Source organism: Asparagus officinalis, chromosome 4, assembly GCF_001876935.1.
Source record: "Asparagus officinalis chromosome 4, Aspof.V1, whole genome shotgun sequence".
Classification (NCBI taxonomy): Eukaryota; Viridiplantae; Streptophyta; class Magnoliopsida; order Asparagales; family Asparagaceae; genus Asparagus; species Asparagus officinalis.
The window spans coordinates 29,506,430-29,578,518 of record NC_033797.1 but is presented as its reverse complement, the minus strand read 5'-3'; the positions used below and the strand labels follow the sequence as shown (position 1 = coordinate 29,578,518).

The 72,089-nt window shown below is 37.2% G+C and overlaps 3 protein-coding genes across 4 annotated transcripts; 2 read left to right on the top strand and 1 right to left on the bottom strand.

Moving 5' to 3' along the window:
• Window positions 16,730–26,513, top strand: LOC109837074 (polyadenylate-binding protein-interacting protein 11-like). Of its 2 annotated transcripts, none has more exons than XM_020405160.1 (10): window positions 16,730–17,213; window positions 17,318–17,428; window positions 22,039–22,083; window positions 22,174–22,246; window positions 22,348–22,460; window positions 22,605–22,664; window positions 22,751–22,798; window positions 22,905–22,973; window positions 25,975–26,036; window positions 26,154–26,513. In XM_020405160.1, the coding sequence occupies exons 1-10, from the start codon at window positions 16,905–16,907 to the stop codon at window positions 26,209–26,211; spliced, it is 948 nt and encodes a 315-aa protein (XP_020260749.1). In that variant the 5' UTR covers window positions 16,730–16,904; the 3' UTR covers window positions 26,212–26,513. The 2 variants fall into 2 exon arrangements, with proteins under 2 accessions (XP_020260749.1, XP_020260750.1); XM_020405161.1 differs by having other exon boundaries at window positions 17,094–17,205.
• On the top strand, window positions 41,974–50,366 carry LOC109838421 (alcohol dehydrogenase-like 4). Its single transcript, XM_020406870.1, has 10 exons — window positions 41,974–42,011; window positions 42,191–42,326; window positions 42,411–42,460; window positions 43,036–43,376; window positions 44,695–44,777; window positions 45,078–45,153; window positions 45,978–46,039; window positions 48,300–48,407; window positions 49,723–49,884; window positions 49,992–50,366. Exons 1-10 carry the CDS (start codon window positions 41,974–41,976, stop codon window positions 50,106–50,108), a joined length of 1,173 nt encoding a protein of 390 aa, XP_020262459.1. The 3' UTR covers window positions 50,109–50,366.
• LOC109837073 (small heat shock protein, chloroplastic) lies at window positions 64,864–66,214 on the bottom strand. Its single transcript, XM_020405159.1, has 2 exons — window positions 65,756–66,214; window positions 64,864–65,089 (listed from the first exon to the last, which is right to left on the bottom strand). Exons 1-2 carry the CDS (start codon window positions 66,009–66,011, stop codon window positions 64,875–64,877), a joined length of 471 nt encoding a protein of 156 aa, XP_020260748.1. The 5' UTR covers window positions 66,012–66,214; the 3' UTR covers window positions 64,864–64,874.

Sequence of the window (72,089 nt, the reverse complement as noted above, 5' to 3'; positions counted from 1 at the left end):
ACGGGTATGGAATGCCCGTTTTCTTCACTTCCTGAGCCGTCATCAGAGCGTTGACTTTGCTCTCGAGATCATGCATCTTCTTATCCTCTTCCTCACTTTTCTTCTGTGGAGGTTGAGTGGATGACTTGGTCGGACCGCTTCCGGAGTTGTCTTTATCTGGAGGAGGATCGTCAAAGATAGTCTCATCCTCTTCATTACGCCGGCTGGATTCCGCCTTCTGGCTCGACTCCGATTGGCGTTGCTGAACCTGCAAATCTCGCATCTGCTGCATAATCAATTCCATCTCGGTCTTAAATTCAGCTCTGATTTCTTCGCGTTGTTTAGCCAATGCTTCCTGGAGTATATGAGTCAGTTGATCCGGCGTGATTGCGAACGATTCTCTGACTCGTCCAACACTAGACGCGGTATCGTCCGACGCAATAGCGGAACAAGTGTCCGACAATTCTTCATCTGAAGATAAACCCTCGTGCATTCTCCTGTAATCTCGACGTAAGTTGGCACTTCTTTGTAGCCGTGCCATTCTTTGAGAAAGACCCCGCTCAACTCTCCCTTCCGGAGAGAAATCAGGGTCGTGGTTAACTGACTTTTGCTTTCCCTTGTTGGTCATGTTGATAGTGACTTCAGGGAACTCATCCTGTCGAATTACAGATTTCTTCTTGTTGAAACGTCTTGTTCTGGGTCTTGACGCTTCATTGGACAATCTTTGAAATACGGAGACTCTTGTTGAATTATTCTTAGAAAATCCGCATTCTGTCAAGACTGCTTTAATGAGTCTCTCGCAAGCGCAATGAGACTCGTTTTCTCTGACAACTCTCTTTCTTGAGTTATCTTTCTGATAGTACAGCTCATCATTATTGTGATTTGAGCAACCTATCTTTTGCCTTTGAACTTTGTTAGCATGCACAAGACGACTGGTCGTCGCCTCTGGGCGATCCAAAGTTAAATTTTTAAATCCACCCCCTTGCGGGTGTGGAGTTTTCAGAGGTCCTAAACGAGAGTGAACTGGTATTCTCTTGTTTTGGACTTGTGCAGTTCTGACAGGAGGGTGTTTACGACCCCCTGTATAGGAAACCACTAAGGGTTTGTTTGCTGGACTTGGATCTTCTTTAACTGGGGCTTTGCCTCGATCATTAGCCGAAGGACCGAGGCGATCCGCCATAGTGATCTTGAATTTTGACAAATCTGGGCTAACCCAGGGTTTCACCGGTTATGAAGTAGACGCTGTTGCAGTAGAAGGACCAGGATTGGGTGCCGATGGAACTGCAGATGTGGTTTTGCGACGCTGATGAACATCATGACCACATGAAGTGCCGCGGCAGTCTTCACTGTCGCGGTTGAACAAAGTGTCGCGGCAGCTCGGACTGCCGTGGTCGAATAGATTACCGCGGCAGTATGAGCTGTCGCGGTAAGTGTTTACATTCCTCTGTAATTTTTGGGTATTTTCATTTTTTGGAACCCAAGCTTTGCAGTTCTTCGATGGCTTTTCAGACACCACTTCCTTCTTGTTCCTCTGCGCTTGTTGACGAAGGGCACGAGCGCGAGCCGCCTTTGCTTGACGCCTTTGTATACGCTCTTTGAGAGTAGAACGGTCTCTTTTGATCAGAGTCCATTCCTCCGTCGTAAGCTGTACAGAGATATGATTGGTTTGCTGTTGAGGCAATTGGTTCACCTTTTCCTTTCTCGACTTTAAGTCCGTATAGTAATGGACTCCGTCGGTTTGTTGCATGGCCTTAGCCAATTGACGAGCGCGACGATGGCGTTGTCTTTGACGAGCCCTCTTTGTCATTATCGGCTGGCCATGATTTAATGACTCTTTAATTGGTGCAGAGTCCTTAGGAGCAGAGATGTTGCAGAGAGATTCCTTGGCGATGACTTGGCAAGAATCTTCATCTGCGGTCTTCATCTGAATTGGAGACTTGGAAACCTTCTTTGAAGAAGAAATCTTCCTGCACTTGCGGGACGAGGAAGATTTTGAGGATGAGGATGACAAGTACTCCTCGAATTTTGCTTGATCGAATTCGTATTCGATCTCTTCAGTGACGATGATTTTGATCGGCTGCGACACTGCGGCCTCGGCAGCGAGGCCGCTGGCTCCCACTGTGGTCGCCAGTTTGTTTTCAGCGAAAGTCGTTTCCATTGCAGATTCCATTAAACTTCGATTGCTTACAGAATATTACAATGAAAAATAAACAAAATTACAACTTTCGAGAAAATAACACAGAAGTCGTTTATCAACTACTGTTTTTGTGGGACTTTGCCTGTGCCGTAAGTGCTTTGGCTCGTTGACCACCGATTCAAAGATCGTGAAGGTGCTTAGGGATCTCTCCTTCGTTTATCGAAGTAAAGATTTGAAAACGAATATCTTATCGATGTAAGATGTCCGTTCTTCCAAAGATCAAGTCTGAGCTTAGATCTCTAGGAATCACCGAATGATGCTTGTCAAATGGTGAAAATTCTCTCTCTTCTTCAAAATCACTGAAAGCTCCAGCCCTCTGCTCCAAAATGCTCTCTCCCCTTTATTTCGTGCTATAGGAGGTATTTATAGGGTATCAGTGCACTACAGTTGAAACGGGGGCAAGATAACTGACTGAGTGTTTTTCTCTTTGGCCGCTGCAGTCTACACTGCCGCTCCTATTGGCGCGGCAGTATAGGCTGCCGCGGCCAAAGAGGCGGTTATCAGCACGTTCCATCGTGCTTAAAACCGTCCTCCACGACCTTTAACGCACTTTTTTTGTGGTTTAACTGGCTTGTCCACGTCAGCACACGTTCTATTTCTGATACGCCGTCACGTGGACTCAAAAAATCATCGAATAACTATCTTATAACTGCCATAGCATCCTTTCTTTAATTGCCGCGCACTGCAGGTTGCAGCGCCTAAGCGCGGCACCCTAGGCTGCGCGCCTTAGGCCGCGGCACATGGGCTGCCGCGCTGTAGCCGCGGCACCATGGGTTGCCGCGCCTTAGCCGCGGCACCATGTCCTGCCGCGCCACAGTGCTGCATGATGACGTGTATATTGTTCTTCTATTTTGTCTTGAGAGGTGTTTGGATGTCCGTAAACATTTTTTGACGCCTACAGTAACCTTAACAATTAAAACCGTAACCTTAATAATTGACCCGTAACCTTAACAATTAAACCTGTAACCTTAACAATTGACATGTAACCTTAACAATTAAACTCATAACCTTAACAATTAAACCCGTAACATTAACAATTGACCCGTAACCTTAACAATTAAACCTGTAACCTTAACAATTAAACCGTAACCTTAACAATTGACCCGTAACCTTAACAATTAAACCCGTAACCTTAACAATTAAACCTGTAACCTTAACAATTAACCCGTAACTTTAACAATTAAACCCGTAACCTTAACAATTAAACTCATAGCCTTAACAATTGACCCGTAATCTTAACAATTGACATGTAACCTTAATAATTAAACCCGTAACCTTAACAATTAAACTCATAACCTTAACAATTAAACCCATAACCTTAACAATTGACCCGTAACCTTAACAATTAAACCCGTAACCTTAACAATCTCCTAATACAAACAAAAGCAATTAATTTCCTCATCAACAAAGAAAATAATAAAAAACAAAAATAATAAAATAACAATCCCCTTCAATCATTTCAAGATCATCATAGTAACATCATGATAAAGAGAGAGAGAGAGGGGGGAGAGAGAGAGAGAGAGAGAAGGGATCCATAACCTTAACAATTGACCCGTAACCTTAACAATTAAATCGTAACCTTATCAATTAACCCCTAACTTTAACAATCTCCCAATATGAACAGTTAGTTCCCCCTCATCAACAACGAAAATAATAAAAAACGAAAATAATAAAATAATTTCCGTCAGTCATTTCAACTATCATCTCAGTACATTATGATAAAAAGAGAGAGAGAAGGGTATTATGGTCTTCACATATTTTAATCTCTTGAGTTTTGTGTTTTGGGGGCTCAGAGAACAAACTCTTTATTTTTGGGGGCAAAACACCCGTTGACAAAGTCTTGAGGGTGGGAAACACGTTTTTATTTTTTTTCTCTTTCTTTTTCGATTTGCTAGATATCATTCTGTCATCTCTCAATTTTAATTAATCTTAATAAAACATGAATTTTGTAAATTTGAAATTTAAAGTAATTATACAACTCTCATATTTAATAAAAATGGAAAATACCATTAAATATAAGGGTAAGAATAGATATGGTCTAATCTTATGATGTGGTTTGAAGATATGAAGAATGAAATATAAAAAATAAAAAGCAAATAAGAAAGTTCTAGTTTTTTTTTGTCTAGTTCTAGTTTAAAGCTTATGACACTCTAAGAGACTAGAACTCTCTCATTTCTATAAAAAACTGAAAAAAGGATAAATTTTTACCGCTATCCTAATTTTACTTTTTATCCAATTCTAATTTACTAACACTATATAATTTTATTATAGATTTTATTATAGTTCTAGTTTTAATTGACTAACACTATAAAAATTTCTTCAAATTATCTCAATTCTAATTTTGAGTTCTACATGACTAACCCTCTAAAACACCCGCCAATATCTACTAGAAAGCTAAAAGGGCCACAATAAATCCCCCTACCCCCAATCTAACATCTCACAATCTAGCTAATAACTCTACGGAAAACTCATTTGGACCTACACTCATACATCCACTTGTCCTCACCCGATCATTTGTGTAGTTCTTTTAATATATGAATTATTTAAAGACATTGACAATTAAGAATCAACTTGCCAATTACATTATTGATATCGTTATGGGGTACAACTATTTTCAAGTGTATGATCTGATGAGCCGACATCTTTACCCACTAGGCGGACCGGCTCGGAAGATATTGTTGGTCGACTCAAGGCATCTCGACCCCTCAGCCGAGCCGACGCGATCTGTCGACTTGGAAGATAGTGTTAGGCGGTACAAAAATCAGCATTCCATAGATTCAACACTCCTCAGAGTCGACCTGAAGGACAGTCGAGCCGTCACTCCCTCAGTCGAGTCAGCATCATTCCTCAAAAGATCCTCTTCATATCAAAAGATCGTTACTCAACGTTAGCTGGCACTCCTCCCGAGGATGACCCAGAATATTACTTCTCAATATTATTTAACCTTTGATGATCATTATTATGTCCCCATCCTCAGCCGTCTGAAGACTCGTTGGCTGCTGGCTCCCAATGTCGCTGAAGTGACCTCCCGTCACTCATAAACCGACATGACTCGTCGGTTGTTGGCTCCCAATGTCGCTGAAGTGACCTCCCGTCACTCATAAACCGACAAGACTCGTCGGTTGCTGGCTCCCAATATCATTGAAGTGACCTTCCGTCACTCATAAACCGCCACGTATAAAACAAAGGGTGACTCAACCTCCAGCTCACCCCTCACCATCGTCTTACAATACACTCATAAAGTGACCAATTTGCCATTGGCATCATCTATAAATACAGATGTTATTCGTCATAAATAGGGGGTTTGCAATCTAAACTTTCCTCCTGATCTAAATCTGAGAGATCATCGTCTCTAATGCGCATAGCATAAGAATACAATTCTATTACTCCGCTCAAGCTCAAGTTCACCAACTGACTTGACCATTAGAGGTACCACGGGGGAAAAGAGCCCTGTACTCTCACGATTCTTGCATGTGCAGGTGATCCGTTCGCCCCGAGCTCTAAGAACCAGATATAAAGTCGGGAAAGGAAGAGATCCTCTTCATCACCCTGCAAGCAACCTCTTCTTGATTAAAAGCACATATTGCATGAGGAAGAATACATCATTCTTCTTTCACCCCCACTCAAGTTCACTAGCTGACTTGACTGTCGGAGGTATCACGGGGGAAACGGTCCCGCCCTCTTACGAGTTTCTTCTTGTTTGTGCAGAAGGATCAGGAATTCCAGTCCAAGGATCAGGCATAAAGTCGGAGGAGGAGTCGACCCCACCTCTCATCCTCTCCCTCTTCGCCGTCAGCGCGAAGATCAGAATTGCATCCCTCGGCGGAAAGACCCCATCGACTGTGTGTTATCAGACATCAACATATATGAATAGAGATACAAGACTTAATAAATTGAAGGGGATAAATGATCTTTTAAAAAAGATCGTGGAGATAAAAATTAAGCAAGAGAACTATTATTTGGTGTGTTCATTTTTAAAGACAACAATGATCTTGCCCATGGCTGTGGCAACTTTGAAGAGAGGGTTATCTACAATGAAGCTGATAAAAAATAAGTTGCGGAGTAAAATAAGTAATAAATTGCTCAATGATTGGTTAGTGATTTATATTGAGAAAGATGTATTTTGTAGCATTTGGGTTTTTCTATAGAGTGCCCATGAGCACTCTATAAGAGAGGAGAGAAATAGAGAGAAGTGAATTGCCCATGGGCCCTCCTGATTTGCATTAAATTCTATGGGCAATTCACTTCACTCTATCTCTTTCCTCTCTTATAGAGTGCCTATGGACACTCTATACAAAAACGCTTACTAATTATATGATTATGTACTTTTCTTCTCAAAATATGAGAAGTAATCGGACAAATGCAAATTATTACTTATTAATTATATATTAACACCACTTCTCAAAAATCCCGAATCTGCAACTACCCCCAAATCTTTATTATCTTTAGATTGCACCCCAACACCCTCCACACACACACACACACACACACACCCCCACCCCCACACACACACACACAAAAAAGGGGGAAAAAAACTTTGCTGTGTTTCAAAATTAAACTCTTTGTTACATCGATCATCTAAACTATTAACCATGATCAGGTAGTAGTTACATGGGGCACGTAATTGCCAAGTTACCAAATAAACTAAATTTTACGTCAAAATCCATCAAATCAAGTTTTAAATCCACAGATTTAAGTAAAAAGTTACACAAATTTTCCTGGATTTGTGCTCCAGTGAAGTTTTTTTTGGGTTTGAATCCAAATGAGTGCAACTCACCCAAAGATGATAAAATATTATTTTCATTTCAAACCTCTAACCATGTTGACTAATTTCAAAATTATTTAAAAAATTTAAGGGACTAATAAGGGGGAATAACCATATATACATATCATATTTTCATGTAATCTTTTATATATTTCAAGTAAAATATGGAATAAGGTCGCAATTTCTATGTATTTTTCATGTCTTTAAAAAGATTATGATTTGTAAGTTGTGGTTATGGAATAACAAACTGCCGTTGTTATAACTGAAAGGAAACTTTAGAAAATTAAAGCATGTTAGATTCAACAATGAGTGTATATGTTGCAATGATTAAATACTCAGGAAAGATATTTTTTAAAACTTTTATTTTAGGTTCTTCTTCAACCTAAGTTCATATATAAAAGTTTACGACATTGTCATATTTGATCTTTTTTTGTTCAACATATACATAGAATGATGATGTATTTTGTCCCCCCTTAGAAAAATTATAAGCTCCGCCGCGGTATATGGATGCATATTTTAATAACTTTAGAGCATATATAAATGTTGTTAAAATAGGTAAAGATATATAAATGAAAGTTTAAAATTTTTTAAAATTTATAGGTGCTGTGACTGCTGTCACAAGCAAGTTAAGAGTATATAATAAGTACAAAATAGAGAAAACTACAGTACATTTGTAATTAAGCCAAAATTTTATTCTAGCTTCCATTCTATTTATATATTTATTTAATTCAAAGGCATAACAGCCCACGTGAGGGTCACCGGACGCTAGCAAAGAACGAGGCGCTAATAAAAGCCTATCTTTCGCTGTTTTACTCGCTGTTATTGTCCTCTTTTTATTTTTTGTCCTTTTTTTCTGCCACCTGTTCTCGTGTGAGAACGTTGCGAAATATGTCAATGTTCTTTTGATTGGCTCGTTGAGAGTATAACGATGTGGAGCCCACATACACGTGGATATGTGAGGTCAGATCGTAATAAATGTCTGCTTCAACCGGTCCCCCATGCTCGAAATGGGCGTGCGTGAGAGAGGGGTAGGAGGACCCAGAAAGATTCCATCCCCCCCTTTGTTGAGCTTGTGTGCCTTTCAAGAGAGGATGTCTATTAACCAGTTAAAATAGGTAAGGAGCTTTTTTATCGGTTGATAAAGCAAAAAAAATTGATACGGCAAGGTTTTATAGTGGTTTTATAGGATGCTAGTGTTAAGCAGCTGCGTTGCTGTAGATATTATTTACTAAGATATATCTATCGGTCGTTAGTCTAAAGTGTAGACTCAAAGTCGAAACCGAAGGTGGAATCAAGAAAACGAAGAAAAAATCGAGAAAACAGAAGGAGGCCTGCACGGTCGACCGCGAACGTGCACATAGCTGGTTAGAGCCTGGAGGTGAAGGCGGTTGACCGCGGCGGTCGACCGCACAAATCTCTGTAATGGATTTTGGTCTCGGGTTTTGGTTCGGTCGACCGTCACGGTCGACCGTGGATACCCTGTAGGATTTTTGGGCTCTGTCGTTTGATACGGTCGACCGTCGCGGTCGACCGCGACGTAGTCAGCTAGTTTCCTTATCTGTTTTGGATTCTGTTTCTTCCAAGACTCTATATATACCTAAACATTTTTAGGGCTTGATAGAACACAAAAAAAGAACTTTTGACTGTAGAAAAGAGAGAGAATACCACCCGCGGGTGGGACAACCGGTTAGCAGCTCCCCATGGAGGAAGAGATTTCCTCAGGCTTCGTGCCCGTTGCGACTGGGTTCGAATCCCCGCTACCGCATTCACCTGGCTCCTGTGGGTTTAAGGGCGGGGACATGATCCCGGGGTTTTACTGGTCACTCAGGCTCAGCCCGTTGTATGCTCACCTGGTCACGTCCTTGTGGTCCACTGCCTGTTCGCCCACACCGTGAGGATGAGCCCCTGGTAGCAAGGGGTATCTCCTTGCAGGAAATTAGGGACAACGGGGAATCGATCAAGGACCGCTGGCGGGACTCCCAAAGGGAGTAAAATTGAGCTGGGGTGACCAGGTTTCCCTTGCCAGCAAAAAAAGAGAGAGAGAGAGAGAGAGAGAATCTCAGAGAGATAAAATCCTAGTTTGAGAGCTTGTATTTCTTCTTCAATTAATAAGAGAATTGTGTGGTGTGGCTCCCGAGGACGTAGGCACGTTTGCCGAACCTCGTTAAATCTGGTGTGTTCATCTCCTTTACTCTTTTACAAGCTTTGATCTAATTTGTGGTGAATTTCCTACTTTCCTACTTTCAACACAAGGTCCGGAAGGACAATGGTTCAATTGATTGTTTCGAATCCCCAACACAAATTGATAATATAATTTATATATATAATTATTTATAAAAACTTCAGTGTTAATTTTATTACTATTATTTACAGAGTACATATTCGAGCTAGTTAACAAAATAATACACAAAAAACTAGAAAAGATTTCTACTTGTGGAATGTCTGGTAAATGTTAATTCATCAAAGGAAAAAAAATATAAACACTATTTTCAAGATTAAAAAATGTTACTTTAGCAATAAAAAAAAACTATGTACACTATAGCATATAGAGCAAGTATAAGATTCAAATATCAGATCGTACATGGACAATGCTGTTTATAAATCATACGGCACAAAGAATATTTATTTACTGTAGCATAAACAGTCATTTGAAGGTTTTGCTTGGAAGTTAGAAGTAGTAGATAAGATTGAATGCTTTTGTATCTTCTACCGATAGTATCTATTGCTCAAATCTCTTGCCATTTGTTGTACATGCTAACGAAATCCAAACGGAGTTGTACCTTAATTAGCCCCCACTCACAGCCACTGCAAACCTGTGGGCAGTCCATCTGCTGTATTAACAACTCATCCGTTGTCTGATTGCGTAGCAAAGAGATAATGATCGATGAATGAGCGGCCCATGAACATGCCATTAGAATTGAGAAGATGACGTTTCAAGTTTGAGGAGTCAGCATCGGAAGATGACGCTCCTCTCCCTTGCCATTTTTTATGGGACAAAAGAAAACGTTTTTGTTGTGGAAGTTCGAAGGAAGTTGACTGGGCCGTGTAGAGGGAACGAGATGTTTTTCGTGAATTTTTAAAGAACGGTCAAAGACAAATTAAATGCGGTTTTTATCCGCTATGGGATCTTCTGCATCCTAGACTGTATAGGGTGCAGGGGCGGAGTTACATTGAGTCCAATGGGTCCCAGGACCCCAGTAAAATCTAAATATGTACCAGATATTACATATAAAAAACATAAGTGCAGCAATGACCCAGTGGTTTAACACTCCAAGACCCTTGTAATCCACCAGAGTTCGAGTCTGCTGAGCTGCATATTTTCACGATTTTTTTTCCAATTTCTCTTATCACGTAGTACAGACTATACAGTAGTAAACAAACTAGAGAAAAATTTTAGGACCCTATATGTTAAAAATCCTGGCTCCGCCACTGATAGGGTGCCTACAAGTCTACAACTCATCAATAGTTTTCTCTTGCTACAATCTAACCGTGTAGAGGGTGTCTACAATTCATCAATAGCATTCTCTTACTCTATGGACCTCGTGTATTATATTAATTAATTAAATTATATAAAACCGTCCTAATTGTGGGGCTCATTGTATTGATCAATTTTTTTTTATCCACACGTACAATTATAGGCATTCTCTATAATTTAGTATGCAGAGGATCTCTTCTCTTTACCTCGTGATGAGTTACGAACAAACAACACTACAGATTATAAGCATGTGTTAGTTGTATAAGAAACTAATCAATTCACCAACATGATCATCTTTTGCGGTAATTTAGTGAAAACTTATTTCTCTTTTGAGCGCTTCTGAGTTCTGATGAGGGGATAGAGCACAGACGAGCTGGAAGGCACCCTGGGCCTATAAGACGTCCTCCAGGGTACCTACTTGGTTGAAAAGCCCACTTAATTGGAATCTCTACTGGGCCGTAAGCAAGCGAAAGAAATATTTTCCTACTTTCGCTTCGAGAACTTTGATGGTATCCATACGTTCAGAAGGACGGACTAAAAATAATAATAATAATAAATAATTAAAAAAATTATAATCTTGGTTATAAAAGTATGAGCTAATGTAACGGGCTACTGAATGCAAATGCACTCAAATAGGCTAGTAACTAGTAGTTATATAAACAAGTATTGGGGCATTGAGGTGCAATTTTTTCTACTATAGGGTAAATTGTAATTTTAGAAGACTTTAGAATGTAATTATGAAATTCTCTGGGTTGCAATTGCACCCTAAGCAAGAGCATAGATTGGCCTCCTAATCATATATTATGCAAAAACTTACTGCATATCACCCCCTCTCACAATACATTGTTTCATTGTTAGGGTGAAGAATGCTGAATTCAGTAGTTCATATCAACGAATACTCCAATCCTGAACTAGGTGAGGTGCAGGACCTTTTCATAGTAATTAGTAAGTTGTGCTTATACAAGTGCAGTAAGGTCAAAAGAGACCTTTTGTTTCTTAACTAGGGCCTTGGGGGCCAAATATTTGACAAAATTCAGAAGGCAGAAAGCTATTTTATCCAATATCCAAGTGATAACATATATAACTATAATCATATAGAATAGATAAAAGCAATTATTAATCCGAGTGGGTGGTTTGGTTGGTTGGCACCCTGAGTCATTAAGGGGGGACGATTCATAGCGGAAGTCATGTGCTTGTCGCCCAACGAGCATGGATTAGTCCCATTGAATTGGGTGGAGACACCTCAGTGGCTTAGACAAAAAAAGAAAAAAACAATTATTAATAAAGTTAAAAGATTAAAAAATCTAATAGAGTGGGTACACTTTTGTTGGGGAATTTCAGTCTCCCCGCCTACCACGATATGCGCAACTCGGAAGCCAACCCCAATCAATAAGATAGAACAACCACAATCAAGAAAAAGAACACTGAGATTTACGTGGTTCGGTCGACCAATTTCGACCTACGTCCACGAGGCAACAATACGAGAAATTCACTATGTATCAGGGAGAACTACAAGAGGAACCACTCAACTCTCGTCTCTCAATCTCTCAACCTCACATACATAATCAACTCTCATATTCTCTCTAAAATCCACTCGTTGTAATCTTTTGCATGGATAAAGACTACGAAACCCTCTCTCTCTCATCTACTACATCTCTACTTTTTCTTCATGGTTTTTCCTCCACCAATAGAAGAATATATATAGGGAAACCAAAAACCCTATCTCTAGTCTAACTTTCTAATTAGAATAAGATTCAAACTCCTAGTCATGATAGAACTCAAACTCCTAATCATGATAGAACCAAACTCCTAATCATGATAGAACTCTAACCCTATCTAATTCTCATGAAGTTACACAAAGAATCAAAGATAAAATCTCAACAATCTCCACCTTGGATTTGATTCCCAAACTCCCTTAAAGATATATCATCGTCGTCTTGAAACTTTGTCTCTCTCGCTAGAGTCTTCTATTTCTTTCGCACTTCAAATCAGAACCCCTGCACTCCCAATTGGATGCCTTCATGATCCTCACTATCTTCTGCTTCGCCGTGACGCCTCCACCTCTCTTGTTGTCCTTGTGCTCCACCTGCATCCCTCGTCTCGAATCATATCGGTGCACCTCTTCTACTCCACACTACGAACCAGATGCCTTTATCTCCTCCATCACTTGGCTTGGACTGAATATGAGCGCTCACCATCTTTAAGTCCAACGCCACCATCTTTATCTCCATGTGTGTCACTCGGTCGTGCCCGCTTGCAAGCTCCACCTAATCTGGCACTTCCCTCCTCAAGTATACACACCAACCAACTCCTGCTCCTTATCTACCATCAGATTTGTCTTACCATTAAATAGCGAAATATCAAACTTCGGACCCCGAAGAAGTCATCATTCTCTAATCAAAATTCAAATCAGTCACTGTAGAGTTTGAATTTGATGAAACCGATGCCAAAAACGAACTCAGCACGTCGAAATACCTAGGAACGACTCCTGGATCACCAAAATCCGCCTCCAAATCCTCAATCGGCTAACAAATCAATCAGGACCGTCGGATCGCCATGTGAACAGTGCCCGCCGCGCTACAGTGTTCTGCTACAGTAACCTTTCCCTTTTTTTCATCTTGATTCTTGTAACAGCGATTTTCAATCTTGCACGACATCGTCTTCTATCTTGTGAACTCGCTCCCGAATCCATCATCATCGCTCTGATACCACTTGTTGGGGAATTTCAGTCTCCCCACCTACCACGATATACGCAACTCGGAAGCCAACACTAATCAATAAGATAGAACAACTGCAATCAAGAAAAAGAACACCGAGATTTACGTGGTTCGGTCGACCAACTTCGACCTACGTCCACGGGGCAATAATACGAGAAATGCACTATGTATCAGGGAGAACTACAAGAGGAACCACTCAACTCTCGTCTTTTAATCTCTCAACCTCACATATATAATCAACTCTCATATTCTTTCTAAAGCCCACTCCTTGTAATCTTTTGCACGGATAAAGACTACGAAACTCTCTCTCTCTCTCATCTATTACATCTCTATTTTTTCTTTATGGTTTTTCCTCTACCAATAGAAGAATATATAGGGAAACCAAAACCCTATCTCTAGCCTAACTTCCTAATTAGAATAGGATTCAAACTCCTAATCATGATAAAACCCAAACTCCTAATCATGATAGAACTCAAACTCCTAATCATGATAGAACTCAAACTCCTAATCATGATAGAACCCAAACTCCTAATCATGATAGAACTCTAACCCTATCTAATTCCCATGAAGTTACACAAAGAATCAAAGACAAAATCCCAACAACTTTGTGGTTCAGACCCTAAAAAAATAATTGCTAATAAAGTCAAAAGATTAACCAAAAAAAAGTACCAGTAAAGTGCCGTTTTCAGCGTGGATATGATTGAAGATTCTGCGTAAGTGATTACCGCTACACTTCAAGATTTTAATTATCTACCACCATGCGACTTATTGGATTATAATTATTAATTGCCCCAATGATATTTAATTATATTTTTTGCTTCTTGCTATCACCGCTTGTGAATTGAGATATTAGGTTTCCTTTTCTTTTTCTTCTTTTTGTTTGAGGGGTCAGGTTTGATGAGAGTTCTCATATTTATACTTGTCTCTCTCTATATTTGGAGTTGTTTCTTTAAGATTTCCTTTTTAATGAAACACTGGAGAGCTATATTTTAGAGTTTATCTTGAAAAAATATTTAATCACTTTTGATGTATTCTTACATGTCACTTATATTTTCATTATTTTTCATTCTATATAAATTATCGTCCGATTAAGATTTGGGTTTTCGGATATATATAGGTTCCTTAAATATTTAATGTTTGCGATCAGTCCCTCATATATTGAAATTGCTTTTAGATCCCACAATCCCTAAAATTGCCTCAAAATTAGTTGCCTAAATCATTGAATATTGTTACTAGGTTCCCCAATTCATATTTCTTCTTTCACATTAGTGTCTACAATCAAGAGCAAGTCATAATAATAATATAATATGATAAGAATTGAAGACTCCAATAACAATTTTAGAGGTTTGAGGGACTAGTTTCATAATATCAAAGGTGTGTAAGGGACTAACATAGAAACACCTAAATATTATGATTTAACAACGTGGTTTTTAAATATTAGTCCTAAACCTTTATTAATTTGATCTTAGTCTCTCAAATCTTTATATTTTGATGGTAGTCCCTGAAATCATCATATTGCGTGGATAAGTCCAATGGTTAGTTAGGGAATAAATGAGGGAAATATTCCGTTATGTTTAATTTCCATCCATAAATTGACTTTTTTTAACCCTCGCTTAACAAACCGAAACCCATACATCTACCCCAAAAATTATACCAGTTTAGAACAACTAAGACCCGTTTTCCTTTCTTCTTCTCCCCTCAATTTGTTAATGAGTCAAAGATTTTGACGCCCCTTGAGGCTAATCATTTGATTGAAGCTCAACTCACTATGATTAGGGAGGGGAATGAGAAGGAACAGGAGCTAATGATAGGAGCTTTTGATGGGTTTGGACTGAATTATAATTTAGAGGAGAACATGAAGAGTTTGGAGAATAATGATAATAAGAGGAGGAAGAAAGGAGTCACACACTAACAAAAAGAGAGAGAGAGAGAGAGAGAGAGAGAGAGAGAGGAAGAAAGGGGTCACACAGAGAGAGAGAGGTTATTCTTGTAACTAGCTATCCATGGTTAGGGTTAACCCAACGATGGTGTTGATGTCCTGAGATCCAACAGTGAGATTAGCGGGTAATCTCGAGTTTTAGTAAGGGATCTTGTGACGTAGGTTTCCTCATTTCTCTTGAAGACCGGTCTCCTGTTTGCGTAAGAGAGATGCACAATAACACTCATTAGAGGACTGAAGTTGGGTTCTCAGGTGGTTCCTCTAACTGTCAAGTCAGTATTTGAGCTTGAGTGGAGAAGATACCAATGAACTAAAATAGTTCTAAGCATGCGGAAGTTGCATACCTGTGCCCCCCTGGGGGTTTCCCCCAGTCCCCGTCCCCCCTCCCCACAGTAGTAGGTAATGAGCCCATATATACCCACCTGAGAGGGTTAAATATGTAACTGTAGTCGAGTCTAGACAGACATCTGAATCGGCAAACAGCTGATAGGCGTCGGTTGTAGGTGGCATGAGTTACCCTTGTGATAATAAGTGTCGACCGCTAGTGAAGATGGTCATCAATGTGGTTAATGCAAAACAACGACAACTGCTTGGTGCCGACGGGATCTGATGAGTCATAAATAAATTGGGCTAGAGCCGTGATGACTTTGACCATGAATTTAATGTGATGGTGACCGGTTGTTGGCGAAGGATTTGAGGATACACCGTTTCTCTAGTTGTCAGGCTGAGGGATGATAAGCATCGCCTTGTTAGTCGGTTACGCAAGTTGTCGGCTGATATAGGGGGCCAAGTGTAAAATCTCAAAGGGTTTGACCTAGAGAATAGGCCAACATGTATCACCTCTTGAGTCGGTCACATTAATTGTCGGCCTATGGAGTCGGCCGCATGAGTGGATCGAGCCATCTGGCTCTGATCATGTCGGCCTAGATGCGATAAGTCATCCTTGATTGGATGTGGTGGAGATTGAGGAGGTATGAGGGGGTGTTGAGTCACGGAGACTCATGGTACCCGCAATGATGAGGATAGACAGTTGTCACTGAGAAGTTCGAGGTCGAACCGTCTCTTGACTCGGTTCTGCGAAAGGGACCACATGTATCGCCTCTCTAGTCAGCCTCACAAGATGTCGACCTAGTTCTGAGTGAATGAGGGTGGTCAACTCGATTGATGAGGTCGAGTGGGAGCTGGTCTCAACTCAGCCTGGCTCAGCTGGGGTCGAGTGTCCAGTCTACTTGAGTCGCCCTTAACAAGGTGAGCTAGCATGATTGATTAATGTTGACACGTGGCACATGTCATCTCCAAGAGGAGAATTAATAATTAGGTTAATTGATGTTATAACACATGGTTTATTGTCTTTAACCTTGACCCTAATAAAAGAACTTATGTCAACACATAATGAAGATTGACGGACTAAGATAATGTAAAGATTTGAGGGACTAATATGCAAACTACTATATATCGAAAAATGCCTCAATTTCAGTGGATCTGCGGGATTTCTACGTCCTCCGAGATCAATCCACGTACGCAACAATCCGTGCCCTGCGCACGATCAATGACAGTGCCGTGTCAATCAAGGCGGTCCATTGGACCGGATCCGGTCGGTCCAAACGGGTCCGTGCCCATCTCCGCATTCCCCCGTCTTTTTCTTCTTCTTCCTTACTTACTCACACCAGAAACACGGGGAAAAAAAAGAGAGAAAATACTACGAAAAATAATAATATAATAAGACCAGCTCTCTTTCTCTCTATCTATTTCATTATTTGTTCTTTAATCCTCTTTTGATCGAGACAATCAAACCACTTCATTGATCGCAACTAACGATTGATCGGATCGCCATGGCCGTCATCGAAAACACAGATGGATCCGATCTAGGGATCAACGTGGGATCCACAGATCAGGGATCGCCGGCGGCGGCCGATGATCGACCCAACGGCGGGATCGACGAGAAGAGGAACTTGATAAGCGAAGAGGAGGTCAAGCGAGAGGTGAAAAAGCTGCAGGAGCTGCTCTCGAAGCTCAATCCCATGGCGGAGGAGTTCGTGCCGCCGTCGCTGGTCTCCAACGGCGGCGGATCTTACCCGAATGGCTTTGTGATGCAGAATGGGTTCCCCAATGGTGGGATCGGTAGGATCGGCGGTAGGCGGGTAGAATTTTTTGTTCATTTTTTTTTTGTGGATTTATTTTGTTTGTTTCATGGGAATTTGGTGGAAAATTGTGGTTTTGAAATAGGATCTTTGCTTTGATTCAGAGAAGGAATGGTTATGGCCAGGCGAAGCGGCGAATAAACAATCGGACGAATATGGCGCAGCGAGAAGAAGTGATTAGGAGGACAATCTATGTGTCCGACATTGATCAACTGGTAATTATTGCTAATTAAGTTACGTGATTGAAAAAGCTCACGTAATTATTGCTAATTAAGTTACGTGATTGAAAAAGCTCACAATTTGAGTCATTTTTGTTGTGCTTCCGCCACTTTGGCCACGAGTCTATAGTTTTCAATCAAATTAGAAATTAATTAAACAATTTTCTTCAATTATGACTTCTTAAAATTATAATTAGAAAGTCTTTCATGAATCATAATTGGTTTTAATTATAAAGTGAAGTCCATAATTTAATTAGATTGGCAATACTGCTTTTGGGTAGTTTTAAGGTGTCAAGAGTGGTGGGCTGAAAGGTTGACCCAAAAATCAAGACTCGCTTCTTTTGATACATAATTTATGCCGAAAAAGTGGTGTTGTATATTTGACTTGAATGGAATTAGCATCAATAAGGTTGATTTTGGTTTAATGTTAGATTATTTGCAGTTAACAAATTACAGTCTTTTGGCAAACTATAGCGAACTCAATTGCTTATAGTTATACACTTATACTTGACACATTTTGGAGAGACTACCATCCCATAATGCAACATTAAGTGATTGATGATAGAAGTTTGCCATATAGTTAGCTTGGAATAAGTTTGGATTCACATCCTTAGAAGAAGAGGAAGTTGTTTCTAGGATCTTTATATGAAAATGTAGGGACTGACAATAAGGAGTTGTTTTACGACTGTTGGCTCGTACTGGGAGTTTAGTCTTTGGATTCCCATCCTTTTTTTTTTTCAAAAAAGGGGCTCCATAGAGCTTTAAATGAAAATGCAGAATTGTAAATTTATCCTTGTCTACCTGGATCTTTATTTTAAGATCAATATTCCATGTCTACCTGGATCTTATTTTAAAGTCAATGTTTGATTGATAGTTTTAAGATCTCCAACTCGAAAGGTTGAGTAACATTGTTTGAACTTTTTTGCTTTAAATAATGAATACTTACCTAGGAAGGTTCGATAATAAATCCTATGGAAAGAGGTTTGAGATATTGTACAAGCTCACATTGGCCCACCGAAGAACTCATTTTGAAATAATGGAACAAGAACATAGGCGGATCAAAGGAATCATTTTTGCATTTGCTATTATCAAGATTAGTGAAGGTAGGGGTATCGAGAATAGCCTTTTTGATAAAATGTTGCAGTTGAATAGACTAGAGTGTTTGAGAGGTACATGGAATTTTATTTCAGATAAAGTAAAATCTATAAATCATGATAATGTTGCAAAAATTGGTCGATGGTATGAACGGCGATATCTCATATCCTTTGGTGAGAAAGTATGTTTAAGAGGTAATAATTTATGAATTTTCAGAGAAAAAGGTAAAGAATAGTGACTATGAATTATGCAATCCTTTTTTGTAGATATGTTTTATATTATTATATTATAGTGCAATTCTTGGTGATTGTGGTCAGGGGCGGATCCACATTCGGAGGAAGTGGTGTCATCTGACATCACTTCCTCCAAGGGTTTCCTTGTGTGCCTTATTGGTTAAGTTGAGATTTTTCAAAGCTCTAGTGCATATAACATGCTGCCGATGTAACCATACCATCATGATAAGTTTCCATCACCCTATGGGATCATCAGTTACATGTACAATGTTTCTGGTAGTATTACTAACAATGCGAACATGCAGTTTTTTTTAACTAATAAAATTCGTTGGAGATCAGTTTTAAAGCTTTTTAATTATTAATTACGTGGACACCACTTTCCAGAATTCCTAGATCTGCCAGACTGCCACTCAGACTGCCACTGATTGTGGTGAGTGCCATCTGAGTAGCTACAGTCGGCTTATCGGTTGTCGGATCATGAACATTGAAATTTGAGTGGTAATGATGTGTACAGTGGAGATTGACGAGCGTAGCATGGGGATGAAGACTAATAAAAGGTAATTTGCCTAAATCATGGGTCCTGAAGTATCAATATGAAGCTATAATCCTGTAAAGGTTGAGTTGTGACGACGGTAACTTATGAGGGTGATGCACTTTTGGCACATAAAGTGTAAAGGAAACGATCTTCAAATGCTTAGGCTATGACTTGAACTTTTAGAACTATAACTTATAATTTTTAACTCTTCCTCTTGGCTCCTTTGCTTGGGAAGGAGAAAATTCGTTTTTTCCCCCTATCTGCACTTTAAGCCTTCAGCTGGAACCTCAAACAAGGAGGAAGGGAGGGTGAAAAAGGGTTTTTCCTTTCTGCACTTTCAGCCTTAAGCTGGCACCTCGATCAAGAATCTCTTTGGAGATGCCATGTTGCTCCTGTGTCAGTGACGGCTCTGTTGTGGTAAGACTTGATCTCTTATTTACAAAAAGTGACAGCAGGATGCCTTCTGAGACCAAATGTCCCAAGTCTTTATTTGAGACCATTGATAAGCTTATCAAGAGAGCATCAGAAAGTCCTTTAGGGAGCACTATTTTTACAAACCTTAACCTGAACAGTCCAGAAAAAAGGTAATAGTCCAGCCTTATTAGTTGCTGACATTCATTAATTGGTCAATGCATAACTTTTTTAAGGCATGCTATCCTAAATTTTAGTTTTGAAAAGCTGAAATTCAGTATGGAAATGGGAATACACATGAAGGCTGTCATGGTTACTGCAATCACAAGCATTTTGATATTATTGGTGTTAGAATATTATTTTGTTATTTTATAAATAACTTTTAATGCTGGTAATGTTTTCCTAACCAGCATACAAACCTCAGTGACTCATCTAGAACTCATTCCAACCTGAAGAAAACAAGAAAATGCATCAAATAATTTTGATATTTGTCTATCAATTGCATTTAGGCTTTTACAGTAAAAAGAGCAATATAACTACTTGAATACTGTTGTCTTCATCCATGTTGCCTTGCCGTGTTGTGAACCCGCTGACAGAATTGTTGTGAAGTGTAAACACTCTCAGAACTGGGATCATAGATATACAACTGGAAATGGGTAATTAACATAAGGATTAGGATCATCACTATGGGCTCGGTTACCACCGTTTGACCAGAGTCTCGACTATCGGGATTAGAGATGCCATCATCAGAGACGTGGTCACCATTATAGGAAATGGGAGGCGCAGTCGTCGGAGATTGGGACATCATCCAGTGAATGAGGGAATGAGGAAATTCAGTGCTTGATATCATTGATGGTTGAATGACATGTCAGCCAGGGTCATAATTAGGATTTCTAGGTGGTACATAAATACTTGATACAATGTGTTTTAATCATCATAGCTTCCTATGGATCCAAATTACCAAGTATCTGAATAAACAAAATAATTGAGATTTCATACTTGAAAATATAGTAGGGTAAAGTCACTTCCCACAGAAACTCCCTAAGGCCAGTCATTGTGTTTCATATTTGCAATGCTGTGATCTGCTAGGAAAAGTTCCTCATTCCTATTAAACATGACATACAGTTTTACTTGAATTGATTTTAAAACTGGATGATATCATCTTCACTGACTTAGCTTGTCTAGTCACAGCTGCTACCTGCAAGATGAAAATATCACATTAGTGTAAGTAGCTGTTAATTAAGTTGGTTTTGATGCTCAGCATGCAGCATAAAATGCAAATCACATGCTTCTGCGGAGCTTATCATACTAGCATGGAGCTTAGCTTTGTTAATGACTGTATTCATGCTTGAGCCAGCTTCCTGCTTTTACACTTTTATCAATTTACCTATATCATCAATCCTACTGTTTTGCCCTTGTAATGATTCAGTTGGAAATCAGTTCAGAGGTATTCTAGTAGCATAAACACTTTAAAAAATGATGCTTATCGTGTCGACCATGTGTCAAAACACGTGTCAAGCACGTTTTGGACACATGTCAGGAAACAGATTTCAGATGCATAAACTGAACATGATACATCTGTGTCGTGTACTTGTTAGAGTTTTTCATGTGTCTGGATATTGTGTCATATCCATCCCCAATTTCTATACCCATGCAACATAGGGTTATGATTATCCACAAGTTGCACTGGACAATTTGAGTGCTGGATATCTTGAGTTGTTAGCAAGACCTCTCTCAACAGAACCATAAGGCTCTCAATGGTCTGGTACTCCTTTTGGATGACTATGATATTGTGGATGTCACGCCTCGGGCCCGCGGGCCTGTTGGTGCGTGCAGGCCGTGAGACCCACCCAGTGTAACGTGTTATTTGGCTCAATCCACTGCCAAAATCGACTAGCCGGTGTTACACTTGAGTCTTGGGCTTACCTATTTAAGCCACACAATTTCACCCTAAATTCCCGATGTGGGACTAAAGTTGGGGTCTCACAGTGGACATTATCGTGATTTAAAAGTTGATTGACATATTGATCAAAAGATTTAAAACTCATAGTTTCATTATACTTTTTCTCTCTTCTTATCCAACTTTAGATATGTGATTTCTGCTTTCAGCAGAATGGATTGGTGGCACCAGTTTATGATAGAATGGTATGGAGGCCCTAAAGAAGAGCAGCTTGTCACTGTTTATTTATTTGACTTATTATAACATTTTTCTTTTGGCAAATGGACTTTTATTTGTGTTGTTCTTCAGCTGTTGGTATCTGATATTAAATTGGAGAGAATGTTCTCTCTATAAATTTTGATGTTACCAATCAACTTATCTATTGCTTTGTCAGGTCACTGAAGAAGAGCTAGCAGCCCTTTTCATAAACTGTGGACAGGTGAATTACTGTTTAATCTATTCTCTTTCATCTTGGTTTTATTTGATTTCTGATGGAACAACTTCCTTATGCTCTGTATATGGACTGCAGGTTGTAGACTGTCGTGTATGTGGTGATCCAAACTCTGTTCTTCGTTTTGCTTTTATTGAGTTCACTGATGAGGGTACCTTTCTGCAACTATCTCTCTATTTATATTTCATGTATTACTGGTCCATTTGTGTTTTGTTGGTACTGTATTCAGTATCACGAGTTATACAATTGCAGAAGGTGCAAAGGCAGCTCTAAGCCTGTCAGGAACAATGCTTGGGTTTTATCCTGTAAAAGTGCTTCCTTCAAAGACTGCGATTGCGCCTGTTGACCCAAAATTTCTGCCGAGGGTAAGAAATTTTGGAAGTCCTTCATCTGGGTATTATGTAGCTAGAATTACTCAATAACATAAACAAGCATGTTGTATATGCATTACATTTGTCATTGCATGTATTATTGTTTTCTAATGAGGCGAATTCTTACCCTTGCTTCAGTCTGAGGATGAACGTGAAATGTGTTCACGGACTATCTATTGTACAAATATTGATAAGAAGGTAAAAATTTTAAATACTTAGTACTCTGAAATTCTGTAGGGTGGACAGTGTAAAATCCACAAGCTTTTAAACATTGTTTGGTGCAGGTCACACAAGCTGATGTGAAACTGTTTTTTGAATCAATATGTGGACCGGTTAGTTTTCTGATACTATTGTTTAATAGCTCTTTTGCCTATTTTTAAAACTAAACAACTACTCTGTCCTGCACAAATCTATTATACGCCTTATTTTGTACACCAGGTCTACCGCATGAGAATGCTTGGAGATTATCATCACTCCACTCGCATATCCTTTGTTGAGTTTGCAAGGGTTGGTATTTCTACCTCTTGCCTATAATTATTGACATCTAGCTGTATTATCTTGCTTTAGACAATTTTTTTTATTTTATTTTTGGTAATGTTGAGAGTATCTACATGAACCCACAATTTTTAGCTGAAATTTTGGTTGCAGTGGTTAAGTGGGAGGCAAATACTTGCATTTTGCGGACACCTGCAAATGGTTGTAGCATATACACAGTGCTTGTTTTCTAAGTATATGGTTTAGATATTAATTCATATTGACTGGTTTAGATTTTTAATTCGGAATGTGTGTCAAAGTTTGAAATGGGAGTATTCTCAAACACTAAATTGGAAAGCTAATTGTGACCTGTGTCAACTAGATTGTGGGAGACAATTTTATTTTATTTTTTTTAATGAACAAAGCAGTCACAAAATAGATGTACCAAAATGAATGCAAAATAAAATATTGTGTTAATTGCACAAAACCCCTAAAGTTTGGGTTTTTTTCCCACCTCATTGAACTTTATTTATCTGACATAACCCCCTTAACTCTGAGGAATCTCACAAAACCCCCTTAACTCTGAGGAATCTCACAAAACTCCCTTGAACTTCAGGCTTTTCTCATTGGATCCACATACATGTAATTTGCAAATAAATATTATTTCCTTGAGATGGAAAAACACACAAAAATTTGGGGAGGGGTATGTTTCCTGTAAATTACAAATGACAAATTTTGGAAGTTTTCTCTCAAGGAACTTCAGTTTTGCAAGAAAAACACACACAAATTTGGGGAGGGGTATGTTTCCTGTAAATTACAAATGACAAATTTTGGAAGTTTTCTCTCAAGGAACTTCAGTTTTGCAAATTACAGGTAGGCGGTCGAGTGAGAACAGGTGAAAGATCCGTGCGTAAACAAACTTCAAGGTGCTTATGTGAAATTAACCCTAAAATATTTGGACACTTGATGAATGGGTATAAAATATTGAAAATATTTGTATCTTGGTTTCTTTATATTTAAAGCAATTTGAATAATTGCCCAATGTTTGACTCCGAGTTCCAATTTTGAAAGCGCTACTTTGAAATTTGAAGTGGAGGTTTTCACACCCAACTATTTCCAAATTAGCTCNTCCTTAAGATTAAAAAACTAATGATTTGTTCTGATTCTAAAACCAGTTCAGATTTGAGATTCTAAGTGGAGAAACCATAGTTGCGTGATTCCGTAGACCCCGTAGAACGATCAAACGTTTCATGCAAACCAATTCTCAATACATTTGCAAACCGATTCCCTTTGATACATGAATTGGTTCCCCAAAATTGACGTACCGCTTACAAGTATGTGGGGCGCAAAGTCCTTTTAATTTTACATTTGCGAGACGCAATTCAATGTGCACAATCAAGTAAAAGGAGGCACACAACAGAATATACGAGAGTTAACAACTTTACTATAACATAATAACTTCATTAATAAAGCATGAAGTGAAACCATGATACTAACATGAACTGTGTGAAAACAAAACCAGGAAAAAAAACTCTATAACAAGGAAATATTGAAATTCAAAACTTGCTTTCTAGTTTCTACTTTTCTACTATACTTTGGAAAATGGTAAGCGCATGCAAAAGTTTTTATAAACGTACTACTGGCCAAACTTGCGTATCAAAGCAAGCTACTCCCATTGAATCCAAATTTTCTAAGCGGTAAATTGCGTACCTGATTCATTCCATGGCCCGCTACATACCATGTACTGTGTAACTCTAGGAGATTTTGGAATGGAGTTACATTTACATCTGCCTAGTGTTAAAATCTCTATAACAAATTCCCAATCCAAATTTTACCTAACCGTATAATGTGACCCACTAAAATGTGCTATTTGTCATGCCAATATGAAGTTCCTACATAAGGTATATTTTGCAATGAAATATGCTAACTGTGCTTAACATGTGCTTTATTTCATAAATAAATGCTGTGCCTCAATCTTTTTTGAGTTAGGAAATTTTTGTTCAGATACAACATTGAAGAACTATGTTAAAAAATATCCGTCGATAAACTTGGATGATGTTGGGTCAAGCAATAGACATTATGGCCTGTTAGAAGAATGTCAGTGTGTTACATATGAGATACAGATATAGGACCTAGGTTTCATGCATGCCAGTATGGCTTTACTATATTGCAGACCGACTTGCAAATACTGAGTTGCAACTAGGAAAAAGGAACAATGATGAAGAAGATCTTGATATGCACTAGGACAAGAATCCAATAAATGTAGGATTCAGGTGGCAAATGGACTTTGATTCAAATTGAAGAGGGTTTGGAATTTGCCTTGAAAAAAGGGTTTAGGAAACAGGCAAGAGAAGAAAAGCTTGCTATACTTTGCTTCAGGATAGCCGTGACACATTTTTCTTCAAATCTTAGCGTAGTCTAATCATAAATAGTCAGGGTTAATGGAGTTTGTTGTTATTGTAGTTGGGGTAGGGTTGTGGTGATGGTAGCGTGCAGGTGGTTTACGTGTACACTTGATATATGCTAGTACGGGCCATGTCTGTCTGCTCTTGTATGTCAAGTGCTAGTATCTACTTTGACGAATAAGATTAAACTCAAATCAGAACCGCACGCCATGCACATAATTACAGAGTTGCTTTTTGAGTGATGAAATCTCAGCGAGCAAACACTCAGATTTACACTTCTCAAAGCTGTGAAAATACGAGTGTGTACTGAGCTTCCGCATACCAGTGTGTACTGAGGCGAAGGTTTGAAACTATCATATTATTTTAGGTAGTTTCAACTGATGCTCCATTTTGTTATGGGGTGTCTGGGACGTTTGTGTTCTTCAGAGTGGTTTGTGATTGCAAGTGATAGAAAACTAGAAAATACGACCTTGAGCACAAAAGGTAGAAGTACAGCTGATTTTGAACAACTCATTGAGTTACTCTGTTTAGCATGGCTTGTTATAATAGTAAAATCTCATCGATATGAAGAAGTCTTTAGTGCCAGAATACATCAGGATGTGCTTCATAACTCACATCTCCTCTTGCAGGCAGAGAGTGCAATTGCTGCTCTCAACTGTAGCGGTGCTGTACTGGGGTCCTTGCCGTTGAGGTGACACCTTTAAAGAATACCTTTACATTCTTTAATAATCATCTTATGTTGGATTATTATTATTTCCATTGAGTTGTTTCTCAAGTGATTTTATTGTGATACTTTCTGTGTTTCCAGGGTAAGCCCCTCGAAGACTCCAGTTCGCCCTCGTGCACCTCGCCCATCCATGCAGTAGCTCGTGCATGTCTCATGAGGCGGAAACTGCTGGCAGCACTATTTATACATATATATACAGGTCGAAACATATTTAAGGATCATGTCTTCAGTTGTTTGATAGCATTTCTCTTTATCTATTTTCTTTCTTTTCTGTTCTGTATCTTTTGTGGGTCGCAAGAATTTTAGGAAGCAGTTGTCAGCATGTATCCTTGGTTGGGTCATCGAGGCTGAGGCTTATTTTTTCTGTTCAGGGTTAAGTTAAACTCTTAATCTTTTGTCAGTTTATGCAATAAGCGTAGTGGATTTTGTTTTCTTTTTCAATTCTAATTTGTTGGAATGCCATACAAAATATGCGTCCCTGCGCACCTGAGCTCTGAAAATCTTAAAGCTTGTTTGATTTGTGGAAAATTGAAATTGCAATTGTAATTGCAATTTGAAAACGCGCCATGTTGTTGTTTGTTCTGTGGTAATTACCACCATTTTACAACAGCAACTGTAAATTATCACCTTATGATGCTAATGATGGCCATAACTATCAACCATTATTATCGAAATGCCACCTCATAATGACTGTAATATTATGTAATCTGCAATTAAACTTCTCGGGAAATCTTAATTTTCTCTCTGTCATTCTTTTTGGGCTCTTGATGTTGATTAGTGCTGATGTTTCCGTTGCACGGTAAATTTGAGGTCAAACTTCTTATGTCATCCTGTTGAGTTGCAAAACTTGGCTCTACTAATTATTCCTATAAAGATGAAGGTATGTCAACTGTTATTTATTTAGTTTGGGTATTTAGGAGTCCCCATACGCTGGATTCTCTTTTTCTTGCGTCATTTATGAAGTTGACCTTCAGAGAGAAGATACAAATAAAATTAAATTGAAGATTTTGACTATGGATGCACCAATAATTTGAGCAGACGTTTATGACATGCATCAAATCTTAGCAGCCAGAAGAGGTCAGAGATCATTAAAGCTAATTCCTGTATCTTAAAACGTTGCTCTCCACGATAAACATTTTTTTTGCCGGGTTTGCTTCTTTGCTTGCGGTCGATATCACCAAGGTATGATTCAGTAATAAAACAAGAGGCCAAGTCATGAGATAATTTAAGCTCAAGATTGCAATATGTAAATTCCAAAGTGCATTTGTTATATTTGTAATTATTTTAGGAGGATAGGAGCCTCTCTGGTGGATTCCAATTATATCAATATATGACTATTTATATCTATATTAAAAAAAAACCAACTGAAGAAAATGATGCTTCTATTTTTGCTAGATTTGTTTTGCTATCCACATGTCAGCAACCGCATGCAATCCACATTAGTACATTACATTGTAATATACGCATTGTATTGTAATAATATAGTGACTAAAACAGCTATTATTCAAGTGGATCGTACGTAACACGAGCACTAACAAACAGGAAATGCTAATGCAGGTTTCATATAATCTGCACAGCCCCTGACAGCTGGGTCCCAAAGATGGGTCCCGGGAGTCTGGTGGAGTCTAAACGAGGAATGGTATTTTTGAACGGTTTGGCATTTGAAATTTTCAATACAATAAAACATAAAAATAAAAATAAAAATGCTTAACTTGACTTATCTCGTAAGAAATCGAGAGGAGCCGCATTCGGCGTTTTCAATGACATTTGCGTTTACCTCAGCACTCCCGAATACAAAGGGAAGCTGAGATCAAGAGATAGAGGTAACTTTTACCTATTATATTCCCACCATTTTATGGCTTCTCCCTTATATTGAAGGTCGTCTCTCTTTCTCTTTGTTCTTTTTCTCCCCCTCCTTTTCTGTCATTCGTAATGTTAAACGCATGGTTTTTTTAATAATAAATAATTACAAGTCCATCTTGAGTTGATATCACATCAAAAAGTAAAAAAGTCCTTTTGGTTGGGGGATTGTTGCCGTAGTAAACAGGGCAACACGCGTAATGCCCAGCTAAAGAAGGGCATGTCAACTGAGTTGTTTGATTGATAATTAAGGATTCTATCAGAACATCCCATAGAAAATAATGATCTATACCATTCAACGGTGGTTAGAGTGTTAATTTAAAAATTATAATTCTTTTATTTTTTATGTAGATCAGCCCACTTCTATAGGTACGAATCTGATAGAATCCTCAATGTTGATTGATTATCACATGTCATAGTTTTTATTGAAGGCAAAACTTTGTCGGTAATTGATCGACAACGATATTTATTCAGGAGGAACAACTTTATTTGATTGAACAGAATAAAAGAATAAAATCCATGTAGTCAACTCTAAACATTTGGAAGAAATACTTTAGTGTTGTTGTAACTTTAGTTGACTGAAGTACATGGATTGCCATAAGGCCTCGTTTGGTAGGCGGGAATGTGGTGGAATGGAATGACATTCTCACGTCTTATTCCTTCATACCAAACAAACCTATTTTTTAGATGTTGGAATGACCATTCCCAAGGAATGACCATTCCCACTTTCTGTGAGAATGAGCATTCTCAGTGAGAAGATAGGGAATGCTCATTCCCATTCAAGGGAGAATCAATTCAGTTAGGTATTTTTCAATTATACCCCTATTAATAATAAAAATAAACCAAGAAATAATGGTTCTTTGACTACGTATTAGAAAATGAGATTCCATTCTCACTTGTGAACTAGTGATACCAAACATGAGAATGGAAATGAGATTTTTATTCTAGCTTCATTCTACAAAAGTACCCAAACATGAGAATGGGAATGACCATTCCATTCCCACATACAATTCATTCTATTCCTTCTTTTATTTCATTCTCACTTCTGTCCATTCCTACATACCAAACGAGGCGTAAGGGATTCTTAAATCCAACTGTTTAGTGTCATCACACGCACCACGGACAGAGACTTGTTCAGTGTCATCAGTAACAATGGAACTTTGTAGTTAAAACCACGTGTCGTTGTCCGGCAATTTAACGTTACTACAACGATCAGATTGGACCGTCACTTACCATCATTTTCACCGGCTATGAAACAATTGGAAGTTAAGAAGGAAAAAAAAAATGACAGAAAGAAACGAATTGATCCGGATGCTTACTCGTAAAACATTCAAGCCTATGGAACTAATACGCATGCGGCCCTTATTTGTTTGAAATTTAAAAAAAAATCACAAATTTTGTAAAGAAATAATTACAATTAGTAAATAATCAATAAAACCTCTCCGTCAAATAACAATACAATATATATGTGATCCTTTGATAATGAGAATATTCTCGTCTTCTATTTTTTTATTACTACTGGCTTATTTGTTTCTACTAGTTTTTATGCACGTGGTTAAATATCATAATTATTTATTTTTAGTTTGTTTCCTTACTAAAATTTGTTCTTCGATTTCAATTTGATAGTTTTTACTCACTTATGTCTCTAAAATTTAATAATGTGATTATGTATATTCTTTAATGTCTGTTTGATTGGGTTACACTCAATTTTAAATTTCATATTGATAATTGAATTAGCACAAAACCAACATAAAGCCAATATGAATATTCATGTTATTTGGATCGACATGAAAGAAACTTTTACCTATAGAAGTATAGTGTTGTAAAAGTAAAAAATACTTGAAAAATAGCATTATAATAGTAAGAGGAATAATTAAAGCCAATAAGCGTAGACAATTGATTAGAAGTGGCTAAAATGGCACAAAAGAGAGTAAGAATTTTATTCCTAATTATTGATAGACTTCATTAAAAAACATAAACTAAATATTAATGCTAACTCTATTATAATTTTATATAATAAAACGTCCACAAAATAAGTATATAAAAATATTTTAAAATTCATGAAAACCTTTTCCAAATATTCCTAATTTTACTCAAAAAATTAGGCTATTCTATAAAATATTAAGAAAATATTCTTTTTTATTCTTTCTATTTTATTTTTTATTGAGCCGAGATCAAGCCTTCTTTACTTTTATCTTTTTCTAGGGTAATTTTTGAGTGATGTCTTCATCATTTATATTAATTGTGACATCAATGTGGACCTGGATTTCTTATGCTATTATCTTTTCTTGGGCTCATTTATCTTTTATCTTCTCATTTAACTTTACAAGTAATTTCAATGAGAACAAATGTTAATTTGACATATATGATAAATTTTATGTGTTTCTAATTCATTATTTAAGTTAAGTTAGGATTGACCTATTTTTTCTTTGCAATGAATTCTTGTATTGTGAACCTAATAAAAGTTTCAACTATGTCAAACAGTGTTACCTTTGCAATGTCCTAAGTCATCAGAGATTCTATAACATTTATCATTTGGACACTCGTTATTAACAACTATATCCACCTTCTTGTTGCGGCCTTTGCAAGCGTAAAACCACAGCTCAAGTCTACTATAACTGATAGTTATTTTTGTCTTGAATGTGCAATAGCGTATTTGTATATTGGTAAACTTTTTTCTTAAATTATGATAAGTAAGTATCATATGTATATATTTTATCCACTATAATGATTTTCCACCTTTTGTCTGACTTGTTAAGTAAGTATTATGTGGATACCTTTTGTCAATTATAGTGATTTTCTTCTTCTTGTCTAGTTTGTTATATCTTATAATATAGTTAATCAATAGCTTCACGTTAGTTTCTATTACAATATCATCTATGTTTAATTTGTTGCGCCTCGAGAAACCAAACCAATCGCCGAGAAAGATAAAGAACCAACCAAAAACAATAGCACAAACAATCAAACACCAGTTTTACGTGGTTCGGCAAGATGCCTACGTCCACGGGGCAAGGAGGGGGGAGTTTTCACTATTAGAAATCAAGAGGAACAAACTAGGGTTACAAATCTCTCATAAACCCTCAACAATCAACTCTCAATCTCTCCAATTGCTCCTAGAATAGAAGCCCAAAGAAAACTCTCTCAATCTGCTCAAATTCGTCCTTGCTCATAACCCTAAAAAACACCCAAAGGGTATTTATACAAATCCAAAACGAAACGGGTCTGAAAACAGACCCAACTCAAAACCGCAGCGGCGGTCGACCGGTACGGTCGACCGCGATCCATCGCGGTCGACCGGACCGGTCGACTGCCCTGCTGCTAGTTCCACAAATCTCCACCTCGGCGAAGATTCTACCAAAAACTGAGCCGACACCAACCAAACCAATACCTCAACTGTTGCATCCAGTACGCCATGGCAACAGACTCATGACAACGGACTCCAATCACAACAGGTCGAGACCCAAACGGGAGTGCGAACACTTAACCCCAAAACAACTGTGTCTACTCACCAAATCGGCTGTATCAGAAAACTGACTTCCTACGTATCCTCTCCAAGAAATCAAGCCTTTACGTAGTTCACCCAATGGCCTCCAAAGGCCCTCAATCCAATCTGCGGTTGATAGCATCATAAACGACCCCAATCTGAAAACAGTCCAACACCTCCACCTGAGATGAAACAATGGCCGTATCCAAAACATATCCATCAACTGCATCCAAATCAACTACCTCATCATCTGCACCCATAACTAAATGACTCCCACGCTGTGCCACCTCAGCTGGAATCCCAATCAATGCAGAATGACCTGGAGTATGTGGAGTAAGCTCCACCCAATGTAGAGTAGTATCATCCTCCACCTGCTGCTGTATCCCTCTAATCTGATCAATACTCTCCACCTGCCGAGAGTTCAAAGTGACAAACCTGCTCAGACCAAACTCAAAAGCTCCCCACTGATAGCCGAACGAGCCTCTGAATCCCAAATATGCAATCGAATCCAATCTCACATCCACGATGTGACCAAGTGCTGGGTAGCCCAATATCCGACGCCAACCAAAATTTAAAACAGCTCCACCAGATCTAACAACTCTATACGCAGCAGTCGGCAACCTCGTAAGATGACCCAAACCTGTCGAAGCCTGAATACCAGATCCACTGCTTGACAACCAATGCCGATCCTCCTCCAGAAAAGAACGGCTCACTAAATCCGTCATCTCATCACGTCGCCCCACTGTCTCCTCTCCTCTGAAGTCTCTCCAACTACCATGAGCTCGGCACCAATGCAAGAAAGGACTCCTACTTGAACAAGTACGACTGGTAACCTTTCTGCCCATACACCTCCTCCAACTGTTGCGGACTACTAGGTCTTTATACCAACGGGACTTGGTTGCAACCCAAATATGCCTAGTACAATCCCCAACATAGGAAACAAAATAACGATTACCTCCCACTAATGCATACATGGAAGGCCCCCCAATGCCTGACTAAACACCTCCAATAAGACCCCTCGATCGATGGATAGAAGTGCTGAACTCCACCTCGGTCTTCTCGCTCATCCCAATGTGCTCACATGACTTCAATCTGCAGGTCATAGCACTCCTCAATAATTTATGCACGGTATAACCAATAATATATCCCAGCACCAAACAATGCCATAGTCTAGCCATAGAAGTAGTCAGTGCCCTATCAACTACAGTGCTCCCAAGCAAATAATACAAGTTACTCCGCCTGACTCCCTTCATCACAATCATGGACCCAGATGTGACCTTCAAGCATGAATTCGCCAAAGTCACCCTATAGCCTGATGCCTTCAATACCCCAAGTGAAATGATGTTTTTCCTCAGTTGAGGAACGAACCTCACATCAGCCAACTCCCGGATCATCCCGTCATTCATCCGAATCTGAACGGTACCAATACCACCAATAGGGCATCTGTGATCATTACCCATGAGAACAGCATCCCCTCTTTCCAACTCCTGAAAGCTGGAGAACCAATCCCTTCTAGGGTATATGTGGTAAGTAGCACCAAAATCCAACATCCACTCGGTGGAGTCGGCAACATCAACTGACGGAAGAGCTGGGAACGAATAGCCCGAAGAATCTGAATCTGAAACATCGCCACTAGCCTTGGCAATATTCACCTCTGAAGCTTGAATAGCTTTCCCTTTATTCTTCACAGCTTGTAATTTTGGGCATTCGGCTTTCCAATGTCCATCCTCTCTACAAAAAGCACACTGATTCCTACCAACTACAGGATGCCCCCCTCTAGACTGCGACCTTCTTCCACGGTTTGGACTTCTAGCTCTTGCAACCAATGCACCTGCAACCGGCTCAATGGAAGTCTCCTTGTTCTTCTTTCGAAGTTGATAGTTCACAAGGGCTACGGTGACCTCACTATACGAAAGAGATGCTTTCCCATTAATAAGAGTGAGGACGAAGGTCTCATATTCCTCGTCGGGTAAGGAACTCAATAACAACAATAATAAGAGTGAGGACGAAGGTCTCATATTCCTCGTCGGGTAAGGAACTCAATAACAACAATGCATTGTCTTCATCTTCAACTATAATATCTACATTCGCCAAATCTGCAAGTAGCTTCGTGTAGTGGTTCATGTGATCACTAATGGATGTCTCCTTCTTCAATTAGAAGCGATAAATCCTCCTCTTCAAATGCAAACGATTTTCGACGCTCTGCTTCGTGTAGTGGTTCATGTGATCACTAATGGATGTCCCCTTCTTCAATTGGAAGCGATAAAGCCTCCTCTTCAAATGCAAACGATTTTCGACGCTCTTCGTCAAATATTTGCCCTCTAGGACCTCCCAAATCTTCTTTGCCGAAGTTTCATTCATCACATCATATTTTAGATCTTGGGTAAGACAAGACCTAATCACACCACATGCCGTTCTATTCATTTTATTCCAAACATTTTCATCAACGTCGGCCGGTTTCCCGTCTAACTCCAATGTATCTTCCAAATTTTGCGCATTTAGCGCATCCATGACTTCGCATCGCCAAAGTCCAAAATTATTTGTGCCGTTGAACTTTTCCACATCTATTTTCATAGAATATATATTTAAACTTTGGACGGTCTTCACACCAGAAGAACCCTCCCCACTTTTATCTTTTTCAGCCATATATCTCAAAGCACCACCAAACCAATACGGAAACAAACGAGAAATAGATCCAAACTTAAAAAGATGAGATTTTTACTGAAAAGATCCCACCTTTATCACCAAACGAAGCCCTAGATGAACTTCCAAAGCGATCTACTCCTCCAAAATAGCCCAAGCGTAGCCCGGAGCTCTGATACCAATTGTTGCGCCTCGAGAAACCAAACCAATCGCCGAGAAAGATAAAGAACCAACCAAAAACAATAGCACAAACAATCAAACACCAATTTTACGTGGTTCGGCAAGATGCCTACGTCCACGAGGCAAGGAGGGGGAGTTTTCACTATTAGAAATCAAGAGGAACAAACTAGGGTTACAAATCTCTCATAAACCCTCAACAATCAACTCTCAATCTCTCCAATTGCTCCTAGAATAGAAGCCCAAAGAAAACTCTCTCAATCTGCTCAAATTCGTCCTTGCTCTTAACCCTAAAAAACACTCAAAGGGTATTTATACAAATCCAAAACGAAATGGGTCTAAAAACAGACCCAACCCATAACCGCAGCGGCGGGGGGCCGGCGGGGGCGGCCGCCTCGACCGCCCACCATCCAGCAAGAGACCCAAACTCCAGAGAGTTCGGCGGTCGACCGACCCGGTCGACCGACCACCGAGCAGAAACTTCTGCGGTCGACCAGACCGGTCGACCGCCACCAATGCTGAAGCCCAGTGAACAATGTGCACGAATGCGGTCGACCGGACCGGTCGACCGCCACCCAGTTTGCCTGAATCTTAACCTGTCAACCTCTGCTGCTAGTTCCACATAATTATATAATAAGTTTATGGCTCCTTTAGTATTTAAAGAATAAAATATGAAATTTTATAAGACTTACTAATATTTCTTGTGTCATCTATGAAAAATACTTTTTGATTGGAAAAAGTTATTTAATACATTCTCCAATGGGAAGCTAGTTGACGCTTCTTTGACAAATATGTCTCTTGTTAATACAAATTCAAGTGATTTATGTAAGTTTATGAATTTTGGGTTAATTTCGTTCACTTTTCTATTTAAAATGAAAACAATTTGATCCTTTTGAAGGATTTCTATGAACTTTTTAGTAGTTTATCCATACGTAACTCATTGTATTTTTTACCCTGTGAAGATTATTAACATCAGAGAATATTTTTACCCTATGAATATTACTAACATCAGAGAATAATATTTATCAAATATAATCAATTAATGTTAAGCTATTATATTATAGTCTTTTATCAATTTTAAGTAATTTAGTCTTCTATCAATCAATGCTACTGTAAGTGTCGGAATACCCGACGTGTATATTTTGTAAAAAAAAAATTTAAAGTAGTGCTAGTATCCATCAGAGGAGAAATAATATTTAGGCTAATCTCTTCTTGACTAAGCAGTATCATCAATCTCAAGGAGAGTAGAACAATCCCTAAATATTTACTTCTTAGATACATATTAGTATCACTTTGTTTGTAAAAAAAAGTTATGAGTTGCATGCTTCCAGAAATTTATTTATTTCTGTTAATTACTCTTATTAAAAGAAATCACTGATTAGTAGAAAGCAAATAATTAAATAAACATTAGAAATCAAATGCAGAGAGATATTGATTTTATTATCTTTCTAATGTATTACAAAATTTAAGGGAAAGAAAATGAGATCTTGGGTTCCCGAATAATGTTTTGGAGCCCTCCTCCCTTTCAAAATGAAAAATGTAGAGGACCTTGTCATTGTTGTTTCAAACTCCAAGCCATTCTTTCTTTCAATCTCTCCACCTTTTCTCTATCTTTTCTGTCGTTCTTTTGTTATCCTCTCTCCTGAATGGCAAATGAGATCTTAATTTATAAAAAGACAACGAGAAGCTATCGCCAGGTGTTTGAAAGGGATTGGTAGGGGAGTTATTATAACTTCCTTATCAAGATTGTTGCATTCGTTTATCATAACGAAACATTTCCTTCGCCTTTCACTTCTCATTTATCTATCAACTTGTCTTTTTTTTATTTCTTAAAATAGGTGTTATGTGGAGCCTATATACCTTCAAGCTGAAATTAGGTGTGTAGGATGAGTATCCTCGAGTTAGATTTTATTGCTAAGGCTTATGATCACATGATAACACCAATATATTAAAATTGACGTGCACCCTCAAGTTTGAGAATTTGGTTAATATGAAGGGGTGAGGTATGTGTTTTTGTATTGGATTAATAGAAACTTACATGAGGTGTTGTCATCCTCACATCGGTTTTGATTTATATGAGGTACTATCTCTCATATTGGTTTTGATCTATATGAGGTACTATCATCCTCATAATAGGTTTCATTGATAGGAATTGTTGAGCTCATCAAATTTGATAACTACAAGGGAAAGGCGTGCCTCTCTGAATTAATTAATATAAAAAGCCTACCTTCAAGTTAACTTGTATATGAGCTGTAGGTATCCTCAAATTAATTTTACTTTTAAAGCTTATCAAAAGGTATTAAACCCTTTATGGATTGTCATGATTTTTTTTGTATGTCTACAGCTACCTCTGTATTTTTGATACTCCAACTTAAGAGTAAAATTATATGCAATTACTTTAAAATTATATGCAATTACTTTTAATTAGACAATGTTATTAAATTTTAATCTATCAATATATTTTTTAAATTTCATGGTTTTTATAATTTTAAACTTTTGAGGTGTTTCTATAATTTTTTGAAACTTTAAGGGTGTTAATTACAAATATTAATATTTAGGAGGCTACTATTAATTTCTAGATTTTATGTTTGTCGTTTTATGTTTTGAAAAGTCAGGATGTTTTGTGTAATTTTGAACTATTGAGGGTGTTTTATGTAATTTTTAAAAAATTTTAGCTTTTTTATAATAATTCATGTATTATATTTTCTATCATTCCTGAGGCTTAATTGATGCAACAAAGAGCTTTTTGCGGTGGAGAAAGGAGAATCTATGTTCAAGTTTGTTTGTTTGTAATTTTTAAAACTTTAAGGGTGTTTTCTATAAATTATAAATTATGGAGGGGATATTTGTAACTTCTATATTTTTAATGTACTGTTAGATTAAAATATATAAGTATTTTTATAATTTTTATAATCTTGACAGTTTTATCTTGCAATTTGTAAAAAGTTTAAAGTGTTTATTACAAATTCCATAAAATTTTGGGGTTGTTTGTGTTATTTGTAGGTTTTTAGTGTGTTTGTAGGTTTGAAATTTTCAAGGTGTCTTTTACAAATTTTGAATTTTTTAGGAGTGTTTTTGCATTTTTAGAACTTACAAGATACTTTCTCCAATGTCAAAAACTTTTATTTTTTAGCTAGCATATATTTTTTGTATTTTTTAGAACTTGCACGATACTTTCTCCAATGTCAAATTTTTTTATTTTTTAGCTAGCATATATTTTTTTAGATTTCTCACTGAATTGAAATAAATAAAACTTATAATTTTCAAGATGTTTTAATAAAATTTTGAATTTGTAGGGGTGTTTTTATAATTTTAAAAACTTAGAGGATATTTTTTATAAGGTCTAAAAACTTTTAGGTGCTGGCTAACATATATTTTTTAGATTTCTCTATAAAATAAAATAAGCAAAAGATTTAAATTATATCAAATGTATCTTATTTATTCAATAACATGTTAAGTCTCATTATGGATATGATAAATTATTTAATTATAAATTCAAAAAAGATAGAAAAATTAGAATAGATTAGGATAACAACATAATATTTTAAAAAGTTAAGGGGAATATTGACCATAAAAAGATTTTTTCCAACTCATACTTTTAAAAAGAGTATGATTTATCTAATAACATATTAAGTCTCATTATATATAGGATAAATCATTTAATTATAAATTCAAAGAAAATAGGAAAATTAGAATAAATTAGGATAGCAATATAATATTTACAAAAAAGTTAAGGGTAATATTAACCATGAAAAGATTTTTCCGAACTCATACTTTTAAAAGGAGTATGGTATATTCAGTGGGTTTTGCATTGAAAAATAAAATTTACGAGTTAAAAATCCTGATTTTCATCAAATATATTGTTTATTTGACATTGTTCATGCCACAAATTTAAATATGTCGTGTAGAATAGATGAATTAAATGTGATTTCCTAAAATTATGTTGATTTTTCCTGAATTTGTGATTTTAGTCACATATCCTCAATAAAAAAAATCATGTGCAACTAAAACAAAGTTCGTCTAGATTTCATCCCCATGCAAATAGTCTTTTAATACTCATTGCAAACAAAGATTTTGAATATGAAAATTTCAAAATTCCTTTCATGGACCAAAATGCAATTTGCAAATCAAAGTTTCCTCTAAGAAGATATTATATTATTTGTTACATTTAAATTTAGTTTCAATAGATAAGTTAAATATGATATTATACTATTCAGGACTTTCCTATATTAGATGTTTCCTTTTCTGGTAAGAGTTTTCCTTTCATGTTGTTAGAGTATATTAGAAGACATGCTAACAATATTTTGAGTGTATCTTTCCATCAATCCCCGTCATAACTTCAAAATGTTGGTGTTTGGTGGAAAATTTATAAGAAGATAATGAAAGAATTGAATGTTTTATTCTCTCAATCTTGATTATAATTTGGATTTCCCAATTTATAAAAGAGAATAGAATTGATCTGGATTCTCCTGTTTTTTTTAATTCTGGGTTCTTCACGGTGGCGATGGAGTGCTTCCCTTGAATGCTCACGTCTAGTTTGCTCTTTGTTGACGATCCGAACGTCTTGATTCGCTGGAATGATATCTTCTCCTCACGATTTAATGATGTGAAGAACTTGCAAAGCAAGTTTAAAACTCCGAACGAGTTGATAACTCAGAGCGAGTTTAAACTCTTGAAAAAGAGTTAATTTAAACCGAAAAATCGGTTAATAAGCCAAGGGAATGCTCCAAGAACTTTGTTGCTGCAAGAAGCTCAAAGATGATCTGCTGCAAGAAGCTCGAAGATGATCCGAAGAAGTCGATCTCTAGATCTCCAAGATACCCCAAGATCCTAAAGATAGATCCGAACTCAGTTGGGTTTTCTCCTTTTTATAAAGGATTAAGGGGTGTAACTGCCCCCTTAATTCGCTCCTAAGTGGGGCTGAATGGGGTGTAACCGCCCCCTTAAACAGCTCCCTAAATCGTGGGGGAAAACGATTTTGAAACCGTTCAGTTCGTGCTTTGAACGAGTCAAACGCTAAAAAATAGTGCTCATGGCCCGAACTCTGCGTTTTAGACTTAAAACGCAGAGATTGGGCCTATTTTGGTGGCTGAACGCATAGGTCACGCTGTGTTATAAACCTAAAACGCAGAGTTGAAACGCAGAGATGAACTCTGTGTTTTGTACCTGGGACGCAGAGTTGGCTCTGCATGAACTCTGCGTTTTGAGTCCACGAACTCTGTGTCTGGACTTGAATGCTGGGGATGGCCTTTACGTTTTCAACTAGAATGCTGGGCATAGCCTCTGCGTTTTGACTCTGAAACGTGGGTATGACCTCTGCGTTTTGATGTTATAACACAGGGATGACCTTTGCGTTTTGATGGTGAAACGCAGGGATGACCTCTGCGTTTTGATGTGAAGAGACCATCATTTTGTGGTCTCTTTTGCTAGAGCGTTGCAAAGACCGTCATCTTGTAATCTTCATCTTGGCTCCTTAAAAATATGAGAGTCGTCAGATTATAATTCCCGATGTTGATTGTGAAGGCTATTGAACTAGAGCTTTCATCGGCTGTTGTGAAGGTTATCAGATTGTAACTTTCATCGATCTACGTGAAAGTCTTCAAATTACAGCATTCTGGAAATTGTCAGATTTTAACTTTTATCATCGGTGTTTGATGGGGGATCAGCTATCTGCAGTGATTTTTAGACAACCTACAGTTGGTGCATTAACATTGTGACACATGTAGACCGTGAAAGAAACCATGAAACGAGTTGAATCGAATCGAATATTAAGGTGTTTGTATGTATATTTGTTTAAAATTTTTAAATTTGAATCTGAATCAGGATATCCATTTCTAGAGTTTTTCTAATTCGAACTCGAATACTCTACATTATAAATATTCATAAATAGTTATTGAATATTAATGTATAACTCATTTTGCTAAAAAAAATCATTTTCAAATAGTATTAAATTTACAATTATAAATTATTTCTTTATAATTATGACATATCTATATTTAATTAGAATATTTTGTTAGAAAATTGACTTAAGAATCACTTAAGTCTCTCAAAATCAGTATATAGAACTAAAATGGAAAATGTAAGCTAGTTGAAAATATAATATCATGTATGTAATAGTAAAAACGATAAGCGATTAAGTTATAAATGAATATTTAATAAGCAAACGAATCAAATATACATCTGATTAAATTTTATTCTCTTATGAACTCAAATACTAAAAACTATTCGTTTAATATTAAATGAACTATCAAATAAAAATCATTGAATAGTTTCTCAAACAATTAATGAATTATTTATTAATTATTTAGTTTGTTCCCACCCGTATGAGAAAGGAAGGTAAGATAAAGTGAGGTGCAATAAGACAAACGGAAGGACATACCTTTTATGTTTCCTGTTTGGTTCGAGGAGGGTAGGGGGAGACATATAACTTTTTCTTGTTTCGTTTAAGGAATGGGAAGAGAAGGTGAGATGATGAGTTAGTAAAGTACAAGAATACTCTTTTGTATGATAGAGCAATACCCTTCTATGAGTTGTTTTTCAACTTCCTCTAACTTGCAATTTGTATGATAGAGTAATAAAGTCAGCATTCAAATTTATAAAATTAATTATATTCTAATGAAAATTTTGATCTAATGAAGCAATAATGTGAAGAAGAAATTACCTGAGAAATGGGAGTGGAGAGAGAGGGGCAACTTATATGGAGGACTTGAGTTGGCTTAGAAGCAAAAACTGGTCTTCGAATGAGAAAACTCATTGAATTTTTTATCGCCACTTTGTTTTTCATCTTTAGATGAATAATTTGATTGCTACTTTATTTTTGTTGAGAGAACTGTGAAAGAAGTGAGATAGATAAGTCAGGGTTTCGATAAAGAATAATATAATTAATTAGGTAATTATGAAATATATGTGAGGATAAAAGAGTAATTTTAAGACGAATCTTATCAATTCCTCCCTTCCTCCATGTCCCTCCAAATAGAAGAGTTTTTCTCTCTACTCACATCTAGGGTTTTCTTGGCAATCTCTCAAACCTGGGCCAGGTTCAAACTTGGCCCAGTTTTGAAAGATTTTTGTTTGACAAACAACAGGCCCAGATCTGGCTCTGTTTTCATAGGCCAAATAGTGGCCTTAAACTGGTTTTTATTTGGACCAGTGAGGTGCTGGTCCAAATGAAAACTAGTTTAGCACAAAACTGAGTCAGGACTGGTCGTGACCTAATGAGTTTGCCAAACTGACCCCTAAGTTTTTATTTTGTCTTTCTCTCTGTTTACCTTACTTTACCTCACTTTCACTTCTAAAACTCTCCTGTCAAGGATATTTGACTCTATCCCTTATTTTATTCTACTTCCTCTCCTATTAAACCAAGCCTAAATTTCCTGAGCAAATAAAATTTCAGAATTAATTTCACTGCAAAATTTACTTTACCATATTTAGTCATCATAGTTAACATTATTCAACATTTGTTGAAAACTTCATTACAGTCCGAGTCCATTTGAGCCCTTGAAGTTAATTCAAGAGGTCAACTTAATTTGCACCTCAAGTACGCATGCTAATGGGCCCTCATGTGGACAATCTCTATCTCAACCTCGATATTGCTAATTGCCTATAAAAACCACCCATCTCCTTCTCTTCTCTCACCATTAGCACAGAGCGGGGCGGAAAAAGAAAAAAGAAAAAAGAAAAAAGAAAAAAGAAAAAAGAAAATAAAACTAGCAAGAGAGTGAGTTACGAAGAGATAAGATGGAGGCCTCAAATGGAGGATATGCTAATGGAAGCGGGCATCAACACGTCTACCCAAATGGCGACTCCTATGGATCCCTAATCAACTCCCACGAAACCTCTGGCAAAATCATCACTTGCAAAGGTACAAATTATATATTATCCTCCTATAAAATCTAATTTATTTATAGTTTTACGGGTACTACGTATATATCAAGTAAATTGATTTTTATTGCAGCGCGGTTGTTTGGGGTCCGGGCGAGCCCTTTGTGATCCAAGAGGTGCAAGTCGACCCGCCTAAAGCGATGGAGGTCCGAGTCAGGATCCTCTTCACCTCCATCTGTCACACTGATCTCAGTGCTTGGCTCGGTCAGGTAGTATACATATAATCACTGTGAGTTACTTTTGGTCCCCTCTGTCAAAATTGTAACTGATGAATGGCCTCTACCCTTTGAAAGTGTGAAGCCCAGCGCGCATATCCTCGGATTCTAGGCCACGAGGCCAGCGGGTAAGCAAATATTTTGTTCTCCTAAACGTATATAATTTAATTTCACATAATTTCCGAAACAAAAAGCTATATATGCAAGCTATAAAGAGCTCAGCAACACCGAAACTCTGAAGTATGTCATATTCTAGCATGTTATGATATAAGCTGAACATGATTTTCAAGGACGGTACTCGTGTAATGATATATTTTTAAGATTCGGATTAAATATGTGACTGACGAGATCTGGATATGTATTATTCTAATGTCATTTCAAAATCTCTTACATAAACAGCACCGGAATTTTTGATGAGCATCGGCGGTTCTTCCTAAATAAAAGGATCTAAGAAAAGGAAACATATTTTAAAAGGAAAGTATTGAATATAAGGAACATGCTATAGTTTTGACACCCTCCAATAGTTATAGTTTTGGATCTTTTCGTTACATCAAAAAGAAAAGTTTCGGATCTTTTTTAATCTATACGCCTCTCAAATCATATCATATTGTTATATTCACCCTCAAAATATTCGTACTTATCAATTTAACCCTCTAATACTTTTTACCCCACTACCGATAGTTCGTCAATTTCATGAATACAGAATAGTGGAGAGCGTGGGTGAAGGAGTAGAGGATCTTAAAGAGGGAGACAGCGTGGTGCCGATATTCAACGGGGAGTGCCAAAACTGTGCTTACTGCAGGTCAGGGAAAACAAACTTGTGCGGAGAATTCAGGGTGAACCCTTTCTCGAGCGTTATGAAGCGCGACGGCAAGACGAGGTTTTTCGCGACGGATGGTAACGGAGAGCGCAGACCAATACATCATTTCCTCAACACTTCGACGTTTACCGAGTATACGGTGCTCGACTCGGCATGTTGTGTGAAGATTGACAGCAGAGCTCCGCTGAATAGGATGTGCTTGCTCAGCTGTGGGGTCTCTACAGGTTGTTTTTTTTTTTTTTTAATTTTTTTTGTTTTTGTCAATACTGGTCCCTTAATTCTTTAATGCTTCGAGTTATTAGTTCCTCAAATCTTATTGGCTATTTCAAATTAGTCCATCAGTTAGTTATTTTGTCTAAATCGCTAACCTAGATCGGGTTAGTTGTTAACTGCGCGTGGTAAGTTTCATTTTGGCCCTCAGTTAGTCCAAAGATTTTTACCAAACGGGTCTGCGAACAGTCAGATTAATTTATCGTATTCATCTTAATTAATGTATACGTACAAGCTTGTGTTATATATATCTCTTGAATTTGATTTTTATTAAGTCTAATGTATAATCTAGTAGTTATTTCAAACAAGGAAAAAGGTGCATTTTTTCTTATGATTTATTGTATTAACCTCCCATATCACCACATACATAATAAAAAAAGTAATCTTAACTTTAAAAAAAATGAGATTAACTTTTAATGTCACATTTAAAAAATTTAAATTTTTGGATAACAAAATCAAATAATTTTGAGAGGGGGGCAAAAAAACGGTGCTGCCTTTAACTTCTCATTTAGTTCTAATTCCATGTTTTGTCGGCTCAATTAGCTGCGAGGGAGACAGAGCTGCAGTGCAGGGGATCATGAGATTCATCACTGACTAAGTTTTGGCTGTAGGAGCTAGTTGTTTAGGACCACGCAATTAAAGTTTTCCAACATAAATGACCCACAACTTGATACAGTTGACGTGGTCCCTGTTTTCTAACAAAAATGTAAACAAAATATTACTATTTTGGAAAAAATATACACAAGTAACTACTTGTTTGTCAATTGTCATTCAAGAATCCAGCAATCCCCATGCCTTTCTTTACCCCCAAAATAATAATAATAATAATATCCGAGTTCTAAATACAAAAGTTCAAGATTGACGTGCATATAATTATTTGCACTTGAACTTTTGATTTGCTTATTAATCAAACTAGTTTGCGGTGTTTTTTTTTGCTACAGTAATCCTATTTTTTTTTAATATGCATGATTTGAATTTTTGGAAGTACTATAGTATCCCGCTCTGCTACAGTACCTTTTAAATGTTACAGTATACCCGTGTGCTACAGTATCATTTTTTAATTAATTATTAGCTACAGTAATCATGCTACAGCAAATGCTACTGCAGCATTTACTGTAGCATGAACAGTGAATCTCTGATCCTCCTATTTATATAAAGGAATAGATAAGACACAGCTTCCAATCTTCTATTGGAGATGACAAAGACTAATTTTGCATATATAATCAGATTTTCCCCATAATAATTCTTATTTTGTTTTTGAATTTGACGTAGGAGTCGGAGCTGCATGGAACACCGCAAACGTGCAGAAAGGCTCCACAGTTGCAATCTTCGGTCTTGGTTCTATTGGTCTCGCGGTAAGATGTACTCTATCTCTGCCCTCTTCTAGCTCTTTAGAGCGAAAGAGGTCAAGCAATTTAGAAAAGTAATAAGTGATATATTGTCTGTGCATCAAAATAATTTTCATGTATATATAAAGTTAATTACTTGGTCACGTTATGAGCATGAAACAATTCTTTTGTCGACTATTTGATATATGTAACCAAGAGTCCAAAAAAAATGTCTACTTCATGAGTTTGTTCTATTGAAATAAAAAATAAAACTGAAGTTTGTCAGTCGTCCACTTGGATCTAAATGGAATGGTTCCTAATGTGCAGGTTGCGGAAGGAGCGAGGCTGCGAGGAGCTTCCAAAATTATTGGAGTAGACATCAATCCGCAGAAATTTGTCAAAGGTACGATAGCAAGCAGTTATTTCGAAAAAAAGACTAATAGCTAAAATAACATAAGAAGAAATTGGAAAGTGACACGTATCTCACTATTTATGTTACATTGACGTTTATGTGGACCTTTATGTTATTTACACCCAGTTTATTTTCACTGAATTTATTCTCCGATTGTACTAGTTTTTCATTTATTGATATACTTTATTTTAAATCGATAGTAATAATTCAGGGATTTATCCGGTAACTCTTTAAAATGGATCAGGAGTGATCCTACCTTGATTAGTTAGGACGCGTTTGGTTGTCTCTTTTAGAGGGGAAAATGGGTTGAAAGCCCGTCAAAAGTATCGGTTTTGACAGGCTTTCTTGCAAAGAGACGTAACGCCTCTAAAAGAGACGTTTTTGCAAAAAAACCTGCCAAAACCGATACTTTTGACAGACTTTCCGCTTCCCCTTATGCAAACAAACATCCCCTTAGTGATTGTTTTGTGTTTCGTAAATACGGGATCATGATTGGCCCAACTTTTAAGGCTAAATTTCGCCCCTCAAACCAGTTATACTCTAGTGAACATTCTCCTTCTGGTTTGCTTCTACCCCGATCAAGACAAAATCATATCCGCATCAGCCCGGTCCAATTTTCACGGGTTTGCCGAACACACCGTTAGAATTAGAGTTACAGTTACGCAATTTATGGGATATTTTTACATTGACTTCGCTACGCAAATTGACCTAGCTTGTGGCAACAACTTTGAATTTTCTGCGTAGCAAAATGCCAAACGCGGATACGAAGGCACGGTCCGTGTCTGATGAGGGATTTAATTTTCCATACTGTGCAGGGAAGGACATGGGAGTCACTGATTTTGTTAACCCCAAGGATTGTGATAAGCCCGTCCACAAGGTACCTTTCTCATCTGTCACGTGTCCTTGTCATGACGTGCTAGTTTTTCTTAACCAATTAATGGCCATCGCTTAACTTAATTAATCCAAGATGAAGTGAAGAAGATTTGTCTTTTATAGAAAAGTGAGAGGGAAATTTTGTTTTTAGAGAATTAATTGAGAGAGAAATTAATATTTTGTTTTCAGAAGAATCAAGAGAGGAAGGTTTAATACCCCCCCGCGATCGTGACATTTTATCCGTTCAAGCAATAAATATAGTGCCCTCTCAACCTCCTTGAGAACTTCCCCCTCTCCTACCCTTTATACTCACTTTTCAAGTCATTCTATACTTAAATAGTTATATGTTTTTGGTGCTATAGCAACGTATCTTTAAATCAAATCGTTTGAATTAAGATCCTCTTTAATTAGTTGATAATCCAGAAAGGGTCCAATTCTTCTAATCCTCACCTTATATATTTAAATTAAAAGACGAGATAGCACCACATACGATTACCACAATTAACATAGAATTACTACAATTAAACTCTCCACATACGATTATTTAATTTTATTAAATTCAAATATTTCTACAAACAATTTTCTAATTAACCTCTCCAATTAGATGTCAACCAAACAACTCTCTCTCAAATTTAAATTATTTACAATTATTATTTATTTATTTATAATTCTTATATTCATGTGGCAGTTTTTTTTTTTTTTGACAATGCGCGTACAGGAACACTTGGGAACATGATCCGAGCCATTTATTAATGTGTAGAGGAACACTTGTCAGATTTTTTTTAATGTATTTATTTATAAATTTTTTTTATTATGCATGAAAAATTAATTTCTTAATCTTTCTATTTGTTGGTTATTGAATTTGCATAAATCTGACGTGCTAAAAAATTTATTCAATTAAATTAAAAACGTGCAATGCATATAATTAACTTATGATTAGATATAAAGACACTGGGGAACATGATTTTGTTAAAAATTAAATAATATCTACCAGATCTCAATAGTAGTTTTCAAAACCACTAGTTTAATTGTGGTAATCTTAGATTAATTGTGGTAATCTTATGCAGCATTATCTTATCCATTGAATTAGAGATAAATGATGGGGATTAGAGGAATTGGACCCTCTCCACTTACCACCTAATTGGAGAAGATATTGTATCCTTCTACTTCTCTATAATATTAATTATGTTCTTTTTGGTATTATTTTTTATATTAAATAAAAAACTTTATCATGTAAACAAAGAAAAAGAGCATATTATATGGGTTTTTCTATAGAGTGCTCATGGGTACTCTATAAGAGAGGAGAGAGATAGAGAGAAGTGAATTGACCATAGAATTTAGTGTAAATCAGGAAGGACCCATGGGCAATTCATTTCTCTCTATCTCTCTCCACTCTTATAGAGTGCCCATGGGCACTTTATAGAAAAACCATATATATATATATATGAGAGAAATGAGTATGCTTGGTACCAAGCACAAGTTTTTGTGCTTAGTAGTGATGTAACATATTTTCCTCCACTCATTAAAATCGGGGCACACGTTCACATAGATTGGGGAGTGGTTGGGAATTGGAATGAGTGATGAGAATATAACACCTCACTACCAAGCATAAAATTTATGCTTGGTACCAAGCATACTCATTTCTCTCTATATATATATGGAAGGAGGACAATAGCAAGGCTTTTAACTATTATAAAAGGTTATGGATAGGATAAGTTAACAACCCTACTCCCCTGTAATTATTAGGTTACAAGCCTTGTCGTTTCTCCTTATTTTCTCTATTTACGACACAGGACAATATTTAAAGAAAAATTCTTTAAGGACCCAAAATATGGCACCAATAGGGGGGACAAGTTAGGTGTCCCCCTCCTATTGGATAATGAGTTAGCCATCATTAATGATGATCAACTCATTATTCAATAGGAGGGGGACACCTCACTTGTCCCCCCTATTGGTCCCATATTTTGGGTCCCTGTAGCAAAACTCATATTTAAATATTGACAAAGTATTCCACTTTTCTCTACGTATATAAAATTATGGGGAAGAAAAAAAAGTTGTCCACATCAATCTTTTATGTTTAATCTTTCATTAATACATTGTTATCATAACAACTTAGATATCTAAATCTGTTGGAATTAATATAAAACTATAATTTTTATTTATTATCATAACTTTAAAGTATTGATTTGGTTAGAGTGACTTAATTTAAAAATTTCTTTATTAAGTAATAGTAAATAGTACTAATTAATTATTTCTAAGTGCAGGTAATAAGCGAAATGACGAAAGGAGGAGTAGACTTCAGCTTTGAGTGTGCGGGGAACTTGGACGTTCTACGTGAAGCTTTTTCCTCAACCTCTTCTACATGTGCAATTGTGAACTGGTCAACTTTTTTAATTGAGTTGATTGGTCTTATAATTTGCAACGCAACCAAGCTCTGATTTATTGACAGAGCACTAAATTTGACATGGGAAATCTCGTTTTTATGACAGGTATGATCTTAGTTCACAAATAAGTAAATAAATAAACAATAGAAATTTTATAGTACAATAGAATAGAGAATCTTGGTCATTCAACTAGCTTTTTTCTCTAGGATCTTTCGTACAAAGTTGACTATAAAGTCTTTTGATCCAATTTTTATTGGGCCATAAACGATAAATGAAGAAGTTAAGATCGAGAAAGGGAACTAGTTCGATGCACCTATATACAACCATAAATTGGATAATTAAATTAATGACAATCCCGATAAGTTGGCATAATCGCTAGAATTTTTTTAAATCAACGACAATCCAATAAGTTCGCATAATCGGCAAAAAAAAATTCTATAATTTTTAAAGTGACATATGTCTCTCTCTCTCATCCCCTTCGCAAATATTGCCATCGACGTGACGATCATAATTTCTCATTTTTGGAGACTTTGAATAAAACTAATTCTAATTAGATGATAATTTTTTATTTTGCTCTCATAAGACATAAAAATGCAAAATCCTTCCGCCTCTTTAATTATATACATCTTTCGAGTTCTGGTTCTATCAGAATAACCCTCATACGAATAAGAAATCATTGCCTTTTCACAAGCATAATGGGAGGCAGTTTGGAAAATTAGGACCCATTAAGCAGCCAGAACTCCCCACTCCAGAGTTTTGATATAATTCTGTTGACATTTATTTTTCCCTTTCCATCGTCTTATACGAGAAGCACTAGGGACACACCCTCTACCACACTCACAACCACACCACCTCTTTCGTTACAGTGCACGGGGTCCACATGAGATTTTAAAATTAAAATCTCATATGGGCCTCGTGCATTGTAGCGAGAGAGTTGATGTGGTTGGGAGTGTGGTAAAGAGTGTGCTCATATCATTATTTGTCTTATATATATTTGATGCATCGCCAACCGAGTGGGTCCTGTCAACTTTGACAACTACCTGTATGATAGAAGCCCTGTCACCGTTGATATGACGACTAACTTAAATTCATGATTAATTCTTGTCGCTCGGAAACCCTAGTGCTGAGTCTGAAATCTACATCTTCGAAGTTACTTTCACCCATTTCAATTCGGTTAACTATCGCATAATAAAACCTAAACTAGTTTGTACTGTACAAAACTCGACATACTATGTAATTTATTAGTTTTGGGGGAAAAAAAGCAAGAAATGAAATTGAGGATCACGTTAATGAATATGAACAGGGATGGGGCTTAACAGTGATCCTCGGCATCCATCCAAGCCCAAAACTACTCCCTCTGCACCCGATGGAGCTCTTCGACGGCCGAAGGATCGTGGGCTGCGTCTTTGGAGATTTCAAAGGGAAGTCTCAGCTACCCGGCTTTGTAGACAAATGCATGAGCGGGGTACGTACGTAATTAGTAAACAATAGTATAACCTTAATTTGTAATTTACCCTTCAATTTATAAAAACATGATCGGTTATTAATTTCTAAATGATCATCTACATGCAGGAGATCAATATAAATTTTGATGGATTCATAACCCACGAGCTTCCCTTTGCTGAGATCAGCCAAGCTTTCGAACTTCTGCAACAGGGCAAATCACTGCGTTGTCTGCTTCGTATTTAAACACTATCTTACTGCTGGAGGGATAAGCATGCAAGCTCACCAATCAATTATTCTCTAGCAAATATATTAATCAGATAGTAGCAATGAAATAATATATGTTTTTAGGCTCCACATTTGCATTTTCTATACATAATGGACACGCTATTCACGTCGTGTGCTGTACATAATTGTTGTCAGTGTTAATGGGTATGTAATGTGCATGATTATAATAGTAGCACACTATGGACTCTATCAATATACGTACAAACTGAGGATGAAGCTAGCCTTATATTTTTCTTGCGTTGCTTTGTTCAAATGGACGACCGACAGATTCACATGATTGGGTCAGGCTCGGGATCCAGACCCCTCACATAAAAAAAGAAAAGGGTCATTTGGATATATACCCTCATCATGGGTGTCTGCCAAATTACTCTCCAAATCATAATATTTGTCAAATTACCCCTCAATCATCAATTTTGTGAAAAGATGCACCTAAAGTCAACAAATTACCGACTTGATGCTAAAATTTAACTATTATGTTGATAAATTTTATATTGCAAATGCAAATTAGCTGATCAAAGTTTATGATTTGATGATTTGGAGGGATAGTTCAGAAAATTAATATTGAGATTTGGAGAGTATATCTGCAAATATATTCATAATATAAGAGGTATATATGCAAATAATATGATCTTCATATTTTATTTTCATGTATTTATATCTAAATCACATGTTGTCTGTAGATATGTCATGAGAAATATCAATCTTGGATGAATATGTAGCCATTGATCCTTGCTCATTTTAAATGCCTTTTAACTATTTTAATCAAAGAAAAGTGATTAAGGCAAATAATTGTTTCTAGTAATAAGCTAAATATTTATTTATTACAGTTTCCTTTTATCATACCTTGGTAAATATTTATATGAAAGGAAAACAACAGAACAAATGAAGTTTTTATCTATTTAATCATAGTTTCGAAATTAAAACTTATATATACTCTTGTGAATGTACTTTGTAGGGTTTTTTTATTTATATTTACTTGAGTAGTACTGTGACATATTGCTAACTATAACCAAAATTATCTTGACATCAGAAATTCATAGAAAGGAAATAGCGCTCAGCATTTCGAGAAGTTATGTAAACTAGTCACGACTGCCACATTCACAATAAATCATTACATAAGCCAGTTTGAAAAAACCATTGATATCTGGACTGGACTCATCATATCAAACCGAGCTTGATGTTTCTCAGATTCCTATGGGCTTTAAATGGGCTACAGTAGATACATAATAAATCATACATGGGCCACTTTTAGAAAGCCTTTGGTATCTGGACTGGACGCATATTAAACTAAGCTTGATGCTTCTCAGGCTATCATGGGCTGTTATGGGCTACAGTCACCAGGGGTAAATCAAATTCGATAAATTTACTGATGTGAAAAAATAAATTAAAAGATAATAAAGAAATAGAATGAATTTCACATTTTATACTTAAATTTTCATATTGTTTACTGATTGAGTATGCCATTTTTGCGAGTTTTTAGAGAACAATTATTATATTTCTCAGACTATTTAGATATTTTATTTGTCTTTGGATTGTTTGATCTATAACTTCTATTTGAATGCTCTAGTTTTCGAATTTGTTTGAAAAATATTCATCTATTCCACATAATGATAATTTAACCAATTACATATACTATACATCAGAAAGTACTCTTTTGCTTCTTATAACCGATAAATTTACAATTTTGAAGTCGATTCATGCATGCTTTCGTATATGTACATGAGTTACTTAACCCTTAATCTCCAAGAAAACTGCACAAACTAAAATCACACTAAAACTACATCTATTTAGAAAATCTAATTGAGAAAATAATCCATCTTCTATGTATGACAGGTTCTTATCATATTTAATGAACGCTATAACCGATGATGGCAAAATCCTAAAAGAAATGATAGAGGCACACTCTAAGGCACACCACCAACCACACTCCCTCTCTCTCTCTATAGTGCAGGGGGCCCCACATGTGATTTTTTTAAAAAAATCACATGTGGGACCCCCTGCACTATAGAGAGAGAGAGAGAGAGTATGATTGGTGGTGTGCCTTAAAATGTGTCTGTAGCGCCTCTCAAATCCTAAACCTACAAAGCATATACGTTGACCATTGAGGAAAACATCATAGTTGCTCACCTCTCCAACCTCTGAAAAAGCACCGTAGCAACGATCCCATAAATAGTAACGTTGCCAAAAGTAAGGTGGATGGTCGGTGGAAATCAAGATCTTCTGAAGCAAAATAAAAAACAAATCATAAAAAATTATAAACATAAAATATAAGGAGTTCTATGCACTTCCAAGTGAGTTCCACTTCTACGCACTATAACAAAATAATTCAGTCTCTCAGCAGTACACGAAATAAATGATATCTCGTACTTTCTCTCAAATAATTAAGCTCCTGCCCTAGAAAAGTCTTTATCAGTCAAGGCGGATGCTAAGGCATTGTTTGTCGCCCGGACAAAAGTCAGCTCAGAGTTCAACGGACGGATCAAATTCTGACCAAGCTTTGGAGGGTGAAAACCTGGTTTTGGAGGTTAAAAATAATTTTAAATAAGGCCTTATTCTAACTTTAACTTTTACTTTTCTCGGACACAATGTTATGACAAATCTCAGGATAAACTAAAATCAATTACATGAAAGTACGAAAAATATCAGGAACACACGAACACAAATATATAATCGGTTCAGCTTGTAACCTACATCCACGAGTGAAGGAGGAGAATAACTTTACTAAATTGTGAGGAATATAAATGTGAAATTTCTCAATCACTCAATCCTAAATTAATAACACCCTTATAATCTCTCAAAGATGAACAAAAAAGAGCCTTCAATCAACAACCAAGAATTGATCAAAAAAACCCCTTAATAAGGTGTGGGTTTGCTGCATGTATTCCAAAAGAACATTGCCTTTCTCTGCCCACCTCTCTTACTCAGGTTCACTCCCTGCACGTCCAATGATATATTTATAAAGGCACAAGCCTTGTTCATACTTGTAAAGAGATAAAAGACTTCAGCTAATAGAATTATAGAATAAACAAACTCCGCACTTCATAAAAATCCATGTGACTTTGGACTCCTATTAATTGGACTCTTATTAATCTCGAGTAAATAGCCAAGTAGGTCCAGTCCTTATCTCTATCAAGTAGAGATCAATTAGGATTATTATTTGAGTCAACCATAACACACAAAATACACTAAAATTAAATTAGATTCTAATTGTAATGGACTGCCAACAACCCTTAAGTCATATTATTGTGGTGTTTTCAGTCGTCAAAGTATGAACCTTTGTCAGCAACGGACATGTGTCCCCGACACGCACCGCTCAAATCGAATTGATAGTCAGAACCATCAAAAATTCCGACTTATCCGACTCGTCGAGTCTGCATCTCCTTAGGTCGACTTGAAGGGCGATACTTGTCGGTCTTCTTATCGAAGACGACTCGCTACGAACCAATTCGACTAGTTACTCGACACCTCGCGGGGTCGACTCGAAAAATGTTACTTCTCGACACCATTCGCTACAAGCCAAAGGATGACTTCAACCTCGAACCTCTCCCGTTGACAGTACATCGACGTCACATTAAATGATTGGTAGACGCCATCATTTCTCCATCCCCTACACTATTTATGACACCTCTTGTTGGCCTTCTTGTTTTGATGATGTTTAACAAACAATTTACCACTAATGATTGTTTGTCTAGTATTTGTGTTTTCTTATTTATTATAGACAAACAACGTTGTTGGAGGTTGGATGGATTGCGCCATAACGATCATATCCAAAGGAGGTTGGCGGAATGTCGGTGAAGCCTTGCTATTCAAAGTTCAAGATCCAAGTTCAAGCTTCATCCACAAGTGTACCAAGTCAAGCTTAATTGAAGATCAAGATTGCTTGGGTAATGTAGTTTAGGTTTTATATTATGTGTGATAAATACGTTAAGCTCAATTATCTATACACACACATTTTATTGGTTTCCTTGTATATATATGTAGTCATATATATATATACAACACAAGTTTTGGTTTTCATGTTTATAAATATGAAATTACATGTTTCATATTTATTATTGTGATTTGGTTTATCTACATAGATATGAAACAAATATATTTTCATATACATACTCATAAGTTTCATTTTCTATTGTATTTGTGAAAATATTGTATTCTTAGTTTGTAGACTTCAATATCAGTTTATACATGTTTTACTAAGTCTATAAAAATATTTCACAAAGTTTCAAAAGTTGGTTTATGTCAAAACATCAAAATTCAAGTATCTCATATTTTCATGTTTTGGACTAGTTTGTAAAATGATGATATTTTTCATTTGGGAAGTCCTTTTTGATAACTAGTCATTATAGCATGTTTATTATCATGTCTACAATCATTCTCCAAAGTTTTATATTTTTTGGAATTTATTTGATATTTTTAAACAGTGTTTTATGCTTGGGGTTGTTGGCTGAGGTTTTGGAGGTTATAAATACCCTCCTTGATCTCAGTTATTATAGCTAAGAAAAGTTTTTAAACAAGGGTTTAAGGTTTTTACTGTTTGTTTATGTTTGGGTTTCTGTTTACAAAGGAGGAAGTTTTCACTGTAGATTGAGGGATTCATTCTCAATCCTCTTCATCCTCTTCTTTGTGTTTATAGAGAAGTTTTCTAACTCTTTTCCCTAGCAATTTCATTATTGATTTATCATATATTAATTATTGCTAGTTTGCTATTTAAGTTAGATTTCATTTTACTCATTGTTACACACACCCACATTGAGCTTTTAGTATTTACATACATAGTATAGTTGGGTGGTGAGAGTTTGTAACTTTGAGTTGTGCTTAATTGAGTTCTCACCTATTGTAGAGAACAAATTTATATTGGTTACATTGTGAGTGTTGTTAGGTTTTCGGTGAGCTAGAAACCGAGTGTGTTGTGAAGTTTTCGGTGAACTAGAAAACCGAGTGTGAGGAGTGAACGTTGTTCGGTGAGCGTTGAAAACCGACATAGTGTGGTTGTAAACGTTATTCGGGTGAGCGTAGAAAACCCGGTTGTGATAGTGGATTTCTCCCCGGGAGTGGGGAGCGGAGACGTAGGACGGAAGGTCCGAACTCCGTGATCATATCTTGTGTTTGAGTGTGCTTTGGCGTTTATTTATACTTGTGTTTATAATTCTTGTTGCCATTGTCATTAGCTCATTATTTATATGATCCACTATCTAGTTCATATTGTTTACCCTTGTGTTAGTTTATATATCCTTGCATATATATTTCATCATATAGGATATATCTTATTGTTTACATTGCTTATCCTAGCTTACAAATATTGTTGTATTTCATACTTGCTAGGATAATGTATTAATTATTTTAATTGGCATTTAATCGGATTAGATTAGCATAAGACCCTAATCACCCCCCCTCTAGGGTCTAACACCTCTTACCATGTCGGTTTCGTGCGCCACCCATCCCATCTCATTAATGGTGAAATGATAGCGCCCATCACGCAGCCGATCAACGACCAACACCTGTAAAGTAGATGCTGACTCGGCCACCAGCTCAGGCTCGACCAAAAAGACTAGTCTACCCCTCTTGCTTGGCTATAAAAAAAATACTATTCCAAATACAATGGTAATCAACTTCTCAACATCTTTCTCCATTCCGCCGTATTTTTCTCATATTTCCACTAAAACCCCTAGCTAACTTGATCGTTGGAGGAACAATGGGGGAACCAATCCTCATCTTCTTATGTGTTGTTACGCGTGCAGGGACGAACAACCCAACTTTAAATCAGATATTTAGAAAGACGAGCGGCCTCGGTATCAACCTAATCCTTACCCACCTCCTCTTGTGCATACCATTCAAATATAAATGATACGAGTCGTCGTGCGAGCACCTTTGATCGTGGAAATATCAAAGGTGATTTTGAGAAGAAGACAGTAAAACACACAAAACAATTCAATTGTCGAAGAAAAATACCTTATCTAGATTATGAAGAATAAAAGATTACAAAATATCTCTCTCACAATCTCTCTAGAATAAAGAACTTCTCTATCCTCTTTAAACTCTAATCTCCTGATTAGAATCTCTCTTCTGATGTTTAGAAATCCTAAATAATCCCTATTTATAGATTAAACAACATGAGTGACAAAGTGGTAAATAACCAAGACAAACCTAATTAGGATTCGTGCAAATCAGGAATCCAGATCAGCCCAGGAAACCTGATTAGGTCGATTGACATTCCCTATATCGGTCGCCCGGTTGGCCCCTCTCAGTCGACCGACAAGTGTGTCGGTTGACCGACCAGAACGCCTAATTCTCGACCTGTAGCGTGCATGCTTCGGTCGACTGGGGATGGTCTTTCGGTCGATAAACATAGCTTCATCGGTCGATCGGTGCTAGCTCGTCGGTCGACCGGCCAGAGCCGCTTTGCCAGCTTCCTGACTTTCGTTGTTTTCCTGCTTTGGATTGTTTTTATCGTTGCCGACGACTTCGTCCACACTTTTATTCTTAAGCTATCATAAGAATCATCTATCTTTAAGCTCCTATGATGATCATCTATCTTCAAGCTGTCATGAATATCGTTAAGTTCCCGAAGCAGAGAAGATACACATGTATCATGACTCCCTTCTTTAGGAACTTGAAGTCCCTGTAGGTAATAAAAATTACCTTTAATCCTTATTAGGAAAGTTCAGAATAAGACTGCTAAAACCTCGCCCAAAATAACAAAAAAAGAAAAATGCTAATATCTCTCAAACCGGAAGGAATTTAGCAAAATAGATGGGAACAAACTGAACCCTTTAGGGTAGGTTTGGTCAGCTCCGTCTCGTCGAGATAGTCAATTTTTGTATATAGTTCGTCCAATTCCGACTTACGGTTTGAAAATTATGGCTTGTTCTTCAATACATGTTCTTGTTCTTCAATACATGTTCTGAACCTCGCTTAAAGGCTGAAGCTCACCAGAAAAGGGTGAAGTTCGCCTGTAAAGAAGTCTATCTGCAAGCCTAGAGCTCGTCTAAACATTAGAGCTCGCCCAAACTAAGCAAAGCTTGCCTACACAGCTTCGCCTACGAGGTTCGCCCGCATAACCTCGCCTGAGGGCCAAGCTCGCCTGAAGAGCAAGCTCGCCTGAAGAGCAAGCTCTCCTGAAGAGCAAGCTCGCCTATCAATACTCGGAGCTCGCCTACATAGCTCAGTCCATCTGATAGCTTGAAGGTCGCTTGTATGACCCAGGCTTTCCTGAAGGACAAGCTCGTCTGATAGCATTGAAGCTCGCATGAATGAGGTTCGCCTACACAGGCTCGCATGCACAGCTCGCCTACATAGCCTCACATACATACCTATCTCACCTGTATGATCCAGGCTCGCTTGAAGGCTAAGCTCGCTTATAGAAGCTAGGCTCGCCTGCATGCCAAAGCCCGTCAAGCTCGCCTGCACGAGCAAGCTCGCCCGCAATGTCAAGCTCGCCTGCAATGTCTAGCTCTCTTGCATAGCTGGACCAAGTCAGTCACTCGAGCTTAAAACATAGGAGTGGGTACACCCACTCTCCATGATCTATGGGATGGAGTATGGTTCTCCTCACCTCTAATGGTCATATCCCAAGATTTAAGGGATGGAGTTATGGTCCCCCTCAACCATAATCCCATAATTTGAGTGAGTGATCATGCTTCTCCTCTACTATAAATAGTCAATGATGGCTACCAAAAGTGAGGGCTTGAACTCTTGATTAAGATGGAACCTATTTGGCTCTTTGGTAATCAGTTCTCTTAAGCTCTAAGAGAACCGAGCCTGGGTCTTTGCAAACTCCTTGGCAATCAGCTTGTTCGTGATCTCGTTCGAATCCTCAGCTGAAGAGGATCGAACTTTGAGATCTTGGCGTACTTAGGCTCCAAGCAATCAAACAATTGCTCGGCCGTTGAACTCATCCAACCGAGTTTCCACTGCGTACCAAAGCTCCAACCGCAACGTCGATCGAATCGTCCAAGGGAAGCAAATTCGGCGCGAGCATTGAGGGAGGCATCCTATCGCTACCAAAGACCCCGCGTTAAACAAGGAAGGTATTCTCTCCGCTTCTGTTATAACTTTGATTCATTAGTTTGTAATAAGCTATTCTTATCAATACAAACGAAATCCCCATTTTGGGAAATCAAATTTTACACCGAACAGTCCCGTTCAAGTTAGAACTTCAGCCGAGGAAACTCTCGAGTTCCTCCTTCTTTGTTGAACCACTTGGCATTGCTAGAAACCTGACCTTGACGTCTAACCAGAAACGACTCCTTCATCACTCGTCTTGTCGTAGTCACTTTCCGCTCCAAAATGCAATCCTCTTTCAGTAGCTCCTCATAAGGCCTAATAAATAGAGAGACAAATTTCTTACTTGCATTCACTAGTCTCTTCGCCCGGGTCATCATCACCAAGTTTGTCTCCTTCGGAAGGGACGCCGAACGAAATATGATCTCATCGTCTTTGGTGAATGTGTACTTTTGAGCCCACCTTTCGTAGATTACATAGCTATCCCACAAATACGGATTGTCCAGTATAACCTGATAAACATCCAATGGAACTATGTCGCACATAACTTCGTTAATATACAACTCATAGAGTGCAAATCTGAAGGTGCGTTGATTAACTACACTTAGCCCTATCTCCTTCTGAATTTATCCTAATGGATAGGGCTTTGGATGCTTGACTGTCTTCAGAACCAGCTTCTGAACCAATGCTTTGTTTTTTGAAAAATTTGTAAGAATACAATTGAAAGAATTGAATTTAATTTATTCCCTTTAACTGCTTAGAAAAAAATATTTATAACTCTCTCGATCTCTAACTGATTACAATTTGAATTTTCGATTACAAAAGAGAAGATGATCAATATAAATCCTCCCCTTTGTTTAATTCTGAGTTCTTCACGATAGCGATGGAGTGTCTTTCTCGAATGCTCGTGTCCGTTGACGATCTGAACGTCTTCCTTTACTGGAACAATAAACTTGCGTGGCAAGAAAAGAACTCTTAACGAGTTTATGAACTCAGAGCGAGTTTTAAACTCTGTGAAAAGAGTTGTTTGAATCAAAAATTCGGTTAATAGACAAGTGAATTTGGTGTTGCTGAAGGATGCCTCAAGATCTCTTTGTTGCCAAGAAGTTCTCTCTAGCCGATCTTTTGCTGATTTGATCCGAAAACCAAACTTCTCCCCTAAAATCGAACTCAATCTGCCGAAGTATGATCTCCTGGATGGTCCGATCCAAAAAACCCCCCCTCTTTCGGTTGAGTTTGTAGAGGTTTTTATAGGAAGATAAGGGGTGTAACTAACTCCTTAATCCGCTCCTAAGTGGGCGAGATTCCCTCAGATCGTGAGAAAAACGGTTCTGAAACCGTTCAGCTCATGTTTGAATGAGTCAAATGTCCAGGTTGACGTTCTGGGCCCTAACTCTCCGTCTTAGGCTTGAGACGTAGAGTTGGACGTCTATTGAAAATTAAAAATGCAGGGGCCACCTGTATTTTAAAAATTGAACGCAGAGGTAGACTCTACCTTTAGAAATGGTTGTTGACTTGTAACCTCTTCTATTAGAGCGTTTGCAAAGACCGTTGTTCTATAATCTTCGCTTTAGCTATTTGGGATGTGAGAGTCATCAGATTAGAGCGTTTGCAAAGACCGTTGTTCTATAATCTTCGCTTTAGCTATTTGGGATGTGAGAGTCATCAGATTGTAACTCTCACGGTTGATTGTGTTCTATAATCTTCGCTTTAGCTATTTGGGATGTGAGAGTCATCAGATTGTAACTCTCACGGTTGATTGTGAAGGCTATTGAATCAGAGCTTTCATCAGTCGTCGTGAAGGTTGTTGAATTATAACATTTCTCGATCTACGTGAAAATCCTTCAATTGCAACTTTCGTTTTATTGACGTAAAAGTTTTCTGATTGTAACTTTCATTGTTGAGATGTTGATTGAAATTTGATAGATATCAGCTATTTGTTGTGTTTTTTAGACAGCCTACAGGCCTCGGATATTAAATTCTTCTCGCTGCCTGGATCAACTATGGTATCTACCAAACTGGTCTTCACTTACAACTTAAGAACAAAGAGCTGCTCTCTGGGGTCTTCATCCTCCTTTGCGACCTGTTTCTCTGCCATAAGGTTAAGACTACTATTGGGCTCTATCATCCTTGGGACTTTTCTCGGATCTTATGCTATCACGTATATCTTTTTCTCCTCCTTCTTCTTCAACCCCTTCGGCTTGAGATGAAGATACTTCTCCCAGTACTGATCAGCAACGTGCTCTGTTTACTTGTAGTGATTACAAGTCAATCCTGCTTTTCCTGGATCATCCTTCTTCTTTTCCTCCTTAAGTTGGGAGCCACTAGACTTGCCTCCAGCTTGCTTGGCATCTCTCTTCGTTTCGTTGTTCTTCTTCTGCTTACCTTCAATGACAATAGTCTTCACGCTCGCCTCCGCAATCGACTCAACCTTGAATAGCTTCATCTCCTTCCGGATGTATTCGTTCAGCCCCACCATATACTTCATGAAAATAGAGTACTCATCCGTCGCAATGTTGAGGACAATCGCTTGTTGCTGGAACTCTATAGTGTATTCTTGAACGGTCTTATTGAATCTTTGGCGCAATCCGTACCACTTGTACCAATGCTCTTCAAAAAATCCTACAAGGTAGAACTACTTCCTCAGTAGCTCCTTGAACCTATTCCACAATACCGATTTTTTTTCCTGTTTGCAGTAGGATTTCCACCACGTCAACGCGTGCTCGGAAAGCTTCAACGTCGCAAAAATAATCTTCTCCTTTGACAAATAGTCATAAAGAGTGAAATAGGTCTCCATACGCTTGATCCAATCATCAAGCCTCTCAATGTCGACACTCCCATCATAAATATGAATTTCAACTCTGAAATCAATCTTTAAATTCTGGTAATAACCCTTACCCCATTGTTGTAGAACAGTCTTAACGGCCTCGACCTCCTCGTCGGAATCTGAATTCTCACTACCTCCATTGGATTCTATAGGTTTCGTCTTGGGCCCTGCCGAAGATTCACATTTCTTTTCGCCTCCGTGGATGAGATCGACGAGCTTCATGAGAGTCAAACCGATTGTCTCGATCTGTTTTTCCATCACATCAAGCCTCAATGAATTGTTACTTTTTGTCATCTTTTTCTTTCTTGATTTTTGGACTTTTCCCAAAGAAATAAGAATCTCGCCTAGCTTCTTGTATTGCGATCGAGTAAGGACCATACACAGGATACCCCTTCACAAGATCTGATAGCTCTGATACCAACTTGATACGAGTTGTCGTGCGAGCACCTTTGATCGTGAAATTATCAAAGGTGATTTTGAGAAGAAGACAGTAAAATATACTAAACAATTCAATTGTCGAAGGAAAATATCTTATCTAGATTATGAAGAATAAAAGATTACAAAATCTCTCTCACAATCTCTCTAGAATAAATAACAACTTCTCTATCATCTTTAAACTCTAATCTCCTGATTAGAATCTCTCCTCTGATATTTAGAAACCCTAAATGATCCCTATTTATAGATTAAACAACGTGAGTGGTAAAGTGGTAAATAACCAAGACAAACCTAATTAGGATTCATGCATATCAGGAATCCAGATTAGCCCAAGAAACCCAATCGGGCGATCGACATTCCCTCCACCGATCCACCGGTCGGTCCCTCTCGGTCGACCGACAAGTGTGTCGGTCGACCGACCAGAACGCTTAATTCTCGACCTGTAGCGTGCATGCTTCGGTCGACTGGGGATGGTCTTTCGGTCGACCAACATAGTTAAAAGTACCCTAGAGGGGGTTGAATAGGGTGAATACTAATCTAATCCGATATTAATGCCAATCTAAAACTAATTAACAAATATCCTAGCAAAAATGATATTCAACAAGGTATATATGCAAGGATAAACAATATAAACAAGGGCGATATAAACATGCAATAATAACGATATGAAAATATGAAAGAATAAATACGTCAATGCCAAACATAAACATAAGAAAACGATCACGGAGTTCGGTCCTTCCGACCTACGTCTTCGCTCCCCACTCCCGGGGAGAATCCACTATCACAATGTGCTTTCGACGTTCACCCAAAAACGCTTACACCACACAATATCCGTTTTTAACGCTCACCGATCAACGTTCATAATAACTCACAATGCAACTACACAAATATCTCATCAAGTGTTGTCCTCTCACGTGTCTCTCTCAAGTGCTCGGAATTAATATCTCTCACTAGGCTTTACTACCGACACTACTCCTCTTGGGACCGATTACGTCTCTCACCTCTACACTCCTCTTGGTGTACTTGTGCAATACAATGTGACCTCACAAATAAAAGCTCAACAATAAATGATTTGTTCTCTAAACAAGGTGAGAACTCAATTAAACCCAACTCAATGTTATAATCTCACAACCGTAAATATACTATGTATGAAAATACTAAGAGCTCAAGTGGATGTGTGTAACAAAGAGAAAATTAAATATAAACTCAATGTAAAATCTAGCTTATGAAAATTATAATCAAAATAATGAATAGTTAGAATTGAGTTTAAGAAAAACTTCTCTAAGACAAGAGAGATGGAGATGTAAAATTGAAAGCTCAAACCCAAGTTGATCTCCTCTTCTTGTGAAACAAGCTTCACAAAACTAATTTTGTAAACAAACACTTAAACAAACTTAAACCACACTTTAAAACTTGTTTAGAAACTCTCTTGGATGGTTGAGAGGAATGATGTATGATGAGGTATATATAGGAAACCCCAAAACCAAGAAGAACAAAAAAAAAAATGCTAAAAATCCCTCAAAAACCGAAAATACTCAAAACTAACCGTTACTAGTCGTTATAGGCTGAAAAGACCAAAATACCCCAAAATCCAGCATTCTGAAAATTTGTGTATCTGGTGTTGTAAAATCAATTAAAAATAGTAAATCAACTTCAAAAATTATAGAATTTTGAGAGAGAAGGTTCTAGACATGTATATGAACTTGTTAGAGAAAGAATTTATGAAATATAACTTCCCATTTGGGAAAATTAAATATTTTAAAATAGATATTCCAGATTCTAAAAATTGCTAAAACACTTGATTTTGTAAAATCAATTCAGTATAGTAAATTTTCTCCAAAAATGATAAAATTTTAGGAAGTAATTATAAACATGTACTAGAAAATGTTACAATTTTTTTTTTTAAAATTTTATTTCCTATTTATAAAATATAATTTATTTTGTAAACTATTCAAGAATACGAAATTGGCAAAACTTGATTTTGATGAAATTTATTCCAAACAAGTTTGAAATACTTTCCAATAAATTAATAGACTTAAGAAAAGATATAGAATAATATAAACAAGTCTTTAATCCATAAACACATTATTTTACAAATAAAAAATAATTTAACTTGAAAACGATAAACCGAAAACGTGTATGTGTATAATATTGGAGCTTTAAGCATTAACCCACAGAGTATAAACATTATACCCAAGATTGATCTTCAATAAAGCTCATCTTGGTAAACATGGATGAAACTTGAACTTAAATTTTTGACTTGAATTGTGCATAGTTCACTGCGGTATTCCTTCCATACTCCAATGTAAATGATCCTGTAGGCTTAATCCAACCAACCTCCGACACATTGTTTGTCCAGAATAAATAAAAAAACACAAACACTAGACAAACAATATTAGTCATAAATTAATGTTTGTTAAAACATCATCATTGGTTAATCGGTGCTAGCTCGTTGGTCGACCAATCGCCGCTAGTTCGTTGGTCGATCAACCAGTTCGCCAGCTTCTTGACTTTCGTCGTTTTCCTTCTTTGGACCGTTTTCGCCGCTACCGACGACTCCGCCCACGCTGCTATTCTCAAGCTATCAAGCTATCATGAGAATCTTCTATCATCAAGCTCCCATGAAGATTGCTAAGTTCCAGAAGCAAAGAAGATTCACTCGTATCAATAAACAACCCTTAAATCATATCACTGATATCATTCAAGTAGGAATCCCCAACACTGAAGAAATCATTGTCATTCATTTAACGGATAATCATCATCTATTTAGCAAATATTTGTGATTATTCTTCTTCGAACAGACTGTAGCGATTATTCTTCTTCTATGCAAATGAGTAAAACTCATAATGTGATAAATGCTAAAGTTTAGACAGTGGACAAAAAAATGGAGAATCTTCTCAAAAGAAATAGCTAGGCTCAAATGAAATAAAAAATTCACGACCCCATAGGGTACACGAAATTTCTTGAATTATCGGAGGTCACAACAACTCAAAGTAGGCAGGTCCGCAAACATTAGCCCAAAAATAAGCTCAGCAACAGAAACATTTTTCTTTCATTATTATGAAGCGCTGATCAGTGCCATTCCTACACAGAAACTATAATACTCAACGTTCACAAACACAGCACCCATAAAAAGTATCATACGACCAAAAACAAGCACATCAACCAACAAGCACAAAAACCAACCCTCCCCTCCATCCTCTCACTGGATCTCAACATCAATAACCTTGCGATCAACCTTGGTCTTGGGCACACTCACCAGCAGCACCCCATTCTTGAGCTCAGCCTTAACCTTATCCTTCTCGCAGTTATCCGGCAGCACCATCCCATTTGTCGTAGATTGGCTACACTCGCTCTACCTCTGCCACCAATGAATGCCTTGCCGGTCTTCGCTCTTCGGCCTTCCTCGGCCTTGCGCTCTCGCGCTTTGATTTCAGAGGGACTGAGCAGCATCAATCCTCTTAAACCGAGACTTTCACCTCCTCTTTGGACATCCCAGGCATGTCAAATCTCATTTTCACTTCTTTCTCGTCCTCCATTATGTCCCATGGAGCTCTGATCTCGCCTGCCCCGTTGCGGGTTGAGCCTGGGAATGTCATTGCGTCCTCAAACATCCGGTCCATTGTCTCGAGCATTTGTCGCATCGTTCTCATCGGTGATAGTGGGTCAATTAGCCCTGCAAATTGAAAGAAATTGAGGAATCTAATCGACTAGCCGAGTCCATGTTTTTTTTTAAAAAAAAATTACATTTGGCTATTCACATACCAAAAGACATGCAAATGTAAATGTTCCTAATATGAATTACACAGACTTTTCCCCTCCCAGATGGAAACCAAGGGACAACGTGGCAAATCTTATAAAACTGACTACGATTAACCCTGGCTGCGTTTAATTGCTCTAAATTGGTTGCGTGTGACAACTGAAAAACCAGTTTTGAGGGCGACTTTTTTACTATAAAAAAAATACTTGAAAAAAATTCGTCGAGCCCGATCACAAAACAAGCAAAATTTGATCAGAACCCTCACTGCATTAAGGAAATGCCAAAAACACCCCTAGAGTCGTCCAAACATCTAGACCAGGGAAGCGCACAAACGCATAATTCGAACATAACTTACAAATATAATCTTAACTAACCAGCATTCACCTAAGACGAAAAAAAAAAAAAATTCACATAAAAATTTTAAAAAAAAATTTGACAAATCTCAGCTGTTATCGACATCAAACAAACTCAAAACTTGCAACATCGCCAATTTTGAAGGCAGGAACAATCCGAAGGCAAAAAGTAGCGAACAAACATAGTGAGCTCCAAAAAGGAAAACGGTGCTTTTGACCAAACGCTTACCGAAAGGCGAGACGTCAAGGGAGGATCGACGAGGCCTGCGCTCCATGGTTCTGCCGCTGTCCCCGCGCTGGACCTCCAGCGACGACGAGTCTTTGTTCTCGGACCCCGCTGCCGCTTGAACTAATCGCCTCGGCGACATCCTACGTCCTGGCGACGAGAGGAAGGGAATTACGTGCCTGGGAGACCTCACACTCTGCTTCAGGAGGAGAGAGGAGCAGGGAGAGCACAAAGGGCGAGCAGCGACGCTGAGGGCCATTTTGACTGCTACTAAGACAAAAATAAAGAGTTTGTTGTTTTGATTGGTTCAACTTCGCCGCTTTGTTGTTTTTTCGAGGATGTAAGGTGAATGGGGATCGGAGGGGAGATTTATACAAGCAAGGTAATTGAGTAGGAAACAAGGGAGGGATCGAGAAAGAGCTGTGAAGAGGACGGAACGTTCTGGACCGATTCTGACTGATGTTTGACACGTGGAGGGTTGGAGGGCAAAGCAGAGCCTTCTACCGCTTTCATGGAGTTTCCACACTAATCCAGTTCCTGCTTGCTCCTGTCAGAGTTTAGGTATCATACTGGGATTGGGATCTTCTACTCATCAATAGTGACTCCTAATATTTACTAATACATCTTCACCTTTCATTTTATAGGACCATCTTTCATTTTGTGCTTATCCACAAAATAAAAGGTGGAGATGCGTTAGCAAATATTAGAAGCCTATATTGATGAGTAGAAGATCTCAATCCATCATACGGATTGGGATTTTCTACTCATCAATAGTGGCTCCTAATATTTACTAGGGTTGGATTGAGCTGAGGTCCCGGACGGGAACATGTATTGATGTGTCGGATTGAACTCTAATTTAAATGAGTCCGTCCCAAAAATTCCAAATCCAAACTAAAGCCCCTAAAGTTTAATTTCCTAGAGTGCTATAAAGCCTCGTGTTGGACTTTGTTGAAGAGTATTCACGATAATTTAATTTTCTAAAGGGAAAAATGCTTCCAGCCCCCAAAAGCCAATTGAACATGCTTCCCACCCCTAGGACTTGGTCAATGGACGTTTTACCCATAAAAATAAAGAATCTGTTCTCTGAGCCCCTAAAACACAAAACCCAAGACATTAAAACATGTGAAGACCATAATACCCTTCTCTCTCTCTTTCTTTTTTTTATTAAAATATGATGGGGATTATTTTATTATTTTTATTTTTTCTCTCTCTTTATCATGATAACCAAGAGGATAGTTGAAATGATTAATGATGATTATTTTTATTATTTTTGTTTTTTATTATTTTGGTTGTTTGTATTGGGAGGTTGTTAAAGTTACGGGTTGATTGTTAAGGTTACAGGTTGGTTATTAAGGTTAAGGGTTTTTGTTAAGGTTATGAATCCTCTCTCTCTCTCTTTCTTTTTTTATTAAAATATGATGGGGATTATTTTATTATTTTTGTTTTCTCTCTCTCTTTATCATGATGTACCAAGAGGATAGTTGAAATGATTGATGATGATTATTTTATGATTTTCGTTTTTTATTATTTCGGTTGTTTGTATTGGGAGGTTGTTAAAGTTATGGGTTGATTGTTAAGGTTACGGGTTGGTTGTTAAGGTTAAGGGTTTGTTGTTAAGGTTATGAATCCTCTCTCTCTCTCTCTCTTTCTTTTTTATTAAAATATGATGGAGATTATTTTATTATTTTTGTTTTCTCTCTCTCTTTATCATGATGTACCAAGAGGATAGTTAAAATGATTGATGATGATTATTTTATTATTTTTTGTTTTTTATTAACCTTAACAATTAAACACGTAACCTTAACAATTAAACACGTAACCTTAACAATTAAACTCGTAACCTTAACAACAAATCTGTAACCTACACAACAAACCCATAACCTTAACAACAAACCCTTAACCTTAACAACCAACCCGTAACCTTAACAATCAATGCATAACCTTAACAACCTCCCAATACAAACAACCAAAATAATAAAAAACGAAAATAATAAAATAATCCTCATCAATCATTTCAACTATCCTCTTGGTACATCATGATAAAGAGAGAGAGAAAACAAAAATAATAAAATAATCCCCATCATATTTTAATAAAAAAAGAAAGAGAGAGAGAGGATTCACAACCTTAACAACAAACCCTTAACCTTAACAACCAACCCGTAACCTTAACAATCAAATCCACAACCTTAACAACAAATCCACAACCTTAACAACAAACCCTTAACCTTAACAACCAACCCGTAACCTTAACAATCAACCCGTAACTTTAACAACCTCCCAATACAAACAACCAAAATAATAAAAAACGAAAATAATAAAATAATCATCATCAATCATTTCAACTATCCTCTTGGTACATCATGATAAAGAGAGAGAGAAAACAAAAATAATAAAATAATCCCCATCATATTTTAATAAAAAAAGAAAGAGAGAGAGAGATGATTCATAACCTTAACAACAAACCCTTAACCTTAACAACCAACCCGTAACCTTAACAATCAACCCGTAACTTTAACAACCTCCCAATACAAACAACCAAAATAATAAAAAACGAAAATAATAAAATAATCCTCGTCAATCATTTCAACTATCCTCTTGATACATCATGATAAAGAGAGAGAGAGAGAGAGAGAGAGAGAGAGAGAGAGAGAGAGAGAAATAATAAAATAATCTCCATCATATTTTAATAAAAAAAGAAAGAGAGAGAAGGGTATTATGGTCTTCACATGTTTTAATGTCTTGGGTTTTGTGTTTTGGGGGCTCAGAGAACAAAATCTTTATTTTTAGGGGTAAAACACTCATTGATCAAGTCTTGGGGTGGGAAGCACGTTCACTTGGCTTTTGGGGGCTGGAAGCATTTTTCCCTTTTCTAAAATATCTAAGGTTGGATCATGTAAGTTCTACTTCCTCTTTTCTAACAAGTCCAGAACTTTGTATTTCTAACAAAGAAGCATCTAGGTTTTACCCCTCTTCTAAGAAGTCCTCAATTTTGTTTATTTTTTTATTTTTTTGACAGCTAAGACCCTAAGCTCTACCCCTCTTTTTCAAGAAGACCCATCTTTCTTTTTTTATCAATAAAATCCTTAAACTAACAAGAAAACTTGAGGCGTTCTTAGAAGAGAGGAATAAAATTTCTAAAATTTTATTGTTGTTATAATCCTTAAAAATGCTAGATATTAATCTTCACAAAGAAATCGATACATGTCTTGCATTCTATCTAACCAAACTAATTCATAACCACGATAACATTCGACTCGGCACAACCGACTTGATTGGCCAACATCTCGCGTAACCGATCGAGTCAAAAGGTGGTACTACTCGATCAACCTCTCAATTGACCACCAGTGATACGACTCGGCCTACTGATCAGCCAACATCTTCTGTAACCGAGTCAAAAGACGGTACTTCTCCATCCTGAATCCGAGGAGTCGAAAGATGATAGTTACCTCGAACCCCTCGCCAACCGACTACTCTCGCATTAACTGCCCTGACAACATCATCATTACTCTAGCCCTCATAGTCTTTATGACTCATCAGACCCAGTCATCACTAAGCACCAGTTGTCATTCCCTAATAAATGACCATGTGACTCACCTCATTCAGCAACTAACACATAACACATGTTTGCCGACTCAGCTGCCTAGCTGGACTTGGCCCAAGTTACCTTCTTGCCCCTCAAACCTATGCATGAAGTAACTCTCTTTGACCTTTTTTTACATAACTAAGCGCTAACCATATTACTTCTCCACTCAAGCCTTAATACTGACTTGATCATCGGAGGAACAATTAAAAAACCCAACTTCGTTCTTTTACGAGTTCCTTCATGTATAGGGAAGAACAGCAAGTGATGCGGCATAAACATGTACCAAAAAGGTTGTAAGTGCACAACCGTGTCAAGTTATAGTATTTAAGATATTGATCCCACGAGGAAGGTGTTTTGTAGGAGAAAATATGAAATCGGTTCTTATGTTGTGTGCGTGACAAGTAGGAGTGATAAGTGAATGTGATTGTGAAGAGATTGAGAGAATGAAATTGGTGTGTGAATAAGTGAAAAGTGTAAGTGAGAGTGGATTTGAGTATGATCAATAAGGTGAGAAGGAAAAATGAATAAAATAAAAAAAATCAAGAATGAAGAATAAAATTCAAGAATAAAAGAAAATGCAAGAAATTAAAGATGGTGGATTCAATTATAGATATGGATAATCTAAAATTGAACTCACTTCTTAGAAAAGGGTGATTCCCTAGAGGGTTCTAGCCTAAAGGCGAATCAAACAAAATAAAAATAAACAAAAAGAAAAACTAAACCCAAGAGGGTTCTAGCCTCAAGGTGAATAGTATAAGAAATTAAAATCTAACTACAAAATAAATTGCAAAATCTAAACTACAAAATAAAATTGCAAGAATTAAATGCAAGAAAATAAATCTATTCTATAAGCATGAAATAAATCTAAGGCAAGAGGGTTCTAGCCTCTTGGCTATTTAACAAGAAAATAAAATCTAAACTACAAGCATAGAAATAAATCTACACTAATAAGCAATAAAAGAGAAATAAAAGAGAAAAAGGAAAGAAAATGCAAACCTCTAAATAATTCTTCATCTCCATCTTCATCATCCAACAAAGAGAAGAAATATTTAAAGTGGTGAAAAAATTATTATTATTAATTGCAACTAAAGTTACAATTTTGGAAGGCCTTCTCAATTAAGAGTAGCCCTCCTCTCCAAAAGGAGTTTACAAAATTTTCACACCTCTAACCCCTCACTCTCTACCCCTATTTATAGTAAACATCAGTGAATGAGAGCCATTGGATCAAACTTGAGCCCCAAGACAAGCAAAATCAGCCATTGACGCGCGCTACAGTAATCTGGCATCGATACAGGCATCGATGCAGGTATCGATTTGCTTTTTGTATTTCTTTAGCCCAATCTTCATTTTATTTTCAAAAAGAAATTGAAAATCCGGCCCATAGCAATTCATGAGAGCTCCAATTGATTTTCAAAATAAGTCCGGCCCATATGAGAGCTCCAATTGATTTTAGTTTGATCAAATCCGGTCTTCATGCAGCAAATTTCATTTTTTTTTTAATTTTGCTTTTGAGTCCGGCCCATCCTGCAGCAAATCAAACGAAAATAAAATAACAATGTCCGGCCTTTATCTTAATTAATTTTTTATTTAATCAATGGGTTTTTGTTGAGAGATGGGAAGTTGAGATTTATTCTTCATTAACCTGCAATTAAAAGATAAAAACAATTATTAGTGGTATATTTATTCATATAAAATAGATAATGAGGGTATAAAATTGTAATAAAATGTGATTATCAAGGCTCCTAGGGTCAAAAGCTTTACTCCAATATTTTCTCAAATCAAAACCCTAAATGCTCTCTTCTTTTCTTAAATTCTAAAACTCTCTCCTCTATTTATCTATTTTAATCATATATAGTCTTTAATCAACCAAGAACAAGATATCCTAAATACGATAAAAGTTAGGGATCAAGAGCAATGATGAATGGCTATGATTAAATCATCAAATCTGCAATCAGCTGTTATTACCATCAGTAGTTGCTCATGACCATCGGTGGGTCCCTGAGCACCATCGACGAAATCCATCGATGAGCTAAAATCCTATCTCTAAAATTCTGCAATTGGTTCTTGTAGACCATCGACAACCCCGCGCCCGTCGATGAGTCCCTGATGAGCATCGATGGTACAAAGGCTAAAATCAATATTTGTACTAATTTTGTTATCTTTTTCGCCTCCTACATATCTTATACATGTATTCAGATATACTATATCATCTCAAATAAATATTTGTTTTTACTCAAACAACAGCTATTGTACAGATTACTTTCTAACATGAAATTTTGATAGAGGTTGAGGATTATAGCATTAACCTCTAAAAGGAGCTCACGTGATATGAAATCTAGTGATCCAAAGATCATATCTGCAATTTAGTCTTTTTATATCGTTTACTATTCCTTGGAATGTTCCAAGAGACATAAATACGGGTTTGACTACATGAACAAACCCAGTTGGAGCAAACCTCCTCCCTCTCAATTTCTAAACGCAATTCTTTACTTAATTTTTAAGGAAATGAAAACGAAAGAAGAAGAATTCTAAGCATAATTTTATATGATGTGTTCACAATTTTTTATTCTATAAAGCTTTGCTTATAATTAATTATAATGCCTGATGAGTCCAAAGTAGTAACCTGTTCTCGTTGTTTATGAACTGAAATTTGTCAATGAGGTTTTCTACAAAATACAAATGGGTGGCCTCCAACTGTAATTAATTTATTTGGTCAAAAGATGAAAAGTTCAACGAGACTTCAATATTTGATTT

What these genes read in the sequence shown, in the direction of transcription:
- LOC109837074 (XM_020405160.1), top strand. Translation starts at nt 16,905, where the DNA reads ATGGCCGTCATCGAAAACACAGATGGATCCGATCTAGGGATCAACGTG. An exon ending in GTAGGATCGGCGGTAGGCGG is followed by an intron (nt 17,214 to 17,317) that starts GTAGAATTTTTT and finishes GCTTTGATTCAG; the next exon opens with AGAAGGAATGGTTATGGCCA. An exon ending in CTGGGGTCCTTGCCGTTGAG is followed by an intron (nt 26,037 to 26,153) that starts GTGACACCTTTA and finishes CTGTGTTTCCAG; the next exon opens with GGTAAGCCCCTCGAAGACTC.
- LOC109838421 (XM_020406870.1), top strand. Translation starts at nt 41,974, where the DNA reads ATGGAGGCCTCAAATGGAGGATATGCTAATGGAAGCGG. An exon ending in TCAGTGCTTGGCTCGGTCAG is followed by an intron (nt 42,327 to 42,410) that starts GTAGTATACATA and finishes ACCCTTTGAAAG; the next exon opens with TGTGAAGCCCAGCGCGCATA. An exon ending in TCCGCAGAAATTTGTCAAAG is followed by an intron (nt 45,154 to 45,977) that starts GTACGATAGCAA and finishes CATACTGTGCAG; the next exon opens with GGAAGGACATGGGAGTCACT.
- LOC109837073 (XM_020405159.1), bottom strand. Translation starts at nt 66,011, where the DNA reads ATGGCCCTCAGCGTCGCTGCTCGCCCTTTGTGCTCTCCCTGCTCCTCT. An exon ending in CCTTGACGTCTCGCCTTTCG is followed by an intron (nt 65,090 to 65,755) that starts GTAAGCGTTTGG and finishes TTCAATTTGCAG; the next exon opens with GGCTAATTGACCCACTATCA.